The 71,846-nt window shown below is 46.6% G+C and overlaps 2 protein-coding genes across 10 annotated transcripts; both read right to left on the reverse strand.

Moving 5' to 3' along the window:
• Positions 1-14,366: 14,366 nt before the first annotated feature.
• On the reverse strand, positions 14,367-44,881 carry LOC144114853 (uncharacterized). Of its 8 annotated transcripts, none has more exons than XR_013311153.1 (6): positions 44,724-44,881; positions 41,882-42,158; positions 39,502-39,593; positions 35,231-35,479; positions 16,204-16,306; positions 14,367-14,679 (listed from the first exon to the last, which is right to left on the reverse strand). XR_013311153.1 is itself a non-coding variant. In XM_077648852.1 (6 exons), exons 3-6 carry the CDS (start codon positions 39,571-39,573, stop codon positions 14,642-14,644), a joined length of 420 nt encoding a protein of 139 aa, XP_077504978.1. In that variant the 5' UTR covers positions 39,574-39,593; positions 41,882-42,158; positions 44,724-44,881; the 3' UTR covers positions 14,367-14,641. The 8 variants fall into 8 exon arrangements, 2 of the variants coding, with proteins under 2 accessions (XP_077504978.1, XP_077504979.1); XR_013311152.1 differs by having other exon boundaries at positions 16,117-16,306; XR_013311156.1 differs by lacking the exon at positions 39,502-39,593 and adding an exon at positions 15,345-15,496 and having other exon boundaries at positions 16,117-16,264; positions 44,724-44,878.
• A 4,306-nt stretch (positions 44,882-49,187) lies between these two features.
• On the reverse strand, positions 49,188-51,694 carry LOC144096094 (uncharacterized). Of its 2 annotated transcripts, none has more exons than XM_077629376.1 (2): positions 51,646-51,694; positions 49,188-50,552 (listed from the first exon to the last, which is right to left on the reverse strand). In XM_077629376.1, exon 2 carries the CDS (start codon positions 50,515-50,517, stop codon positions 49,231-49,233), a length of 1,287 nt encoding a protein of 428 aa, XP_077485502.1. In that variant the 5' UTR covers positions 50,518-50,552; positions 51,646-51,694; the 3' UTR covers positions 49,188-49,230. The 2 variants fall into 2 exon arrangements, with proteins under 2 accessions (XP_077485502.1, XP_077485503.1); XM_077629377.1 differs by having other exon boundaries at positions 49,188-50,543; positions 51,646-51,674.
• Between the last annotated feature and the right edge of the window lie 20,152 nt (positions 51,695-71,846).

Raw genomic sequence — 71,846 nt, forward strand, 5'->3', positions numbered from 1 at the left:
TTTTTTCTTGGGTGCCCGACGTTTTTTCTATACTTTTATCATTTCCGCCCTCGCGCCCTCTCGTCTCTCTTGTGACCGGCCATGGCCGTTTTCCTGTCTATTTACATAGATTTAGGATTGCGCCTTCTCCAGGGTGTCCGTGTGGAGCCAGTGAGGGAAGCGTCCTACATTATTTGACGCAGTGCCCTTTAACACGCGATGCGGTGGCCAGGTTGCCCGGTCACGGAGAACAGCCTTCTGCAGCACTTTGGCGCAGATGGATTGATAATCGCCGTGCGTCTGCTATCTTGTGCCAGATTGTGTCCATTATTAGAGCGCAAATTCCTGATTATGTTCGAGGGAGACGTTAGCGCTCTTTTGGGTTTTTTTATGTTGCCTTGCCGCCGGACGGCCGTTCGCGCCACCCCGTGGTTGGCTCGGGGGTTGGACGACGTTTCTTTCGACGGCGGCCCTCATGACTCGGGCCAAAGTTTCTGTCGAGGGCGCGTCCTCGAGGCGCCCTCTCCTCTTTGGCCTTGGACGCCTTCGTCGGCAGGGGTGTTTTATGATTTTCCCCGTGTGTTTATTTGTTTATTATTTTTATTATTATTATTATTATTATTATTATTATTATTATTATTATTATTATTATTATTATTATTATTATTATTATTATTATTATTATTATTATTATTATTATTATTCCCGCTGCATTGTGGTTTTTCCGGGGAGCGTTTCTGGCCACTTGAGGTAGGCGATGTATTGTCGTCTGCTCCTCTGGGAACCACATGCCGCGGTTATCTGTGTGTGTGATTGTGTGTGTGTGTGTGTGTTTTTCTCGTTTTTGTTTTTGTTTTTGTATTTTTTTTCCATTTTGTTGTTTTTGTTGTTGTTTTTGTGTGTGTTTGATTTAGAATTTTTGTTCTTTTTCCCATTTTTGCTCTTTTCTCCATTTTATTTTAAATTTCTTTTCGGGCAGGAATTTTGCTGTTCTCTTTTCTCCTTTTGTGTCTGTCTTTTATCTTTTGCAGATCTCTTCTACTGTTCATCTCCTGCCCGTCTCTTTACTATCTTGTATTTCGACTCATTTTCATCTTTTTCTTTCTTTTTGTGTCTATTTGTCCTTTCTTTTTCTTTTGGGCACCCTCATTCTGAATTAAACTCAATTTTCATAAATAAATCAGCTCGCGCGGCGATTTTTCATCCCTCTGTGCTCGTTGCGCCCTTAGGACACCGTTTCAGTTACCGTGCCCACCACGTTATTTTTCAAATTGGCTTTTTCCACCAAATTAAACTTTTGGCCAATTGGGCCCTCTTCATTTTTTTGAATTGGTTTAAGTCTGGTGATGCTTCTGCAGGTACAGGCTATTTCTCATTGCCACTTTATTTTTGACATTGCTTTCCTCCATTTAACCGGGAATGAGACTTCGATTGGGGCGGTACACATGCAAGCACAGAAGAGATGCCTTTAAAAATAAAGTCACCGTTCACACAGAAAGACAGGAGAGCGTTAAGGAATGAACACGGTTCACTCCAAGAGCTTCCATGGCGTATTTCCGACAGATTATGATAGTGACTGCGCTTGTGTATAGAGCGCCATTCGCCGCAAGCCAGTGTTGACACGACACAGGGGGAACGCGGCCGTTATATAGAAAAAACAAGACTTCTGAGAGTGGGCAAACTGTTGAAATTGTAAAATTGCATCAACCCGCTGCAAACACGCTGCCCGATAGTGTAACACTATCTATGGGCCGCTTTGACGAGCTTCGCACCATCTTCGAGTGCGAAGCTGAGGAACCCGTGCAGCGACGACAGGAGGGTGGTCGGAAAAATGTAATCATATGATTCTTCCAGCGTTACCCAAAAGGCGTAGGTTCTCTCAATACTCGTGCGTTTGCAGCGGCAAGCACGCTTGCGAATGTCCAGCATTGGCGAAATGATCCTCTCGCTTTCTTCCTATGTAAATACATTATCCACAGCTTAAAAGTGATTTGTTGGAGGAGGCCGGTCTGTTAAAATAACGAAAAATTTTGGAATACTGGACAATCGGCACAATATAATTTTTCGGGACACGCAGGGTAAAGCCGGAAAAATTCGGGACAATAAAATGTTATGTCCGGTAACCGGACGGAGAACACAAAACTGAAACTTGGGGCGGGATACAACAGACAGTTAAACAGAATTAAGCGCGAATATCTTGGTAGGTGACCGATGATACCTAGAATTATGACTGGGACACTTTTCAAAATCAGGACATGTTCCCAAAATCCCCGCTCCTGGGCCGCACAAGGCCCACCGCTGGGAGCACCTGCCATCGCAGGACAGAGGCGGATCGCTTAAACGTTGCGCCACTTCCGCAGGAGGAGTATGAGGACTTCCAGGGATCTATGAATGTAAAGTAGATAATTACCTTCTGCTTGTATGGGATTAACCCATTAACGCTATAGCGTCATATCCTTAAGGTGGGGCTTAAGTGCCCCTCTGATTTATTCTGGCGCCGACCTAAGCGAAAATTCTCCCTGTTTTTCAGAACCTCGCGTTACCTTACACCAAGGAATCACAGATAAAGCTCCAGATCACCCACCACTTTGTGCACAGATCTTTGCTCGCCCCTGCCGTGCGTTTGGAGAACATGTCGTTATATCTCGCCGCGAGTTGGGCATATGCTTGAACACATCGCCTCTGCATATGATGCTGAGTAGAATCCTAGCGATTCGAGACTATCTATGGTCAGGTTTCTCTCTTTATCCTTCGTTATTACGTGCCTCTCAATGCAAATTAGAAAACGGACGTTAAGACTGGTCCAAGCGTATTCATTTCTCGCCAGAAACGACCGGCAGGTCCGTATGCTCAGGCGTACCTCCGGCATCACAATATCAGCTCATATTTTTTTTTCTAAAAAAATAACTTTGTTTGGAAGCGAAGTCTTGTACTCTCAGAGTTGCTTCTGTTCACTCTACAGCTGTTAACGAGGAGATGACCTCATTGTTTCACTGTGAAAAGAGAAAATATTCAAGAAAAGTTTGTTTTACATGTGCGTTTAAGAATCGCATCCCCAGCTGCTAACTCAGCTCGGTAGAGCACCCGCCTCGACTACGGGAGGTGGCGGGTTCGACTCCCGCTGCCGGCCGGTTACCCACCGTTTCCTCAAAATGGGTACAAGCCATTTCCCGGCCTGGTGCTCGGCTTCTCAGGGTGCATGGCTTGGAAAAGGAGCCCGCGCCTTCAAATCCCAACACTGTGTGAGGCCGAGTTCAAGGCACTCCTGCGTAACACTCCAGCGGCAACAGCAGCGCCACCGCATTTTGCGCTGCGCCGCCTGTGTGACACGACCGCATAAAATATTTCCCTTCCCTCATAAACTGTTACTTTCCACTAGTAAATTTCATAATAAATTGTAAAACTAGAGCAATTAAAAGAATTCCTGCGGTTTGCAACTTGGAAGCACAGCCACTACATAATGTGACTGTCACGTGTTGATTCTTTGATTAAGCAGTGCTGGTACTGGACAGATAAGGTCTCGGATTTCAGTGCGCTTGGCAATTACAGCCTGCATACAAGAGCGTATATAGCGTTTAAATGAAATCGTAGCTGATACAAACTATCGTGCTCATGTTGAATCATGACTCGGCACTACTAGTAGAAACAAGAAGCAGAAAGGAGAAAGTAGTGTGATGCGCAGTCGAGCCTGGAGATAGGGCTGGTGCAACATGAGGAATTGTCTTTAACTTCGCCGTTTTATCTTTGTTTGCAGAGCAAATAGAGTGTGGCTACTTTGGAAATATATTGTCTTTAACCCATGGAAAGAAGGTAAATACAGACTAGCTACGGAATATTGTCTCCATAGCTAGCAGCAGTACATAATTTTTTGGGGCCAATATTCGTGCCGTTAAGAGACTCCTTTTTGAAAATGCCATTTTATAAAGAAGAGGACTTCATCCTGCAAGTAAGGCCTCCCTGTTTTTACACGCCGTCCTTCCCGTAGAACTGCTCGTATTAACATTTATGCATCAGATATCCACGCACAATGTATCTGCTGCATCGTGTGTTGAGCAGCAAAGAATGCTGATGGGTCTTTTGCGTCATGAACCTCTCCGCTCATCGAGAAAGGATTTGACTTCTTATGTAGACCCTGGAAAAAATTCCTTCGTTTAAGTTCATGAATATGCTGTACGCAGGCATGCGCTTACGTGCATGTGGCTCGCAAGGGCTGCCTGTTCCGCACGGCTGTAAGTTGGAGCTTATTGACAAATAAAATTGGCGGAATGAAAAAAAAAAAGATGGGAAGGTTTTGACACGAAGACGGGTGGCACCTTGTTGGACTGTTACTTTCCTAAAAACCAAACAACAGACGCCAACACGCATTGTGAAGACCAGCGGGTTTGCTCGCTGCCAAGCGCATCACCCCAGCATGCTTCATATGCGAACGAAATGCACTGGGACGCATTATGTCGAGCTATGCATCGATTATGTACTGATTCCGTTAGACAGACGTTCTACTCGTTTGTGTCTCCTGAATTCTAAGAATTTATCGAAGCCATGGCTTGGCCTTTCAAGCCGGAAACGTTTCGTAGGTCGCTAGATCTTTAAAAAAACAGCTACGTCTGCCCTACTACCGGACACGATAATAAATTTAATGCTCTGAGGTGATGAGGGCGTCGACAACATGCTCTCACAGCAGAGTACGGTGTCTTCTTTCTTTTCCTTCGTCTACTACGTCTTATTCCTCCTCATTTAATCCTGTATGTATGATATAGAATTCTTTTGTCTTCTAGCAATCATAATAATGGAACGGATGAACTGTATCTTTTTCAGACCCCACGTATATTGTATTGCACATCCATGTTTTACGACGTGAAAAAAAAAAAAACCTAGGCGACAATGAAGTGAAGGTTCAAGGATAGTCTAACAACGGGGCGCTCTTAGTATCCCTGAAAGCTGGTCTGTCTAAATCAGTGTTCTGCTCTAAGCGGCCAAATGATTCTCAAGTTTCTAGTGTTAACCGAATCTGGCCTACGGCCACTCCTTGCACTGTACGTTCGCAACGTGCTGGGTGAGGAGTCGTAATCCCCTTTCCCTGAGAGGTCGGACCCGACCTACAAAAACAGTAATGTTGTTCTCTCTCTATCGGGCGTCACCGTGACAGTGTAACTAATTGTGATTTAAAATTCTGCAGCAGAGCGCGGACTTAAAATAAATATGCGTAATAAGACGTTGATGTATGTTTCTGGAAGGCATAGACGCCCGCAGCGCAGATCACGGAGAACGGTCATAAAGAAAGAACAGTTGTGCCTACGACAGGCAGCCCACTATGCTGCCCTTGGATTCACGAGTTTTGCTCGTTTAAAATCTACTGCCGCCAAACATAGGACAGGGTCTCGATGGCTTTTACTCAGAAGTGTCCGAAAGGCAGCCGAATTCTCGCTGCCGATATGGCAGAGCCTAATGAGCAGCAGCGCACTCGCGGCTCCCTGGGAGATCCAGCTTCCACGACAGAGCCAGGAACCGCACACCTATCACGGCTTGATTCCAGGATATCGTCAAAGGCGGGAATATTTAGTTCGAGACTGCGCTCATCCCGGTGCTATACAATACCAAGAAAGCCCTGGAGGTGGCCGCTGTGCGAGGCGTGCGGTTCCAGGTAGGAAACCCATGCATAATGCTGCGAGCCACTCGATGCGCGGTGACGTTCTCGCTAACCGCGGCGGAGGCGATTCCGATGGTGGCGTCGGAGAACAAAGAGACGCCATCGGTGGGCACAGTGGGCGGAGTTAATTCCCACGTGTAGCAGCAGCTCTTCCAGTTAATGCAGTTCGAGCAGTGTTAAAGCTTTCGTATATGACGGGAGATGACGGCTGCGCCAGCTTCGTTAACTGATCATCATGAATGAGATCACTGCGGACTCTTGGCGGCTCTCCTCTGATGATAGTCTTGGAGACCCTAAGAAAGACGGGCCGCGTAATGACAAGACCCGACTGCGGTGTCTCTCGCTGGTACCGACGACATCCATACTGACAGAACGTTGCAAGTGCTATGTGTTGTTTGCTAGTTCAGCTCTTGGCTTTTAGAATCGTGGCCATTTTCCACGCGTTTGTATTTGTACTGTGGTGTTTTTAAGAATGTTATTGCAATCCGCTCGTATATTCTCGCTCCTTCAATGAACGTGCTCAACTCGAAGTTAGCTCTTTGTTTGCACGTCTATCTTTCCTTGTTCTCGCCCTCTAGTAGCACTTCTGTCATGCGATAAGAATTAGACCAAACGTGAACTTGCAAGCAGAAGTAACTGGACGACGCTCCACATTTATTACTCAACTTCGCACCTCATCATCATCATCATCATCAGCCTGACTACGCCCATTGCAGGGCCAAGGCCTTTCCCATGTCTCTCCAATTAACCCTGTCCTTTGCCAGCTGCGCCCACCCTATGCCTGCAAACTTCCTAATCTCATGCTCCCACCTCACCTTCTGCCGCCCTCTGCTACACTTGCCTTCTCTTGGAATCCACTCCGTTACCCTCAAGGACCAGCGGTTGTCTCGCCTTCGAAGTACATGCACTGCCCAAGCCTATTTCTTCCTCTTGATTTCGACTCTGCCCGCTACCGGTATCTTAACGTTACACCTATAAGTTTTCTTTCCACGGCTCGCTGCCTTCTCCTTGACTTAAGCTGGACACTTTTCGTTAGCCTCCACGTTTCTGCCCCGTAGGTTAGTATCGGTAAGATTCAGCGGTTGTACACTTTTCTCATGAGGGATATTGGCAACCTGCAATTCATTATCTTAGAGAACCTGCCATATGCGCTCCAACCCATTCTTATCCTTCTAGTTATTTCCCTCTCATGACCCCGATCAGCTGTCACTAACTGCCCTGAGTAGCCGTACTCCTTTACCACTTCCAGCACCTCGCTGCCAATTGTGAAATTCTTTTTTCTTGCTATACTGTTCAACATTACTTTGGTTCTCTGCATGTTAACTTTTAGACCCATCATTCTACTCTGCTTGTATAATTCATTAATGATTTGCAGTTCAATTCTTCAGTGAGCCAGCAAGGCAATATCATCAGCAAATCGCAGATAATTTAGGTATTCTCGAGTAAATCTTTTCCCCAACTGTTCCTAATTCCGGCTTCGGAATACCTCCTGTAAGCAGGCGATGAATAGCATTGCCGAGATCGTGTCTTCTTGCCTGACGCCCTTCCTTATCGGAATTTTATTGCTGACTTTATGGAGGACTACGCTGGCTGTGGAGTTGCTATATATTTGTTCCAGTATTTTGAGATTATGCTCTTCTACACCCGGATTCCGCAATGCCTGTATGCCTGCTGTGTTTTCCACGGAGTCAAATGCATTCTCGTAATTAATGTTGCCTTAAAAGCGTTCCTTCGGTATCGCGTCAGTGATGCTGCCATACATGCGCATATCTCGCCTCCGTATTTTCGCCAGATGGAGCATGAAATAGCTGGAGCACAGTGCACCTTAATGTAATCGAAGTTCAAGCAAGAGGGCTGCGTGATGAAGGAGCACACACGTGTTCCTATATAATCTTAGAATACCCTAGGGAGACACAGGACACAGAACATGTCAGTCGGAACGAATAAGAACTGAAATATTTAATTCATGAGTTGCTTGCTGATGAAGGCCTAGATAATTTTAAATAACAGTTAAGTGCTACAGACCACCAAGAGTTAACGCGTGTAAGAAGTTAAAGCTTGTTTAAAACATTAAAACTGCTTATCCCACTGAGTGCTCTTTTCTTCAAATGATCTTCACAAGGTATCGACGTGGTGCAGTGAATGGCCCATTACTTTGTTGTCCCATATGTTTAACATTGCAGCCTGAACTACAGGTAGTTCTTACAAACGTCTCGGAGCCAATGTATATTTATAATGGCAATACGTATACTTATACACCTCTTGTACAGAAGCCGCAAGCTGTCGGGGCAGTCTAGGGGCACCGGGAGCGCACTGCGCAGTCAGCACTTTGGGGCACCTAGCACCGTCGACGCCCTGGAAGCTGATGACACTTTGAGAAATTGAACTCTGCTACTGGGGCTCATGACGCTCTGGAACGCTCCCCCACAATACGGTAGAACGTCGAGTTCACCTTAAAAGAGCTTGACGTACTCTGTGTCCTAATTATTCAGAGGCTTCCGCGTTTCGTATCGCTAACCTCCTAGTACTTTGGGACTGACGGGCTCTAGAGTGTTCTTTGTGCTTACCCCTGCAACACTTTATGAGTCCTCCCCAGAAGTGTCAGTGAAATTAACCAGAAAAAGGACGGGTGCTTGCGCGAATGATGCGGTAAGGAATCAGTGCTAGGTTGCTCGCGAAATCATTGACGAAATGTTGACGCAGTGCATAGGAAATTAGGTTATGATAGATAGGGTGGTAATTGTGGGCTCATGGTTAACTCTGAATGGCAAGAATGCGCGTTATTACGTTCGACCACTGCGTTTAATCGCTCTGTGTGGCCTCCGTTTCTTGCATTCCTATTAGCACTCGTTTAGGCTGAGGAAATGCACGGATATGCATGGGCGTAATCGCTTTTACATTGCACTGCCTGCCGAATTCGAGATACTCGAGAGGCAGGCCCGTATTTCGGGATGCCTTTTTTTATTCGACGAATTAGTTACCACGCATAGGTTTAGAAAAAATGATACGGATGTAGAATATTGTTACAAGTAGTGCAGAGGAGTTTCCACGAGTGAGCCGCTAAGTGACTTGATTTAAAGATTGCACATTTTCCAATTATGATGGTCATATTTGCGGTTCCAACGTAGGTCCACCTCCCTGCGGAAGCGTTTTGGGCACAGAAGCCATCGACGGGCACGACCACAAGGTTTGCGCATCACGAACGTCCGGTGTCACAGACGTCCGTGGCACTTGTTAGCCGTTGGCAGCTGTTTCTTAACGCCACCGATGACGGAAAGACAGGGCCAGAGCAGCCCCTACCCGATGCCGCCGCACGGAAACGTTGTCCTCCCTAGTAAGACTACGAAGGAGAGGGCACTATCGCAGAGGAATAAGTGCACGTGGTCGCTGGCGCGGGATTTGCGACTGGGATCTGAGGATCTGGGGAAGTGGGTAAGGTGGCCGGGCGTCTCATGCGTTATCGTGTGTTAGAGTGTCCACCTGAATGTTATACAGACCTAGAGCACGGCCACGAGTTCAGCAGATGCACGCAGCATAGAGTTTCTTAATATTTATCTAGAGGGAAAGCTGACTGCGCTGTACTTCATCCACCGTAGAGAGGCGCAGGAGTGCCGGGAAGACGAGCTTTCGTATTTGGTTTGGTTATTGTCAGGCATGAAATGGATTCAGCCGTAACAGTACAACTTATCTCGCGGAAAACCTAAAAAAAAGTGCTGTGAATGTTTCCATGCAACCTAACGTATGCGTTAAATTTATTAAAGAATGAAAAAAAAAAATTAGAGCTAAGATTACTGGCTTAGCGCATTAATCGGCGAAAGCTTAAGACAGTAGATTAAGCCGTGCACTCGACCAGCACCGCCTGTACCGACCAACACTGTTCTGAGATAAAACACTGTTCTATGAAATAAAATTTATGGGTGTAACGTTAAGATACCAGAAGCGGGCAGAGTGAGGGAAAAAACTTGTGTTAAAGGGACTCTGAAAGGGGTGTCTGAGGTTGGCTATGAAATGGTTTCATTAAGCAGAGTACAGACCACTGAGCGTTCATGCCACGTACGAGGCCTCAGAAGCGAGCGGATAATTTCAATACAATTTTAAAAATCCCCGCTTTCGCACTTCGCGGCGATCAGCGGTGGCGGGCTTTCGAGCGAAATCTGGCAGACGACGTCACATTTTGCAAATGACGTCAGGAGCCGGGGGGTTCCCATTGGTTCACCATGCCAACGTGACCAAACGCCAGACCCGTAATTATCGAAATAAAAACGCTAGATACTTAAAATTTTGCTTCTTTCGGAAACGCTTCTAATCTAAGGTACGTAGTCGTTTATATGCATGTTTACGCCGTTATTGTGTGTGCGGCATCAAAAATTAGCGCTGCAGTTCCGGTTTTCAATATTGTCGTCTGCTCGTAGCACTTGTGCCACTCCGCCGGCGCCGCTGTTGAATCGGGAACTATACCCAACGTCTTTCCAACTTGTTAGAAGGGGACGCACAACGGTCAACTAATATAGACACGAAAAGTACGCTCGCTAACAAACGTAGTAGAATTCGGAATTTTAGAAACGGTGCTAGTGCTAACGTTCCAGCGATATCGGTCACGACCTCCGTCGCATGCGCGACCAGAATGGATGGGCCGTGCTGTGTTGTCGGTTGTAAAGCTAGGGATCGGGAAAGTGTTACCATTCCGCACGCTCTGCCGAAAGATAAAATCACGCGAGCTGTCTGGCTCCAGCGCATCGGACTCTCCCAGTCGGACAAGCGCAACAGCCCCGGTGTTTGTGCATGGTTGGCATTTCTCGCCTGAAGACTACTGCTACAACCCTGAGTTCGTGCGGCAAACGGGTGTGAATGTGAAGAAGCTGAGGCTTAAGCCGAGAGCTCTGCCGACGTTATTTCTTCCAACGACGAAAGTAAGTATTCCTGTGTGCAAAACTGCAGTGTGACACTAATAATTAAGTCCCAACACCAGCACGTACTGTGTGTATATGTATGCATGTATATATATATATATATATATTCAGCATCGTGCGATTTCTGTGCAGGATCAACTGTGCCGTACGAACATGCGTGGTTTGGCCGCAGTCCTCACGACAGCAAAAACATTTCAGTCATTCCCAAGAAAGTAGGAGTACCGCAAGAAAAATGCAATACTGCCTTTCAAAGCCTTCGTCACCATGCATTTTGATTCGAAGGAAAATGCGCGTATAGCCTGCCAGTTATGGGAGAATTTTTCTGTCCGCAAAAATTTCATGAGTGCAAAGACATGCCGGCCATTGTAAGGAAGTCAAGAAAAGTAATGCTATAAAGAGAGGTCCCCACTCAAAAGCGCTATAACAATTAAGCAGATATTGAAAACAGCTGGGCCTACTATTTTTGCGTTTGTTTACTTTTTAATTATAAGTTCACCGAATAAACTTTCTAATGAAATAGACTTCTCTTTCTGGCACTAATTTATAACTTCGTTTTCAGTATTCAGTGAACAGAAAAGGCTTCTTTATATAGCACTGTGCAAAATAGCGCAAGTTATTTACTTAAGGAACAAGTAAATTTGCGTATTCTTCATAATATAAACAAAATGAACAACACTGCATCAAAAGGAAAATTTCTTATTGCATTTGAGTGCTGGTTCACCTTGACTGTTTTTGATAGTTTTATCATGCCCTGCAATTTGTTTCCTACATAAGAAAAATGAGGTAGCTCAGCCTTGTTTAATATACACATCATACATATTAAAAATTGTGCTTCCTTATGATGCTGCAAGACCCCCAATTTGGTTTCAGCGTCAAGTTCCAACACAGGCTGTGGTAGAAAACAGTGAAGCCACTGGAGCATCTACCAGCCAGCTAAGAACTGCAGTAAATTGTAGCCCAAGTTGTCTGTTGCATGACACTTGTCTTAGTTCTTTTATAAGCTAGGAACTGTTATCAGTTACTGTGCAACAGCTCAGCTTATTAGCATTATTATGACATAACACGTGCCTTACACACAACCAATGTAAACATTTCAATGCTGCTGTGCTGTGGAAATTCATTTCATGGCATAAGGGAAATTAGTGTACATTAAAACCTCGTTACTACGAACCTCACATTAACGAAATTTTCAGATTTACGAATTTTTTTTAAAATCCCCGCCAAAATGCCTATATTTTAAATGTAAAAAACTTTCACTACTACGAATTTCAAATTACCGAATATTTCAGAATAACGTATGTAATTTAATCTTGCAATCATCGCAGGACGCTTCGTTATTGCGAAGTTCCGTAAAAGTTTCGTACCAAATCCCTGAAGCTGACGCCTATCATCATCATCCAAAGCAGCAGCTATGCACTGGGGAACCCGTTGCAACGGATACAGCCCCAGCGGCATCGGCATCAACGCTAGTGTCACGCGGTTCCTCCGTTTAGCCCTACGCGCGTTGAATGAATATAGGCTAGGCGGCGCAAGCTGCCGCCCGATACAAAGGGTAAGGCCATTATCATCCATCCAGCGTGTGGTCGCATACTGCGCCGTAGTCTTAAGCCTATTCAGTGCAGTGTCACCACGTCGACAGCGAACGGTAGGATCTGCAAAGTTATCGGCGCTGTGATTGTGTTGTGCATTAGCTTTGCTGACAATGAGTTCTCCTGGCCCCCGCGTTAAAAAGAAGCGACGCCAGTTTTCGCTTAAAGAAAAAGCGGACATTCTGTTGCAGCTGAATGTTGGAAAAAAGCAAGTGGACTTGTGCAGGGAGCTTGACACCACACAGTCAACAAATACAACGACGCTCAAAGATCGGGACAAGATCATAAAACTACATCGAGAGTCGCTCCCTAAAGAAAACGTCTGCGGCTGGGCAACTACCGTGGACAGCGACTTTCGAATTATGTGGACAGCGACAGCGTGGCGGCTACATCCGCGGAGCTCACCGCCGAAGACATCGTGAATCAAGTTCATGAGCAAGAAGAATGTAGTAGCGACGAAGACGATGCCGACACTGGATCAGCGCACGAAGAGGAAGAGATTGTTTCCGGCTCGGATGTCCTAGTCTTTCTAGAAAAGACCCAATCATTCCTCGGGCGCTGAAAAGATGTCCCCGATGACGTGCACAGGAAGGTCGAGGATGTGGAGGCGTTCGTCCTGCAGCGCTTGTCTACTCGCCAGAAGAAGATAACAGACTTCTTCAAGCAATAAATTGTAATTAAACTGTGCCCAGCGTTATCGTTTATTATTTACTTGCCAATACATAAATCTGCTGCAAAGGTACGTAATTTTAGTTCTTGTGGTGCATTACTGACATGAAATAAAGGTTTTTCAGTACTACGATATTTCAAAACAACGAATTAAATTCGGCGGTCCCGTGAAGTTCGTTGTAACGAGATTCTACTGTTGTCCCATTGATACGACGCCCCTAAACCACACCATTCTGACTCTGTTCGCGATTGTGGTCTTTTGCTTCCTACACATGGCTGACAACGGCATATACCGAGCAGATGATGTTCACAAAGGTTAGATGTACAACTCGCAGCACTGCTTCTTTGAGGCTGTTAAGAATTACAGCTAAAGAGAGGCCTTCCTTTGCAAGAGCATCAGCATGCATAAGAAAATGGTAGGAGTACTGCTATACACACCAGTCTAGTGAACATGCCATAAGTTCACTACTCTCAGATAATTCCATCTGTCTATATTTAGGAGCCACTTCATAACTGCACGTGCTCTGCAATAAGGTATACGGTGGGAGCACAGACCACAGAGCAGTGGCCTGACGTGCCCAGCACATTGCTGCGACGGTCTTCTGGTAAGTAGGATGCACTCCGCAACATGGTAGGGGCTTCTCGCCTAAAAAGGCTGGAAACCACTACTAGTCAGGTAATAAGTGCAGAAAATTGCTGCAGCTACACAGGTAAACTTCAGCATCAAACCTCTTGTTGCGGCCAGGACACAGACCGAGCCACCTGCAATGCTGCCTGTTCTGCTGTCGCCCATACCACCCAGCTTCAGAGAGCAGGGTGCGTCAACGCCACAGAAACAAGAGGCAGCGAGTGTGGTGTCGGAGACAGTGGACAGTTTTGATTGGGATGGAGGTGAACAGCCAGCTGCAGAGCTCGACACCACATACATGCCATCATTTGATACAAGTGTCGGCAGGTATGTGAAGTGTATGATTAATACTGTAACACCTACACCAGAATCTGCTCCTGTCACAGCAACGTTATGGTCACTGTTCGGTAGCTCAGCCTGATAATGTGTGATTAATTCTTGCCCTTAACGAAATGATGCATGCAAAATGCAGAAGGCATCCACATGCCGAACGATGGGAGAGCATATTTAAGAGCTCCATTTCAGTGCAATAATTCAAAGCCCTCAACTATGGCGCCTTTTTCTTTCCCGTTTTAACTCCTTCGCTCATACAGCATGGAAGGTAACCATTCAAAGTGATACACGAACTGTGCTTTCCTTTTTGCTCATAGCTAATTTATGTGTGCATGTGCTGAAGTGCACTATGAAATAAGGTATATGCAGTGTTTGAAGGTAGGGTGGCATATCAATTACTTCAATAGGTATTGAAGTCTTAACATCAGCGTGAGCACCAAACGGGCCTATGAAACGTGAAAGCCACCAGGAGTGTTTACTTTGACAACATTCATTTCGCATTGTAGGAGTGCACTTTTGAAAACCTCGGACAAGGGCAGCTCAGTGAAAGGTCCAATCTTTTGTATTGCAATGAAAAAAATGCATGAGTGCATGGCAACTGGAATGCAGTGGAATGCTATTTATTTTCAGTTCACATGCAGATGCACCTGTTCAAGGTGAGTGAAAGACCATTGTATTTGAGAGGTGCCTGTGAGAGCTAGTGGGCACCTGCTGCCATCCCTGCCGCAGTCACTTCACTGTGGAGGGCACACTGCTCACAGTGCAGGCTGTGTGTGCACTAGGCCATAGTTACACCTGGGAGAGCCAGCCACATGTGTGTGATACGGCAGCCGGCATCCTTCTACTGGCTGCGGCGATATTGTTCTCCAGATGCCCGGTGGCTGCATCACTGCATTGTTTGAGGTCCATTAATGTGCAGACCATCTGCGAGAGAAAATTCTACAATTATCAGCGGGCCTACTTGCTGCCCGCTGTAAAGAAGGTAACGACTGCATGCTGTACCAAGCTGTGTGCAACTTCATAGCCCGGCACAAGCACCAGTTTCATCAGAGAAAGAAAACATACAAAAGCAATAAATCAGTCAGTAATGATGCAGGCCTAGTTAATTTGTTTTCTGGAAGGAATTCGATGCAAATAGTATCGTACAGTCCTAAGGATGCATGACTGTGTATAGCTGCAAGTGAAGCTTCACATGGGCAGGTGCTATTTATCTTTTAAAGTTAGTATGGCAGACCATTTTTCAAATCAAAATAAGCGTTGGAGCTGGCACTATGAACCTTGGCTTGTGGCTGTCAGATTCTGACGCTGTACAATGTTTTGAGATTAGAAACGTCCTGCTTTTATTGTTTCATCAATGCAAAAACATGTTTTCTTTGCATGATTTAATGATTCACAATTTGGCACGGAATTTAGAAAAAATATCGTATTTATCGCTCCTTACAGCTGCCTTTTCAAGCATTATTTACCAGCATATAGCCATGACTAAGGCCCCTAACTTTCTCCGGTAGCAAATTAAAAATTCTGATAACTGAGAACAAAGAATTGTGATTTTGTGCGGGAAGTATCAAATAATGCTGCAGAATACATACTACAGTGCGAGTTGTTTTCAAGCTTTTCATGGTAGCTAAAGTGACCTTCGTCATGAGGCTTGAGAGGAGCTTTTTGCCGGCCTTGGGGCAATGGACCATGCGCAAGTGCAGAAAAGGCGGCTATGGATGAAGAAAGAAGGTAGTGTGGGTCGCTGCGAAAGAGAAGGCACTAAATGAGTTGAGCAGAGTAGGAGAAGAAAGGGCAAACAGTCGCCAGAGTGGGCAGCTTTCAAAACAGAGTAGCGGCAGCAAGGCAGTGGTGTCCACTGCTGCCGCATCAGCGGCGGCTGCATGTCTTAAATGTATTCCAGGCTTCACTTCCCTCTATTGTGGCATGCGAATCCTAAGAATCACCTCTTTAGTAGCGTGCCATCAGCATTTTTGGGGGGCTCTCGGCTATGGTTGGCCAGCCGTGACACCACAAGGTCACGTGACATAAAATGTAACGGGCGAACGCGAGTATGAACCATTAAAGGCTATCGCCTTAATAAGATAAATCAGTGATTTTTTTTATCATACTGTCATTCCCGCTGGTCTACTGTCAAAACAATAGCACTAAACAGAGAATGTGGCTGCTAACAAATTCTACAAAAATGCACAAGTCTGTGATTTTTCATGGAACTGCAACAAACCAGGGGCCTTAGCCATGACTGTGAAACTCTTAAATATGGAGTCTATATCATGTACTGAAATATGGGGCTCATGTATGTCCCACAAGTGAGCTGTTTATTGATTGAGGAACGAAATGAAAAGTATGTGTTGTCTTGCATACAGTTTTTTCAGGAGCAGCAGGCAACGCTGGCAGAAGAACTGCAAGGCGTACAACTTGAACTGGCTGGTGACGGTCGCTGTGACTCACCAGGGTGCAGCGCCAAATACCTGACGTACAGCCTGCTCGCCGTGAAAGTCAGCAAAATTGTCTGCACGGAACAAGTTGTGGTTAAAGAGGCGAGTTTTCATACCTGCGAGCAAAGAGCAATGCAATCATGTCACAATGTTGACACAAAGATTGATCACCTGGCTTGTTTGTAAAAGGCCCTTGGTTTAAATTCCACTGCCACCGCAAAGAAGAATTTGGGCTACATTAGAAAAATGCATTCCATTCAGTTAAAATATCAGCAGTCATGCAAGCTATGCATAAGCAGGAAATAAAAGAGGCATATGTAAAGGTTTCAGAAGAGGCCTACAGACTGCACAGTAATCATGCTCCTTTACACGAAAAGTTCAAATAGTAATCAGAAACATACACGCTGACAAAATTCTTGCACTGCTCACTGCATGTTTACATGAGGAATGAAAACTTGTTATAAAAGCTAATGAACAGCACCCTGGCAACCTTTGATTTGCTAATGACAGTGCTCTGTACGTAATTCAGGGGAGGTACTGCAGTGCGCAACAGAGGACGTGAACATGTCAAGGGCAATGGTACGACTGAAAGCGAAAGGGAAACACAGTTTAAAGTAAGTAGCGAGGTATCAGAAGTAGAAAATACATCTGTCTTGGTTAAGTAGCAACTATTCACCAGGCACACAAGAAGGAAGCCACCATGGAAGTTATATAACTATAGGGCACTTGAAAGACCCCTCAAGTAAAACCGCACCTTACTAATATTCCACAAATGAAGCCGAGATGAAGAGGAGGAAATGGTAGAGAACAGATAGCTGACAGTCCCTTAGCATAATGAACAGGATTCCAAGAGGAGACAAACACAGCAGGGTGAAACAGAGTCAAAGAAGCAGGTGACATGGGGAAATTCGCAAGCCGCAGCTGGCACTGGACAGGGTTAGTTGGAAGTAATGGACACAGCTGAGCTGATAATTGTAAGGAATGAAAGAAGCTGCTCAACGAATCAGCATGTTTTAATTTTTTGTTTCTTTCACAGTCACGTGCAGTGCCAAACAGTGTGGAGATGGAAAAGGAAGGGCTCAGAAAGTGCCTGGAGACCCTTGAGAATGCAGGTGTCACCGTATGTTCTCTGACCACAGGTAACACTCCCGGGTTCTGTACATTGCTAAGGCATGAAAAGGCGATGTGTCATGTTTTGCTAATACCCCTGTCACATGGGCACTTCCAACTGGCCAGTGAGTTCAGATGCGATGGCCACATGGCAGTGACGAAGCTGCGCAGAAACCAGCAAGCCATGCTGGGTGTGGAATATTGCAGTTGCACAGTCGATGATCGCCAGTGTCATCTGTGAAGCAGCTTGTCTGCTTGCCATAGCTGGTGGGATGATGCACTGGAGGCCCTGCACGAAGTCAATCAGTTCTCGCCCAGAGCCTGTCACCACAGCCACTTTACAGCCACTGAGCTGTAAAAAATTGTACCGCTGCCACACAAGCTCGAACACTGCTGGAAGATTCCATTTTTCCCCACAAAGCTGCTGTAGCACCACTGTCACCACCAATATTTGTTGGCTTGCAAACAATCAGCCTGGAAATTTTTTACCTTGAAAAGGCTGAAACTGAAATTTTTAATGTTACAGCAAGAATTTTTCCAAAGATGAGAACTGCTTTCAGCGAGCTGTAGTAGTATTTATGCAATTTCGAGCAAGCCAATTTGGATGTTTTTATATGCCTGGAAACAATGACCTTATGTTAGCTGCAGTGTTTTGTGGGTGCCCAATTTTTTTCTCTGCAAAATAAGCTGTATTTTTTAACTGCAGTAAAATTTCACTGCTTTTAATACTATGAATTCATTCATTTGAGCCTGGCTGTGGGTTCCCGCCACTGCTCAAAGGCCTTTCAAATATCACCATAGTTCTCCGCTCCTCTGTTTATTCAGTGGCCATTACAGCTGCCCATGTAGCAGCGTCAAATAGGCCTTTGGGTTGATAGACCATCAGTTAAGGGGGTTTCAAAATGGCACTCTGACCGGGATATGCATAAATCCTGTTGTTGTGCTGCTTCTGCAGACAAATATTTTTCTCAGCAATTGCAGTGCCTTGCTTGTTATTGTTGTCCATTTTCATACAGACATCCCAGTGTCAGGCTTTTCTGCCGGGTGGAGAAGCCAGGCATCAAGCATTGGTTTGATGTATGGCATGTTGCTAAAGGTAATTAAGGCACCGTGTTGTTAGTGCGAGGCCCAGGATAAAAGGCTGTTTTGCAGTAGTCACGCTTCGCTTTCTTCCGCCTTGAAGGACATGATGTGAAACATTAATGGGTCAAACTCGTTAAAACATTAAGTTGGGCTAGTTGGCGTTTGCTTGCTGGAAGCAGGTGTCCCCGGCATGTTTGTTGTAGATGTAGTGCGTGCTTTCAAACCGCTTACAAAATGCTTCCAGCAAGTTAATGGGTCGTGGCAATGGTTCCTCTTGCCCATGGAGACGTGCAACTTGTTTCCGCATTATGTGAAAGACCACACTACATACATGTAAAGGCCTCCTTTAACCAAGCAGTACAAATGTGAATTCATGGCCTAGGGGTAGCGTATCTGACTCTCAACCTGTCGGTCAGGGGTTCGATTCCCAACTAATTATTCCAATTTTCTTTTCAGCCCAATTACGCTCCTTTGTAGACTTACATGCTATAATGGCATTTGAGACATGTGGCAATGCTTGAATGACACTGTATTTAATGTTTCAATCAATTTCAATTCCACACCTCCACGTGTGACGTCATGACCTCTTGTCTGACACGAAGTTTCTCTACAGAACGCCGATGGACTATGCCAGGCTTCCATTAATTTTATTAAGGTTCCTTCAAAACAGCACACAAGAAATGGGCATTTAAACTTTATTCAGTGGAGCACAGCAACAAAATACATCGTAAACTTACAATATTGCACAGTTGCACCCACACAGTTTGTAATATTGGCTGACCTGCCAGAAGCTTCTATAGCAGCAGAAAAGCCACAGTAACAAAAGCTAAAGGTCTAGTGGAACATATGATTAGGACATCAAAGCAAAAAAGACAACAAAAAAATTCACTTTATGTTGACGAAAATTTGAAATAATGTGAAGGAAACCCGACTTCCAAAAAACTGATGCAAAGCAATAAAAATTATGAGTTGAGTAGAATGAACTCTTTCTAAAGGGCAGCAGATACAGCATTCATCCCTATGTCACCTCTTACCTGTTGCATTAGTGCCAGCTCAAAAATTTCCCTGGCCAACTTCTCCTTGGCACTTTTAATGTGTTCTATGGCTCAAATTTGGGAACGCAACCCGCAAAGCAACCACAGCCAATGCACACAGAATATTCTTTACATTGTAAAAAGGTTTCGCCGCTGTATTTCAAGTGTAAAGGCACTCGGGCTACACAGCTTGCAGGGCGCCCTGAAAACGATGTGCTGATCCAGGCTTTTCTGCCACCATAATTAATGGGGAGAGTCAGTGGGCATAAGGAAAACCATAACCTTTCTTTATTTTTTTCAATGCACTGGTAACAATGAGCATAATCTGTGCTCCTTTAACAGGCACTCTAGAACCACCATGAGATCTAATACAAGGAAACTTGCTTCCATGAGAATTGCACAAGCACACCACAGCTGAATAAGTTCATTGGTTCCAACTGCAATTTTTCCATTTGGGAACAGCTAGGTTTTCGGACACCAATTGGACGTGCTTCCAATTGGTTCCAACTGGTTTCAGTGGCATCAAAAAACAATTGGTTCCAACTGAAACCAATTAAATTTTCTCCCAGGACCATTGGGGAACATTCTACCTTGTGCCAACATTTTACAGGGAAACTGATATTATGAGAATTGCACACTGTTAGGGAAGTGAAGCTAAACAACCATCACAAAAGCATTGCACACAAGCAACATAAGCTCAGTATATATCCACAGAACACACTTTTGCTTCCTCCTGGTGGAGCCAGTGACGCTTGTCCATTGAGCGAAATTATTTCATTTACTCACACCCGCGGTGGTAGTGGAAATGATGAAAACAATTCAGCAGGTAAAGCTGCTAATATCTTTTCAGCAAAAACCTCTTTAGTTCACTGCTGTATGTCAATAATATGCACCATGTAGCTGTGACACCGGCCACCTGAAACCGGTGCAGCCCATTGCAATGTCCAATTGAAATCTCATGAACCAAATGGATTTATAAAGTTGGACAAGTTGAAGCCAAGTGGAACCCAGTAACTCCAATTGGTTCCAGTTATTGCCAATTGGCAAGACCAGTTGGACAAGCTGCTACCAATTAGAACCCAATAACTCTAATTGGTTCCAGTTAATGCGACTTCGCAAGACCAGTTGGACAAGCTGTCGCCAATTGGAACCCAGTAACTCCAATTGGTTCCACTAAATATTAGCTGGAATTCCAATTGGAACCAATGGACTTTTTCAGCTGGGACGTTTCCCTGTATAGCTGCTCGCAGAAACTGGGCACTGCCTGTCAAAGATACTGTCCCGACACCTCATCGAAACCCACCAGTACCACAGCTGCTAAACAGTATGGGATGAAATTTCAGTTTTAGACACCCTGCAAGCACCTCAGCCTCTGTGCACATTACAAATGAGGAAGACATGAAACATGTCTATGATCCATTGCAGTGGCTTTAGATATCAGCTGTTAAAACCCAAGACCATGGGATCAAATTCCATGTGCGCTGGCTGCATTCCAATGGACGTAAAAAAGGAAAATGCCACTGTGCTCTGCAATACCAGTGTACACCACACAATACACCACAGTCCTAGCTATCTTTGCACAGAATGAAACACATTTGCATGTTGTCTGCACAAAAGCCATAATTCACAATCCCTGAACAGTTGATGTGTTTACACAAGAAAAACCAGTCATTGCCTCTAAAACCAGTGTAAGACACCATGCAGCAAAATGTATGATTGTTGTCCACAGCAGAAAAGTATTGCAGTCACTGGACAAGCTAAAGTTTGCCGGCAAAATTCTTGATACATCAATAATGCAGAAGCCAGGAAGCCGCATGTATATCAGTGTATAATACCCTCCTCCTCACAAAAAATTAGACACCCAGGATGCTATCTCCTGGCATCAGATCCAAATGAACACTGCCCCTTATTTCCACAAACTTCACCTCATGCACCCAACACTATGCCCTGACACATGCCCATGGTGCCAGGCGCGCCCAACACTCTTCCACATTTTGTGGGGATGCGGGGCGAAACCGAACCACTCACAGACGCAGTACACGTCATTTGAGCATTGGGAGGTGATGCTGACGAGCGATCGTACCGAGGACCAAAGAGCCCTCATAAAGCAGGTCCACCTGACAGCTCAAGCCAGTGGAGCCCTGCAATGAGGACCCCACCTACAAGCCTCAAGAAACATTCCTCTGATTTTAACCTTTAGAGTTTACCTGCCCACCCACTGCTGCGTTTCATGCAAAAGAAAAAAGATTATGCTTCTCAAGTGCTGGCAATTTCTGCTGCTTCAAGTTATTTTGAGCTTTTCTTATGATGAATAGGGACTATTGTTGAGTTTTTCAGTAGGTTATCTGTTTACTTGTGAAATGTGCTGTGTGATACGTAGGTATCAATCATATCACATTCCTGCTCTCAAGGAAGCTTCTCGGCATGTGCAGTCATTCCCTGAGAAGGATGTTTCCAACAAGCATTCAGTTTTGAGCACTTGACTTATCCCATCTTGTTCTCAGTCTGTCTGTCTGTGTTATGTTTTCCCCATGTTTCATCAACAGGTACAAAACTTTCACTTTCCTAAATACATTCCAAAGCAAGTTTTAAATGCTTCATTGTACTGCTTTATCACAAGCAGAAAGGTGGCTTTTATGTGACAGTACCTGAGCAAATCTTCAAAGGAGCCCAACCTACTCAGTGCTAAAAATTACAGCCAGGCATAAAAAGGAAAATCACCTTATGCAGATGTACAACCATGACACACTGAGCACTCTGACGGTATCATTAATATTCTTCCCGTTCTACCAAATATACTCACTGCAATATGATAAGAAGTAGATGCCAGCAGCAAAGGGTCTCTGATGGATCTAGCACACATGTGCAGGCTCCTTTCAAGAAGTTTGGTACTACTGGAATACTTAATGAAGAGTGTTTGGTGTCAAGACGGCTCATGCACCAATTTCAATGCATATTCATTCACGTTATGCGAGAACCTGCTAGAGCAGGAAATTTTTCAGGCTTATTCTTATGCATCTAGCTAATGTGTTCTTCACACGTCAAAGGGAAACTTAAACAGTGTCTACCAAGTACCAAGATAAAAAAAAAATACCGATAGGTATTGCATCACCTATCACCTTCGCACAAAAATTTTTAGCCCAGCGCATCAAGCACCAGAGATAACTATGATTAAAAACAGCCTTCGCATTTTCCCTCTCAACTCATACAGCAAACAGAGCGAGAAAAAATAAAGATACAGTTTAGCACCCCACTCTGTCTATGAAACCGTTACTCAGGCGAACAGCCTCAGTTGTTTACTTGACTTTTTATTTTTTTGCCGCTCACTCTCCTGCCATGTCTGTACAATACAGCAGGGTATGGAAAGGGAGATACCACAATTTCTAGCTGGCCATTCACCTCGCCTTCCGTGCTGAGTGTTTATGCAAGCCAATGACAGCTCATTATTCCTGATGTCACGTGCGCTGCATCATGTAGCGTGCAGGGATTCACGTGAAAGCCTGGCACTGCAGGTAGCTCTTAGGCGCAAAAGCGGGAATTTGAAAAAAAAAGTGCAAATTATTGGCTCACTTCTGAGGACTTGTAGGTGGCATGCACACTAAGTGACATTTACTTTACACAATGCATGCATTTCACAGTCACTTTCTGAACTGCTTTTCAAGGACCCTTCATTGAACTTCAGCTCATGCTCAAGCTAAGTGGCTGCTTGGAGTGAATGTAGAAACAAATTGCTGTAGATATGCTAATTTTATTACCAGAAAATGTAATAGGTAATTTACAAAATATTAACAGCCGTTTCCCACATTATATACAAACAAATTAAAAATGGACGCCATTACACACTCATAAGATATTTGCCAAATTGGAAAGATGACCAATTAAATCAGAAGAAATGTCTCTGGCACCCGATAATAGCTTACGAGCCCAAACAAACCTATCACTCATATAAAGGAGGGGGCATGTTTGTGCATAAAAATGCGCTTAGAGCCTTCCAGTTGTATGTACAGAAGGCAAGGGTTCGAGCAAAAGCGGATTCTCATGAAAGCACACTAAGCATGTTTACAGGGCAACTCTGGAGGTTTTTTCAATGCTTTGAGTTACTTATCAAAACACATTCCTAAAGGCTACCTCTTTGGCATAAGAAACCGAATTTCGAAATACCAATTAGAACTATTTTAAAAGAAATAAACAGCAAACCAAAAGAAAAAATTAGGTTCATGGCCAGGGACAATCCTCCACTTGACACAGCGGTGACCTCACAGACATTATTGGAAAAACGTTGAATGGGTGAAATGACGACAGCATTCATAAAATTCTTCAGACAACCTTATACTAGCCTAAAAGTTTGATCTTGATGTGGAGTGGGCAGTAACATGTGATTTACGTTCGCGACATTGCAAATGCACTGTTATTCGCAGAAATCACCTGAACTGAGGCCATGGAAATAGAACACTCTAAAATCGATCTGCACAGGAATGAATTCCCACACAGCTGCCAAGCTTGGCACAAATGATCAGGATGCAGAGGAATACCTACACTAAAAGCATCAGAATACATGAATCTCGAAAACCCCTCAAAGTCGCCCTTTGTAAACTGTACAGTTTAATGTCCCAAAGCAACACAAAAGCTGTGACAAACACAGTTTGGCATACCTCAGCAGAGAGTGAAAAATCATTCCTTCAGCTTTCAGCACAATTGGTAACTGCATTGACAAGAACACTAAACAGGTTATCAGCTAAACTATCAAAGTGCACCTAACCACTAGGTGTAGCACTCCGCCACTGTTTTGTAATTCAATTTAGTACCAAGCTTTTCTAGTTCAGCAATGTAGCATGTGGTGAATATTGGTTAGATTTGATTACGAAGGAGAATGCTTGCATGCATTTTTAAAACTGCCTCAGTAGAGCCAGAGTCCTTCAATAGCGCTTTATGGTCATGAAACTTCTCCATAAATCTAATGGAACAGCTTGGTGCACTGCCCAAAGTGGCAGCACAGCAGCGCTAATGTCGATCGAGGAGCATGTTTTGGTAAGCAGCAGAGCGGGTGGCTACCTAGCTGAGTAGAAAGTGACGATTTTTGGTGTGTTATTTTCTTGTTGAGGCATTTACAGTGTCGAAGTACTTGAATGCACATCTTTTGTGGACCATCGAATGCTGTCTGTGAATGATGCCTTTACCTTCTGTGACTGGCTGCCGCTCCGGCTACAGGAGCAATGGCGACAAAATGTTTCTCCTCTGATGCCGAACTGAGAGAGACGTGGAGATGCGCTATTCCTCAAAAAAGAAATTGGCAGTTTCAACTTCTATCCTGATTTGCGAAACGTGTGTGTTTTTGAGAAACATTGCAATCCCACGAACATCAATGGGCACGAGTTTGTAGTGAATGGGGATGTCGTGTTGCTGCGATGAAAGCTGCTCAAGCTGAAGCCTGGCGCTCTGCCCAGGTTGTTCGAAAGGCTCCCATGATATTTAACCAAGCACAATCCAAGTTCCTGATCATTAAAAAAGCGAGACTGTATCGCATCAGATACCTCTACAGCAGCAAACGCTTTGAATAATTCGTTCTCGAACTACTCCGGAGGCGCTGCGAGCGCCCGCTAGGTCAGACGTGTCTCCGCACGGCTCCGTGTTTCGATGCTGATATCCGAAGAAATCTCGCCCATCTACCAGAGATTGTTTGGATAATCGAACGTCGGAAGTCACCAGGCCCACGAGGATACCATGTTTTCCGAAAAGTGAGTCCACATTTCCTAGAAATCACGCATTTACTTCGAGGCCAGAGCTAAGCCTAACCCGGGCGCCAACTCGGGCGCGAGGCTCCGGCAGGTGCGGCGCGGGAGCAGCAGCGACACCCGTGGCGGAAAGGTACAGCTGCGCGACGCAGCGGCACCCCTAGTGGGAAGAGCAGCAAGCGCCGTTGGCGCGTCACCCGCCCGCGAAAATTTGAATCTACGCAACCATGCAAGTAAGTGGTCGAGGGCTGCGCAGTGGACCCGCAGGAGTTCACCGTACCAGGCCAATGGTTCCAATGCAAGGGAAAGAAATATGCTCCACTAGAGAAGAGCAAGAAAGAAATTGAGACCGAGCAATACAGGCTCAAGCAAGCCGGGAGAAGATTGGCGGCCATGTCGGTCGAAAAACAAGAGACTAGAATACCAGAGGGAGCTGACAAGATCATCATCCGCCCTAGCGGAGGACTCGACAAGCTCCTCAAACGCGGAACCGAATACATGACCAAAGTCATCATAGCGTCAGCGGGTATAAATACTAACGAAGTAGGCGAGGAAGACGTCATTCCCAACACAAAACAACATTCAATCCTCATCGCCACCACGAGCGGAGAGAGAAAACTGAAATATGCCAGCATGAGCCGAATCAAACTTGGAGAAGAAGAAATCGCGGTTTTCGCCTACGTGGCCACGCCAGATGACTGCGGCAAGGGGGTGGTACATGGCGTCGATGGAGAATTCACGCAAGAAGACATCATGAGAATGCTAAGACACAAGGCGAACCCCGAAATCATCGGGGCCAGAAGATTAGGAAAGGACTCCACGTCAATACTAATTCTTTTCAAAGAAAGCAGAGTACCAAGGACGGTCATCCTAGGATGGGACTCACGCAGATGCTACCTATACCGGAAGAAATATGAAGTCTGCATGGCCTGTGGCCGACTCGGTCACAGGATTGACGTATGTCCAGACCCAAAAAACATCAAATGCCGTGGCTGCGGGCAGGAGAACCCTCCCGTAAACCACTCCTGCACGGCGAAATGCCAACTCTGCGGCAGAGACCACATACTCGGAGACAGCAAATGCAAGCTAATACACCATACACCGTATGAAGCCAAGAAAAGATACTGGGAGAAGAAAATGAGAGAAGAGGAGGCCACGGCAGGAGCCAGTGACCGATCGCAACAGTCACGGGTGCGCCAGAGCCGCCCGCGCACTAAACCAGGCAGCGAGGGGAGCGGCTATACAGCTCGAGACAACTTCTTTCCGAGGCTGGGAGGAAAACAACGACAAACTTCCCAGGGACGGAGCGCCTCCAGAGGAAGAAGCAGATCCAGGGGACGTTCGAGGTCGAGAGACCGGACCTCCAGCCGGACCCGGGGAGGATCAACGGGCTGGGGCGGCGAAAGCAAAAGGGTGAGTTTCGCGAGCAGGGTCTCCCAGAGCGATGGCAACAATAATAAGAAAGATGAGGAAATAGAAAAACTAACGAATATCGTTAAAAACATGAGTGATAGGATCTCTAGTCTTAAGAGGGAGGTACAAAATCTAAAAACGGCCCTAACTACGGCAAAGGCTAAGCCGACGGCAGTTGTCAGCACTCCCCAAACAGGTACACCATCCCTGGTAGCACCTAAAGCACAAACCGCACTAAATAACAGCCAGGAGAGCAAAAGTGACATGGTGGTCGAGGATGCCGTCCCGCCCCCATCCAAGCGCAGAATCAGGGAAGAGAGCAACTCAGACCTGACTGCGGACGAAAAGCTAAACAAACTAGGAGCCAAAATGGACAGAAATTTAAAAACTTTTGCAAAGCAAAGGGATAGCAAACTAGAGGATTTTGTTCACCAAATCCAGAACCAAATGCAGAACAATTTCCGTTTAATAACTGAGGCACTTCAGCAGCTGAAGGGGGAAAATGCCGTCATACATGCACGGCTCGCTACAGTTGAGGAGAGAATCACCAAGCTTAGCAATGGACAGGTCGCCCAGTAGTACCCAAATTTGGCAGTGGAACTGTCGCGGCTACCGACGCAAGCGGCCAGTGCTACAAAGCGCCTTGTCGATGCTCGAGGCAGCCCCGCTAGCAGTTGCGCTGCAAAAGACCGGCGGTCCGTCTAAACTGCAGGGTTATCAGGTTTTCCATAGCAGCAGGGGAGACAAATCAAGGGTATCAACATTAGCCAAGAGAAACTTAGCAACAATAGAGCACGATCTAGAAGAAAAGGTAATTGACAACGTTTTCGTGGAAATTTTAACAGGAAAGAAGGGAGAATCAAACATTTTTCTCTTAAACATATACAACCCACCCATACAGAGGAAGGTTAGGTTTAGGGCGGTAATTAACAAAGCACTTAAAATAGCAGAAAACCAAGCCTTAGTCATAGTAGGCGACTTCAACGCCCATCACCTGGAATGGGGGTGCCCGAAAGAAGACCCAAAAGGTAGACAATTATGGGAGGATATACACAACCTGGGACTCACGATACTAACAGATCCGGAGCAGCCCACACGAGCTGGAAATAGCGTCAGCATGGGCACTTCACCGGATTTAACCCTCGTCAGAAACGTAGGAACGGCGAAATGGTTTAACACGGAACAGAACTTAGGCAGCGATCACTCTGCCATAGCAACAGAGATAAGAACCAAGAACAAACAAATAGGCAACAAACAAACCCCTACGAAGATCACAGAGTGGGACCACTTTAGGGAGCTCAGAGGAAACAGAGACGAGACAGTCATAAATAACATCGGAGAGTGGTGCAAAGCAGTTAAGAAGGATGCCAGAAAGGTAACCAAAACGCTAGATGGGGAGAAAGCTCCCGAGATAGCGGACAGCCGACTCCTACACATGTGGGAAGCCAAACAAGGCATGGAACGCCGACTAAAGAAACAGGGCAGGAACAACCGCAATCTCAAAAGAAGATTGGCACGGCATAATAAAGAAATAGAGGATTACGCCTTTAAACCGTGCGAACAAAATTGGAATAGCAAATGCGACGAAATGGAGAGGAGCATGAATCTCCCCCAGACGTGGAACATTCTTAGGCATCTCATAGACCCACAAAAATCCAAAATGCAAGCGAAAGTTACAATGACCAAAGTTAGACACGCGTGTGGGGAACACGATGACAAAAGCTTCATGCGCAAACTAGCTGAAACCTACATAGGAGACACAGACAAAAGTCGGCTTCCCGATTATGAAGGAGCCCCGAACGAAGCCCTGGACGTGCCCATTACAGTAGCCGAGGTAAGGGCGGAAATAGTCAGACTGAAAACCAGATCGGCTCCTGGCCCAGACGGGATTACGAACACAATGTTAAGGAACCTCGACGACAACTCCATAAAGGCCCTCACAGATTACATGCAGGAGTGCTGGGAGAAGGGCGAGATTCCCCCGCAATGGAAAACGGCCACCGTGGTCCTAATACCTAAGCCCGGGAAGCAGCCGCAGATAGGGAACCTTCGACCTATATCCCTCACATCGTGCGTAGGGAAACTAATAGAGCATGTCGTCCAGACCAAAATATCAAACTACATGGAAAAGAATAGGAAGTGGCCAGATGAGATTTATGGGTTCCGACCCCATCTCAGCACACAAGACGTCATGCTGCGACTAAAACAGGATATCATTGACTCCAGAACCAGGGAGGCAAAGGTTATCCTATGTCTCGATCTCAAAAAGGCATTTGATAATGTTAAACATGAGGCAATATTGAAAGGGCTCAGCCACGCCGGAGTAGGCTACAAAACCTATCGCTACATAAGAGACTTCCTCACAGATAGAACTGCGAGCATAAGCTTCCAGGAGATTAAATCCGGGGAAATAAAGCTAGGAAGCAAGGGAACCCCTCAAGGGTCGGTGCTATCACCCATTCTCTTTAACATGGCCATGAGAGAGCTCCCGGGCGAACATGAAAAAATTGGCAACCCAAACTTAGAATATAGCCTGTATGCGGACGACATTAATCTATGGATCAACCGAGGAAGTGATGCAGAGATTAATCAAACCCTACAGGCAGCTGCCAATATAATTTCAACGTATGCAGAAGAACGGGGCTTAGAATGCTCGCCCGAAAAATCTGAAACATTCATATATAACGATAAGGCTCTGAGGAACAAACCACCGTCCAAATTCAGATTTCTGTAGGATGAAAGGAGGTATCCAAAGTGGGCACAATCAGAATCCTGGGCCTTCATATGCAGTCGAATGGGAGAAACACGATAACCATCAAAAAGCTTGAGAGCCACTTGATGCAGACCCTCAATCTCATCAAACGTGTCTCGAGCAAAAGAGGCGGTCTTAAAGAAAAAAACCTACTTAGGCTCATACACGCTTTCATAATAAGTAGAATCAGCTACGCCACGCCGTACCTAAATCTCAAAGCAGCAGAGAGGAACAAAATCGACGCTCTCATAAGGAAGTGCGTCAAAAAAGCTCTAGGCCGGCCCATGTGCACATCCTCAGAAAAACTCCTAGCACTGCGCATACACAACACGCTTACAGGGCTCGCAGAAGCAGTCCAGACATCACAGCTAGAGAGACTCAGCACAACACATGCGGGAAGAGCCACACTAGCCAAAGTCGGACTCCAAACAGACAGGGGAGCTAGACAGAGGGAGGATATCGACATGGAGATTAGGAGCAATCTCAGGATTCCCCCCCTTACCCAAGAACATGCACCCAGAAATAAACAAGGAAAGAAGACAAAAGCGGGCAGAGGTGATAGAACGCATCTACGGTGACAAGCCTCAGGAGGAGGTCACCTACGTAGACGCAGCGGGCGATAGACATAGTCAGTACACGACCGTCCCGGTAGTGAACAGAGCGGGAAGCCCCATCACGGTCGCAGCTATCCTAGGGACAAACACCGAGACGGCGGAGAAGGTCGCAATAGCACTAGCTTGCGTCGGTTCCAAAGCTAAATACGTCATAAGCGACAGCAAAGCTGCAGACCAAAATTTTAGTAGAGGAAGTGTCTCTCCCCTCGCCGCCAAAATTTTAAGACAAGCGACATTGGATAGAAAAATCAATATAATCTGGACCCCCGCGCACGAATCTGTCCGTGGCAATGAGGCGGCCTACGAGGTAGCTCGAGATCTCTACCACCGAGCTGCACAAGACTGGCCACCGTTCGCAGATCACGGGAGAGAAGGGAGACTAATCTCCTGTCAGGAAGTTACAGAATATTATAGACAACATCGCAGGTACTTTCCCCCACCTAGCAAAGCACTGAAAAATCAACAAGCGGTGGCGTGGAGGCGTCTACAAACAGATGTTTACCCACACCCAATTCTAAGCAAACATATCATTCCAAAAATAGAGGACGATAAATGCAAGAAGTGCGGGGCGAGAGGGACCCTCGACCACGTAATATGGGAGTGTAGCCAATCCCCAGGCAGGGCAAAGAACATTAATAGTAGAGACGCCTGGGAGACCTTGCTCCGGAGCACGGACCCTGAGCTCCAGCTCACCGCCGTCCGACTGGCTGAAGAGGCCGCCGGGATACAAGAGATCCTGGCCAGCATCTGACGCGACTACCCCATGCGGGAGGATCTCTCCTGATCCTCCTCCCTCAACTGAGGGTATGGGACAGGGGAGGTCTGGATGAGGTGGTCTCATTCTGTTGGACAAAAAGATTTTTTCACTCACTCACTCACTCGAACTACTCGACCATATATGACGCTGCTGATGCAGCTAATGATGGTGAGCACCAGTGTCAAGACAGATAGCTCGCTGGTGCCAATGTGTCATAGCTTGAAATGCTAAACAAGGTGCTGGCTGGAATGACACCTTTCTTTCTTTTTTCAGCTGTAGAAAGTACACATTCCAGTGTGGGTTTAGCCTGGCAAAATATAAAGCTGTCGTACAATCCCAAGGTGCACACTTACTTATACGTATCGCAGCTTCGCAATTGTATATACAAAATGTCCAGTCTGTGGGGGCAAAAAGTCAAGCGACTAAAAACTGCTATGTTGACGCTTCTTTTTTTGCTCTACGAAGTATATGTGAATAAATTGTCCATTCTGTACAAGACGTTCACTTGTTCATTTAGTGCATGTACACTGGCGGAGACGACCACGGCTTAGTTGCGAAAATATTTTGCTTTATTATTATTATTTATTGATACCTCACACGGCCCAAAGAGCATTGAGTGAGTGGGGAATCAAGGAAAAGGAATATACCGAAATAATAAACAACAATAACAGTACAATGGACACGGTACAAGGTAAAAATACACGAAGACAGATTATTTAAAACAGAGCAAAAATAACATCTGAACAAAACGAGAAAATACGAAAAAACTGCAAAATGCGAATATGCAAAGAGGTTACTGGTAGTCAGGTGGAAACAAAAACAGTGGTACATCAGAGAACAATATAACAGCAACTGAAACTAGAAAAGCATTTGAAAGAATACAAAAGGGATAAATGCATACATAGGGCCGTTTTAAACTCTATAGGATCAGGACAGGAGAGCCTGATTGCTTTAAGTAATGCAGACAAATTAAATGATTGAGTTTTGCCATATATACGATTGAAACTGATATGATTATTCAAGCGCGCTAAGGAGCAGAAAGGTGATTCTAGAGGCAGAAACAAGGGGGCGGTGTAAACATATTTATGAAATAAACAGAGAAGTGAAAGTAAACGATGAATTTCAATTATCTGTAAACCATTAAGTGTTTTAAGCTGGGAGACTCAGGCGAGGGGACTATAATTACTAACAATGTACCAGGCAGCTCTGTTGTGAACTGTCTCAAGCTTTTTAATGAGATATTTTTGATGGGGGGACCATGTAGATGGCATGAATTCCAACTGGGGTCGTACAAAAGTTAGGTATGCAAGCTTACGAACGGAGCTAGGAGAGTTGCACAGGTTATGGCGTATGAAACCCAGTGTCCTCGACGCTTTGTTGCAGACAGCTGAAATGTGACAAAACCATGAAAGATCTGGAGTGAGCTGAATTCCAAGATATTTGTAAGATATAACTTGGGATAGGAAGGTGTTGTTAATAGAGTAGTTGAAGTTAGACATATCATGTTTTCTGCTAAATGTCATAGACTTACATTTGGTAGTAGGGTTTAGGATCGTGCGACTGTTTTTACACCAATCAACAATAATGTTAAGATCATCCTGAAAGGTCAGGTGGTCAGTCTCTGAAGTGATCATGCGGTAAACAACACAGTCATCTGCGAAAAGTCGTAAACGGGACGAAATGTTATTAGGAAGGTCATTAATGTAACTTAGGAAAAGCAAGGGTCCAAGTAAGCTTCCCTGTGGTACGGCACAGGTTACATCACATAGTGGTGAGGAAGATCTGTTGACAACGGTGAATTGTTGACGAAATGAGAGAAAGTGACGAAGTCAAGACAATGTGAGAGAATCAAGAGAAAGGGCAGGTAATTTAGTAAATAGCTTGGCCGTGTGCAACTCTTTCAAATGCTTTTGAGAAATCTCAAAAAATGCAATCTGTTTGCTGGTTATCGTCCATGTTAAAATGCAAGTCAGTAGTAAATTCAAATAACTTGGTATCGCACCACTAGCCTTTCCTAAAACCATGCTGATTAGAAAAGAAAAAGTGATTACGTCCTAGATGGTTGTAAAAGTGGGAAGCGATAATATATTCAAGTAATTTACAGCATATGTATGTTAACGAGATTGGGCGATAGCTATCAGGTGAGCTTTTGATACCGGTTTTGAAGACAGGGACAACTTTGACAATTTTCCAGTCAGTAGGCAGTTCTCCGGATGATAAAGACTGCTGAAATATACGGCACAAAATCTGGCTGGAAATTGAAATGATGTTTTTAAGAATCTTGGAGTTTATGTCGTCCACTCCGGCAGATGAAGATAACTTAAAGTTTTTAATCAGTGATGCAATACCCTCGGCACAAATGCTGATAGACTCCATGAATCGGTAGTCAGAGTCGGGAACAATAGGCATACTGGAATGGTCTTCCTTAGTAAATACTGAAGTAAAAAATCTATTAAACGCAGTCGGACATTCAGTGTCATCTAGCGGCAATCCATCACTATTGTGTAGTTGTATGAAGTCTTGTTTACATTCGGGAGATATAGTTTGCCAGAACTTAGGATTACTCTACAAAAGTGAGGGGAGATCATGAGTGAAATATTTGTTTTTGGCAGCAGTAATAGCAGAACAGCATGTCTTCAGGCACTGTTTGTAGCTATCCAACGAGGACGGAGAGGGAGCAGATTTATCTTTTCGGTACAAGCGCTTCTTTTTATTTTGTAATCGACAGAGGGCCTTGTTGAACCACGGATTAGTTTTGCCATTCGTAACTGAAATTATCAGAACATGCTTGTCTATCAGCGCAGAGAGTTTGTGTTTGAAAAGCAACCAGCTGTCTTTGGTAGGTCGTTGGTTACTTAGGGGCAAAAATACTTCATTGAAAAATTTGGTAAGTTCCGTATTAATCTCATCATATCTTGCTTTACTATAATCTCTAATCCTTTTTATTGTTTTACCTGAAAACAAACTAGGAACTACAATTTCAAACTGAAGCATCTTATGGTCGCTAAATCCAACAAGGTACATGACTGGCCCTATGGTGTCAGGAGTGGTGGCTAACGCTAAATCTAGTATGTTAGAACCACGGGTAATCTGGCTAATGACTTGAAATAAGTTGAAATCTAGAGTTAGGTTAATGAATTCTTTCGCAATAGTATTAGATGAAGACAAATTAACCCAACCTATTTGAGGAAAATTAAAATCACCGAGCAAGCAAATGTTACTGGGCCCACAGTGACCAGCAGCGGCAGAAACACTAGACCGCAGATTGTGAACGAAAGAAATCCCCCAGTTAGGTGGGCGGTAGCACACCCCAATAAGTAGATTTGAAGAAACAGCTTTGCAGGTGGCCCAAGCTACTTCTAGGTCAGAATTGGATGCGATAGTGATGGAAGGTAACATTCTTTTGATTGCAAGGAGAACCCCGCCCCCTCTTTTGTTTATACGGTCATGTCTGTAGATATTGTAAGCATGGGCGTCGGGAAAGATTTCACCGTCTTCGATACCGGCGTGCAACCAAGTCTCTGTTAAAGCAACTAGTATATCAGATTCACTATCTTTAAGAAAGGGACAGAGCTGATCGCGTTTAGGCATTAAGCTTCTGATATTAGAAAATGAAAGGGGCAGCTTCAGGGTGGAGGTGGATGACATGGGTTGGGGATGCTCGCGCAAGCTGGTTGCATTGCCTAGCTATGGCGAGACTAATGTGACCGAATCACTGGTGCAGTCATACACAATTTTTTTTTGTCCATTCGAAGTTTGTCAAATGTCAGTTTATAAGGCATGGATTGTGATTTAGCAAACTTTGTCAACTTGCTTCTAGCTTCACGAGTTGTAGCAGAAAAATCCTCACGGATAGCATAACTAGTATCTTTCAATTTGTGCCCATTTGAAAGGATGTTCTGCTTGTCTTTAAAGAACGTTATTTTGGCTATATTCAGTCTGTGCCTATCAGATTTGATTTTGCCAAGTCTATGAACTCTATCAAATTGTGAAGGAGACAAAGATAAGCCTAGGTGCTCTGAACAAACCGCGATAATTTACTCTTCAGAATCTGCCCAGTTTGCATCTTCCACATCGTCAAAGCCAAAAAAAAGCAAGTTATTTTAACACAACCTGTTTTCAGCATCATCACATCTTGAGTAAATGTTGGAAAGCTGGGAAGAAATGTTTCGAAAGGCATTGTCAGCCAAAAAAGACTCAGGCTTATTGGGTGACGCTGTTGGTGTTTCAACTGCTGCAAGTCTCAGCATCAGCTGCTGTTTGACTTCATTTTCGGTAGCATCCTGCCTTTCTTTGATTTCATTAGGTATTGTAGCTTGGCCAGCTACAATTCTTTGGACGGTCAGCAAAAGAGTTTCCAGAGTTTGCCTTTCAGTTGCATTCATAGGCCCAGAATTGCTTTCAGTGTCACCCGATAATTCGAGTAGCATACCATAAAAAAGTAAGTAAACGCTTCAGTGCATCAATACACTCTCCAGGGCACGACACCGCAAACAGACAATAATCGCTGCTCTTCACACAGGTGGCGCCTTCCAAATCACTAACCTGCAAAATCCGCAGCGGTAAGATTTCCATGGCGGTCACGGTGCTGTGCCCGAGATGGGTGGTTCCAGGCTTGCTCTTATATGCGTCGCCGATATCGGAGCTAGCAGAAGATCCACGTTGCCAGGTGTAAAAACTGGTGTCGGCCAGGCATGGCCAAGAAGCAGGCGGGAACGATGATCGCGCAGCGGCGCCGGATGGCGAAGATATAGCAGAACCCGGGAAACAGCAGCAGCCACATAGGAGCGGGGCCTGCAAAATCCGCAGCAGTAAGATCTCCACGGCGGTCATAGTGCCGTGCCCCACGATTCAGAGCTGTAATGCATACTTGAGCACGTCACCGTTCAGAATGGCCTTATTCGATATGGTTCGGGGCAGTTCGCTGTGCCTAGGCGTAGCACTGCCATCTTAGAAATAGCGGTACCCTGCTGGCAAAATGGCAGAGCTGCGCCTGCCAAAATGGGCTATTTATAAGCTCAAAAGATGAACAAGTGAAAATACCCTCTGCTGCATTAGCATCGGGAGCAGAATCGAATGTACTGTGCTTCCGAAAGTTGAATGCTGTGGTGCCAAGCACAGCAACAGACAGCGCGACATCTTGACGCATTCATCAGCTTCTTGCAGAGGATTAGCCATGCTTTAAACTCTTCATTAAAAACGCATGTCATATAGTGATAAGCGCACCGCAGTATGCACAACATACAGTTAAACCAGTAGTCAGGTCCACTGAACCCAGGCAAGTGACACAAATTCAGCTGTCTGCTAACACAGACTCTGTCAACATTCTTAGACCAATCAATTTCGCAGCTTCCCTTAGCCAGCTGCTAGCTATCATGCCTTCTGCGGACATCGCTGGAACTAACGGCGCAGCAGTCACGCTTTTATACATGTCTCAGGCATGGTGCGCTACGCCTCCGGAAAGAAAGGCAGCGCTGCACACATACCTGCATGTAAATTTTTTTTTCCCGGCATAAACAAAACAATAATGTGGCCTAGCTGGTGATGGTACATGGTGAAAAATATATACTGCTTGGCAGGCACAAGGGCAAAGGCACTAAGGTTGGAACGAAAGATGCGGTACTAGACAAGACACGCTTCACCTTCTTGCGTGTTGCGTATGCGTCATGCCTTTTGAGCACTTTAGTTTTCCAGGCAGTAAGCTCTTATTGGCGGTTCTAACACTGCACACCAATCAGATGTTATGACAAAACTGTTTCATTGCACAAGAGTTGAGCTGTGTTCTGAACGGCCTAGCATGCCATATGTCGATGGCATGAATGCCAGGTACTGCAAAGTTGGGAAATCAACCAGTGCTCTTACAGATTCTTGGTTAGTAATTTCTGAGAGTGCTGCCTTCAGTGCAAAGACCTTGCTCTTTTTTCTCCCACATAGCAGTTGTCTCTGATGAGCAGTTTCCGACTTATCGCCTGTAGGTCAATTTTGTAATTACAACTGCATTAATATTTAAGCCATCTGCTTCCATAAGGATTCTTTCAAGGTTGGTGGCAGAGGCTGCAGTTTTGAACGGCTGCTTGTGCAGCTTGCTCTAGCCATTCATGACACAGCTAACATATTGACATGAGCCTTTGCCATTATTAGACGATTCGTTGCTAGTTTTCTGCAGTAGAAAACTCCGCACACATTCCCGGTCATTTCATTGTGCATATAGGTTGATGTCGCCAGTCCGTAGAAAATACCGTCACAGTCACTGGGTTACCAAGCATCACGGCAGACATAGTACTGGTCTCAGCCGAGCAGGAAAATGGCATCAACTGAAACGGAATGAGTGATCACTTTAAGACAACATACGCAATAACGGCTCACTTGAAGACAACATACACAAGGTTTAGGCAAGGATTTCCAGACTTATAAGCCTGCATTGCACAGAGTCGCTCCGGAAGGCAGGGAAAGAGGATCCACGGATGAAATCGGGTAGCGTGCAGTACGCTCCTGGGAGGAATTACATTGTCCATTGCCCATTTACAACGTGCTTGTAATCCTTAATAATATTGTCATCCTCCAAAATGACGCTCACATACCTCATACCTGCAACAGAGCTGTTCTAGAGGCCGACTACTATATCTGCTCCCACCTTTTAATCTGGCTGTCATTGCAAGGTGCCGTGAAAAAATGATGATCGGTGGCTTATTTTGCCACTTATGCAGCCAGGTGCAAAGCAGGATGGAATGTGTAACACTCGCTTGAAGTCATCAAGTGCTCAGATTCCACCAAAAAAGTTTTTGCAATCACAAAGAGCACCATTCAAGCAAAAACTGACTAGCCTGTCATTACTACAGCACCATTCAAGCAAAAACTGACTAGCCTGTCATTACTACAGTGAAGGAAACTGCTGCGCTGGCAGACAATGTAGAAAAGCTCAACTACAGTGCCACTGGTTCCCATGACCACCGCTTCAGCAACCCCCTGTGCGGAACTGCGAAACTGACCTTGTCCAAGAACATTGGCCTTTGACTTATCACACACTGCATTGCAGTCATGTGTATATTGTAAGTTAATAAGTGCACAGCACATTTAAGCAATGTTTCGATGTCCCGTTAGGCATGACAAGTCTAAGCAGCAGCCAGACGATCACAGCTGAACAGCGAGCCATGGCACTGCCAGCAGCATTGTTTCTCCATACAAACCTCAAGCGGGATAAGATTACGGAACTCTAACAGATACAGGATCACCGCATCAATTCTGCATAAAATATTAAAGATGAATTAACAGCCCAGGCACAAAACTAAGTTTTTCTGGTGCAACCCCACCATAGGGCACCAGCGCCACTGCTCATGGCTCCTCGATCGACGACGGCGCCCCTAGCGGCCACTTTTGCCCACAAACCAAATTTCAGCGGGAGTTTCATGATCATTTGGAGTATTGAAAGATCTTGGTACAACCATCAAAAAGTCAGTTCTCCATTTTTAGTTGCTGGTGTCATAACACACTTAACCTAAAAAAGATTAATTTTATCCATTATGTTGCACGATAGACTACAGGGAAGAAACAACATGACAGGAAGCTGTGTTTCTTCCCTGTTAGCCTTGTGTTCACATAGTGCATCGTCACCAATGCCTCTGGCTTATTTGATATGCAGCTGTACCTCGTTAATAAAGATTGACACTTCGGTTCCTCAGCAAAACTGCTATAAAGTGTGTCGCCCATAACAAATCATAGAAATAAATGATCAGAAATAAAAATAATCAGTACATAATTAAGTTCTGTTTCTCTGCACAGTGGTAGTCAGTGAAGTGGATATTAGGCGAAACTTCAGGAGTTCGAAGAGCATTGTTCTGGTCGCCATTACCTTTTAAATATTTCGCCGCAGTTTGAAGACCCTAGTGCCATGCACATACATGATGGCGTTACATGGAGCAATGGTATATCTTCTAGAACTCTTCGCATCCCATAAACCATTCATATTAGTCACTGGCAGCTGTTGAAAGCGGCTTCTCTTCACATCAATTCGTGAAACATGAAAGCACAAAAAAAAATAAACAAATAATAAGACCATCATGCACTTTCATGCTACCGTTCGCTGCTGTCTTGCTTTCAAAATACAGGAAAGGAAACATCTGGTCAAGGCAGGTAGATTTGGTTTTCTCGCAGTCGTTATTAATGCAATAGAAATACATGGACCCCAATGGGCTTTGTGCATTTTCGCCCTGAACACTGTCCGGACAGAAAGTTTCCATATTAGTGAGGCATATATGCATTGAAAAAGTTTGTTCCCCAAAAAATTGTCCGCTGTTTGAGACGTCCGTATTAACGGGGCGTCATATTAACGAGGCACAACTGTAGTCAAACATTAAACAGCTGATTTCATTTATTGTTGTAACCGGTCAGCGGCTATTTTTTAAAGTTGTATGCTACTATAGTGTAGAAAGCACAGATGCTATTAATCACAGCTTGCACTCACTGTTTCCAATCTAGCACCAAGTAAAAACAAGGGATAAGAGAGGCCTTTCTATGTGTAGAGGCAACACATGCAGGTATAGGGGGTATTCATGTGATGTCACGGCCATCATTTTGTGGTCCAGGGTGCAGCTTCAGTAGTAGCAGGAGGCAATAATTTCATTAGACACGTGCGGGGCCTATCGCAGTGCTTCACAGATAACGAAATGGTGGCCGCTGTGACGTCTGTGAATACTCTGCAGAGTCTACATGACCAATGAAAAGATGACTTCGGGGGAAAGCAATATAAAGCCATAAAAAGCCCTTAAAATGAAAGAGAAAGTTTTTTTCCACGTATCACTATACAGTGTCTGCATCACCTGTAGCGGCACCACTGAGGTCTCCTTAGGAAGAGAATTTGGAACTTCAGGCGGGCCAGTCACCACAGCCATAGCGTGGCTCTCCGTTGTCACTGCAATTATGGCCAAAATGCACGTGCATGATTCTCTGTTGAATCATACTGCATGAGTGGATGCGTACCGAGCATATCAGTTTGCAGGAATGATATCTTGTCCATACGCGCCAAGCGCTTGATGCAGGCTAGTGTACAGAGACTTGCTAAGACAAGAAGCCGATTTTAGTACGCTACCTCTTATTACTGCAGAATGATGCCAGCATGTGTTTACCCCACTAGCAATCTTTGTCGCTTGTTTACCACTTGGAGCATTTTCCCTTGTTTACACGAAGTACAGTTATTAAGTGTGTTGAGGCAGTGGTATCACACACATGTGATTGACTGACGCTGATGCAGGCTTGTGGAAAGCAGTGATAATGAAACTGGGAAAAACAATGCATTTAATATTAGCAAGCAAAATTAATTGCCAATATTCGTGATGAGTAAGCATGTATGTGTTGCTGAACTAAAATGAAACATCTTTTGTTTTCCTGTACTGCCACTTGGACATCGACTGAAAGAGCCGCGACAGATCGTAATGATTATTTCAATCTATCCGAAGCTTGCTGAGTCTTGCTCCCACATTGTGAAAAGCTAAATATTCGAGTAACACATTTTGATGAGCACTTTTTGATAGTTGGTTCATGATCTTTGAAAAACAACATACCAAAAGGGTGAGAAAAAAAAGAGAGGTGTCTAGACGACTTTAACAAGCTATAAAACTGGCTAAAGTGAGAAGCAGAGTAGCAAAAATAAAAGAAGCGCTTAGGCACAGATTATCTTCCCACACCAATGGTCCAAGATATCGCGATTCTCGATACTTATAAAAGCACGCCTGTATTCAGTTATAGTTGGAAGTTGCTGCTGGTGTGTCGTGTTTGTTCTCCCTCCATCTTCGTCTCTTAAGCGCACAGTTGTTTTTCAAAGATAAATATTCAAATTCCTTCCAACACTAATTTATCTCTCGTGAACAGTACAATCAGTCTGATGAAAAGGTACACAGCAGACCCGGATAATAAAATTGGATTTCATTTGCCCATGTGCTCCTTTCTTCCCTGACATGCACACATTTCAAACATCCATTCATTAAACAGTGTAGTGGCTCTGCGGGACAAGTGACTAAAGTCATAGGAGACAAGCCCGTTGTTGAAAATATGCTAAGCTGTCCAGAGCAGACCTTTCTTTTAATAATGCAACAGCATTTAGACTGTCGTCTCACAAAAATTTCCAGCTTCTCTGTCATGAAATTCCTCGACTGGTCAAGAAAAGTCACATGGCCTTGCGACATCATCATAACTTGCCCACCATGGCAGATAAATTAATAACTGGTCGAGAGAAGCCATGCGGCCTTGCGACGCCATCACAACCTGGCAACTGGGTTTTGAACTACCTGCTCCCCGTGGCAGTGGCAATGAATTTAACTAAAATAAATTCAATGCAATTGCCACCTCCCCACCGTGGCACTGCGCATGAGCCTTACAGGAGCTTAGGAAGAGCAACCCGGGTCTCACAAGGCCCACTGGTGGCTGTGTTTGAAACAGCCACATGCTGGGACCGTGGCACGTCGCTTAGCCACTGCACCAGTAGTGGCATGAAGACTCCCTGCGATCTATGAATGCGACTGAGAAGGTAATGATGTCATCAACTCTATGTGACCAGCAGTGGACCAATAAAAGGGCATTGCCCAATTTTTTGAAGTTGGCAAAAATTTGAATGATGGCCCAGCCCCAAAATTTCTAAAGGACCCCCAAAATTTTGGAAGTAGGGCTACCCCAGAAAATGAATTAAGGTGGATTAGTGGGCCAGATTAGTATAATCCCATATGATAATCAAATGGAAGGTACTCTGACATTCTAGAAGGTGATTTAAGGGCAACGGATCTGGTTCCAACCATAGTTTTGGCGGGAAATCTATGTAAAGACTGTAGGAGGCAACCTAAATACTATCAAATTTTCTTCTTTAAGAATGTGGTTAAGAAGACTCCCAAGTTTTTGTTTGCATTTACATAGAGTGCAGATTTGTTTCACGTGGCTCACGATCAAAATCCACCCAAGGTATAGAAAATCCAGTCCAGTAAGTACCATTCCATGCAGCACAAACATGTATTAACAAAACAAAAGAAGCAAAATAAGTCTAGAAATTTAGTTTTGTTAGTAAACCTCTTGCGGAGCAGCATGAGAATGCAAAGGCTACAGACACCATGGCCCTATTGTTCAGGCTTCTTGAGATATCATCACCAATTGCCGTAGGATGACCCAGGCACAAACTGTGCATTTAAAGAAATACAAGTAAACAGTCTTACACACCTGTAATACAAGAAGTACAATGAGCGTTGTGCCGATGTGTCCGTGCCTGAATTGTCCTCAGCAATGGTTCGGCCAGGGCCAGAAGGTCAGCTTTTATAAGCCCCACCGCATCAGTGTGCTACAGCCGGAGAGCTGGAACATATGCACGTGCGTCGATGCAGCAGCCACTGGGCCCGCTATGATGAGGTAGGCAGAAGCCAGCAAGTTGCTTCGGCAATCGTTGGCACGTGTTGATGAACCGGGAAGCCGCAACAGTGGTCCAGAAAGTCAGGGCCAGCTGTAATACGAGGAGTATGATGAGCGTTGTGCCGATGTGTCCATTCCTGAATCATCCTCATCAATTTGCCTTTTTCAAATTTTAGACAATTTCAATGACCAATTAAGAATTACTGGCCCATTCTAGATGTATAAATTTTGAACGGATATATTAAAAGAACGGATTAATAGTGAGAAATTTCAACCTCAGGTTCCTACTCCTTGTCGTAAACATTGCCCTTATTGGAATGCCATACTTTATCAGCAATGAATGCAATTTTTTTACCGTAAAACTGTAAGAGCCAAAAAATATGCATTTAACCCTTCGCACTTTTTTATTGCATTCTAATATCCCTGCATCAGCATCGAGCCCTACTTCCGTTAGAAGGTCCCACAGCAATTTCCGGCTTTCACTGTCATATGCATCTTTCATGTAAAAAAAGAGCCAATTATAGCAGCCTGTTTTGTGTCATAGCTGTTTCAATACACTGCGTTACTACCAACAGATTGTTCTCCAAATGTCTGCTCTGCCTAAAATCATTTTGCAGTTTGGCCAGTATTCTATTTTTCTCTATCAATATTTGTAGCTGTTTTAATAGTGTGCATTACAAGCCCATATGTAACAGATGTTATCATGATCAGTCTGTATGAGCAATTTTTTTTCTCCTCTACAAATAGAGAAAGTCGAATTCTGCATACATGGGCATTAATCCGTTAGCTATCGCATCATATCTTTAATGGCGGAGTAGGGCCGCGGTACAGCAGCACTACCTTCACGAAGTTAGCGCGCAGATGAGAAGGGGTGCAGCGGATACGTCGAGCCATGCGGAGGTAGAATTGCCAGCTTAGTGGCATCAGGTTGCATTATGACCCAGCGCGCGTAGACTGCATTCACAAAGTCAGCGGCCGGGCTTGTGCCCTCTCACATGAGTAAGCAGTCTTATACCCCTGTCACACGGGCACTCTAAAGGCACTTTGAACTAATGCTCCTTTACGCTCCCAAAGGAGCACTGCTTCAAGGGAGTTCGTCCGTGCTACACGGTCGCGGAACGACCTTCGCAAGAACTTTTTAGCGCCCTCATCGGCGAAAAGCGTTATTTAAATTGCAAACCTCACTGCACATATAAATACATAAATGTCACATTTTTTTAGTAAATTAGTTTTATAACTGTATTATGTTAAAGCTAGAGTCACTAAATAAAGACTTAGAGTACCGTCACTGCAGCACGGCGGTAAGCAGGGGCGGCCATTTTGTTGTTTATCATTGTTGCCAGATTGCCGCTTCGGATACCTCGCCGCTAACTTTGGCCCGGCCATTTTGTAAACAACGCTGTTAGCCACCCTGCGCTGCGGCGGGGATCGTAGCCGTACGGCATGGAAAGCGGAAAGCGCATGAAGCGTTTTCCATCATTCTGCGAGTTGAAACAACGCAGCAAAACGGCATCCTCGTATGCTCTTGTGCAGCTGAAATGCTGCGAGGCGCGGAATCCCTGGTCACTGAGTCGGTCACCGGCAGCATTCGCAGCGTCGCAGCACTAGGACTACCACAGTTGCCCGACTGAAAACGCATAAGACACAAAATGGCAGCCCCCATGAACCGTCGCAGTGTAAACAATTATCACGTGATGCAAACTGACCAATGATCGTGGCGGCGGCACAGAACAATAGGAGAAAAGAGTGCCGGTACTCTAAGTCTTTATTTAGTGACTCTAGTTAAAGCAATGCAATTTTAACTGCAATAATGACATGATTTTCCAAGTACAGAGCATAACATCACAGTGCTGGCCACACTGAGCCCAACTGGCTCGTATATCTGGAACGAGAGTATGGCGTGGTGAGACTGCCACAAAACAAATGATCTTATATTTTAAAACACCACTAATCTTATAAAGTGAATTTATAAAATGAAAATTGAACGTTTCTTTTCTCAATTTATTTATGCTGTTAACTCGCTGGGAGAGAGAGTACTCCCTTGAAGCCTCAAAGGACGAACTCGAGCTGCCTTGTTTCGAAGCTCCTTTGAGCTAGGTGTCCTTTGGCGCGTCCGTGTGGCATGTGCGAAAAATCATGTGCGAAAAAACTAGAAAACAAGAAAGGTTAAAAATTAGCGTTCATTTTGTGGCTCGCGCAGCATATGCACGATTATTTGTAACATTACTTTCATGATAAAGATAACAGCAGCAAGTGGAATGATTCCGCGTCAGCTTTTTACTGTCCTACACTTGGGGGTAAAGCCCTGAGCAATCGTTTGTAGCAATTTTTCTGGCCAACTAGGCGTAATGCAAAACGACAGGCCGCTCTTTTCGCAAAGCATGCCTTGAAACGTTCTAGGCAGGTGCGTAGTTGCGCCTCTACGCCTCCACATCACAGCACCGGGTTTTCAATTACTCCGACTTTCACACGAAGACTGCTGCACTAAGAATGCATCCAAATGTATGATCACGCGCACGCAATAACTTTGCCCATGCTTCCTATTTTTAACAATTTAAAATTTGAGAAGGCGGCGGCCTTTTTCCCGCCCTAGAACAACGCACGCTCAGCAGAACATTTGCAGGCAGAAGCGGCGCGCTGACAACAGTTATCGAACCTGCGTACTCCTGTGGTCATATATGCATAAGAAAAACAATACGCTTCACCACGACACTTCGCAAACGCATTCGAAAAAGCAATTTGAAACAGCCGTTGATACACGCAGAGACATAACGTGGACGGCTGCATGGACAGCCACCGAAGACAGAAGCGCGGAATCGAAATGACGAACGTTGAACTGTCGAAAGTGTCGTATCAAAAGTACTGCTGGCCCTCTGGAGGCATAAATTCAGTTTCAGTTTCGGTATCTAAAAAATATTTCGCTAACCAAACCACATTCATACGTGAACAGAGCGCGTTGAGGGGTGCTTAATTTGAAAGAGGTAATTAGCCTCCCCGTCAAAGATACAATACAGCACAAAAAACACTTCGAAGAGACATCAGAGCTGAAATGTATAATCATTTTTTTTCATTTAAAAGTTACCACGTATTGTCCTACATATCGGTTTATTGATTTCTTTGTTCCGCACTCTGTTTCGTCATTTTGCCAACGTCACTTATTAGCCCATACTGTGACCGTCATTCTGCCCATTGGCGTGAGTACATGTCTTCAGGGCGTCCTGTGCATGAAAGGGGATGGATACCACTCACGGGCGAATTACCCGAAAGCCTCCTGTCTAGCAGAGGATTAACGCGATTCCACGCCGGGTTTGGATAACGTGGAGCTAAGGTGGCTAGATTGGAAAGGTGTGAAGAGTTAAGAGGCGTTAGAAGAGCGCGGCGCTTTCCGTCGGCCGAGCGTGACCTCTCTGCGCACCGATGCCGCCAGGAGGAATGTGACGCTGCTAGTAGCGGCGCGGTAAGCTCAGCCGCGTCGGCCTTGCGCACCACGTAGCAGTTAGTCAGTTCAGTTCATTTCGTCGCCTGTATTGGAGTGTCTGTAGCAGCGTTTTCTCGTCCGAGGGCGAGATGCCTTCAACAACAAAAAAGAAGACGGAGCGTTGGTGCTTTGCGCCTGGGTGTGTCACGGGATACAAAAAAAAAACAAAAAAAGAACACTTTCTGTTCCGTGCCCCTGTCTCCCAGGGAATGTTTGCCAAGCGGTCTCGAGCGATCCCAAGTGCCAAGGCCGTCCGTATCATTTTACAGCCTTGTCACCATCCTTGAAAACGAACTTGCACATGCGTTCAGCCGAACGCGCTTGCATGTCGAAGCTGCGGAAGAGGTATTCTACAGTCAATTAGTGATATGAGCCAAAAATTAGTCGTTTTTAGCGTTCTGTTGCGCTGACAGCATCAGTTGTACGTTTTTATTGCCTCACAAGAATTTTTTTTTAAGGGTATAAATCAGGAGGATAGGGAGAAGAAACGGAAACCACTGAAGCTTTGCGTGTTGTAGATCAAATTCTGAAAAATGTTCGCCCTCACTTGTAAATAAACGATTTCATGGCCAGATGTGCTGCTTCATTGCTTACATGAGCGTCAAAATGACATACATGCTACAGGTTCGCAAGCGGCAACAAAAACCGATTTGTGCGTTGGGGCGCCTGGTTTGTGCTTTTGGGCGCCTTCATCCTACCCGCCTCGGTGGCTACTAATGGTTAGGGTGCTCAACTGCTTATCCGGTACCCGCGGGTTCGAACCCGACCGCGGCGGCAGCGTTTCGATGGAGGCGAAACGCTAAGGCGCCCAGGTGCTGCGCGATGTCAGTGCACGTTAAAGATACCCAGGTGGTCGAAATTATTTCGGAGCCCTCCACTGCGGCCACTCTTTCTTCATTTCTTCTCTTAGTCCCTCCTTTATAATTCTTTCCCTTACGGCGCGGTTCAGGTGTCCACCGATATATGTGAGACAGATACTGGGATATTTCCTTTCCCTAAAAACGAGTTTTAATTTTCGCCTTCAGCCAATGCGACTGCAGTTTTGCGGTCCTACGGCACGCATTACAACCTGCTCTTCTCGCCTTACGTACGTGTAGTGGCTGCGTTTCGGTGGCGGCGCAACGCAGAGAGTCAGTGCACGTTGAAACCCAGGTCGTTTAAATTATTCCGAAGCCTTCCGCTTCGGCATTAACAGCGTCCCTCGCATCCTGGGCAGTGCCTCGAAATGTGCACGCACAAAAAGCGCATCACTTCAGCTATGCAATGCAAACTCGGCTTGTGAAGCAGCATATTTCAAGGGAATAATGATGCGAGTTGACGAAACACTAATTCATGATAAAGATCCATTCTTTGACACTAGTAAAAAACGCGCGATAAGCAAATCGGGCTCATTTTCGCTTCAGTGGTTAAATTTAGCCTACGCGATGCGCTCATTTTGGCTGCGCGCCTTACCGCGCCCCTGCCGTCAGCGCCGCCACACGGCATCGGCGCGCTGTGGGGCCATGTTTCCCCGGCCGGTTTTCACACCTTTCCAATCTAGCCACCCTAGTGGAGCCAAGAAGTCTTTTTTTCCCTTTGTTTCCCTTATGTCTACTTGTGCAGCAGGGTAGGCAGCATGTTGGCATGCTGCTTCACCGACGCTCACACGAGCAGAAAGACGGCGCCCCAGAGTTCGCTGGCTTCCGTCCGGCCACTACGCAGCATTTATTCTCACCGAAAAACAGCGCGCTTACACGGGACACGAGAAAGGAGACACGCACACACACAGCGCTCGCCTGCAGGAGTCGCGGGGGGCCAAATTCCGGCACTTGTAGCGAGGCGACGCGGGGAGACGCAGATATTTGGTGAGGTGAGATCTGAGCGTTGGCGCCGGAAACACCTTGTAAGCGGGGATTGCTGGGGACCAATGACTAGCCGCGCATTGGCAGCGATCTCCGCGGTGGCTCAGTGGTTATGGCGCTCGGCTGCTGGCCCGAACGACGCGGGTTGGATCCCGGCCGCGGCGGTCGAATTTCGATGGAGGCGAAATTCTAGAGGCCCGTGTACTATGCTATGTCAGTTAAAGAACCCCAGGTGGTCAAAATTTCCGGAGCCCTTCGCTGCGGCGTGCCTCATAGCCTGAATCGCTTTGGGATGTTAAACCGCCATAAGCCATTGGCAGCGATCTTCAGATTATATCGAAATGCACGTGCCGCTTCTGCGAAGACAGGAGGTCTCCACGCAATCCTCCCTCCCCCCCCCCCCCCCCCCCCAGTAGGTTCCCGTCGCCGATGACTAGCACAATTAGCTACGGAAAGAGAATAATTGAGGGGTTTTGTTCACGATGTTTAAGCACCCCCGTCTGGAGACGCGTTCATGTGTTTGGTCCCCTGCGGTAGACAAGACGCTGATGCGATGGTGAAGAACGCTGCATTGTGCGCCACTGAAACACCGGCAACCGCCGGCAACGCGCCGAAGCCTGGTTCGGTTGCCGCACCAGGCAGCGGCAACGCCGCGCAACACCGCCCCGTTTACAAACTAAAGCTGGTTATAGTAACGTTGCGCAGAATGGCCACAGTGGCATCAAATGGAGCTGAGGCAGTCATGCATGACATGGAAGAAAGCGAACCGGCGAGCACTGCCACACGTAGCTCCCGCCGCAAATTCTGCTGTGTATGGCAACAAGCAGGCATAAATGACCGTGCATTCCATCATTTAAGTTCATTTGAAAACACGAGCGCACTGAACCGGCCGTGTAAATAAGGTCTAGAGTAAATACACCCATTAAGAGGAAATCGGCCTTTTATTTTCCACTCACAAACGGAACACAATTGAAAAAAAGCACACTGCGATGTCAAGCCAATTATTTAGACAATATTGCACTAAGCCATTTACAAACACAAAACAATGGCAAAAGCACAATAAGAAGCACAGTGCGATCTCAAGCCAATTAATGCCCAATAAAGCACTAAGTCATTCACAAACAGAAAACAATGGAAAAAGCATAAGAAAGCACAAAGTCATCTCAAGCCGATTAATGACAGATATTCAGGAAACAAAGCACTAGGCCATTCCCAAACTGAAAACAATGAAAAAAGCACACCAAAAAAAGCACAGTGCAAACTAAAGCCAATTAATGGCCGTTATTTAGGCAATAATGCACTAAACCATTGACAAACAGGAAACAATGAAAACAATCACAAAGCACAGTGCAATATCAAGACAATGACCGTCATTTAGCCATTAATGCACTAAACCATTCACAAACAGAAAACAATGAAAAAAGCACAATGTCATCTCAAGCCGATTAATGACAGTAATTCAGGAAACAAAGCACTAAACCATTCCCAAACTGAGAACAATGAAAAAAGCACACCAAAAGAAAGCACAGTGCAAACTAAAGCTAATTAATGGCAGTCATTCGGGCAATAATGCACTAAGCCATTCACAAACAGAAAACAATGAAAAATCACAAAACACAGTGCAAGCTCAAGACAATGACCGTCATTTAGCCATTAATGCACTAAACCATTCACAAACAGAAAACAATGAAAAAAATAACAAAGCACAGTGTCATCTCAAGACAATGACAGTCATTTTGTCAATAATGCAATGAAGAAAAACGAGGACATTTCATTGCAAGAAAAAAAAAAACTTACGGCACCCTCAAGCCGTTGCGCAACTTGCCGAGCGTAACCACGTCCTCTTAGTTGGTGGCACTTGCCCTGCTGGCTTCGACAGGACGCAGCTTTCCCTTTGCAAGAAGTGTGCGGAAGTTATCGGCCCAGACGCGCGCATCTTCGACTTCAGATTCGGACATGGTTTCGTTCGCCAATCGGCTCCATTTCCTGTACAGCAGGCCCCGTTGGCTGCGAGTCAGGAAGCACATGATCTTGAGCGCATTGCTCCGCCCGTCTCCTACCTCGAGCCCCCTGAAGAAAGTTGGGTCTACGACCCGACACCAAGGAGCCGAGTTCTGCGTGTTCCCTGGAGAGGCCACGTTGCTCAAGTAGAACTCCATCAGTTTCCTTGTCCAGGCACTGGCGTTACCGCCCAACAGTAGGTTCAGGTAGTCCATGGGGAAGCGAGTTCTTTTGGCGAACATTTCCAACAGATCAACACAGTCGAGCCCCGAGTATTTTGTATGGACCATAAATGATTGCCCTAAAAATAAAACGTCCTCCTTCGGTGCCTCATCGATCGCCCTCATGAAGAGCGTGTACTGCGCGACGGCAAGGGCAGGGATGTACGGTCTGAGGGCGCTTTGGCCCCAGCCACACTTGTCGCGGAGATTCTCTAGATTGGCACTGGTGGGGCAGGGGAATTCTCCCGAGAACGACGTGGGCAACACCGTTGCTAGCCCGAATTTCTCGAGGTTCCGAAAGATGCCAATGAGGCGGTTGACGCTAACAGCTGATACCGAGCTCAGCAGCAGGCTCAAAAAGCCGATAATAAGCCCTGCTTCGTGCAAGGCCTCCCGGTCGCCAACAGAGAGCAAACCGTCCAAGTAGGCCACGAGGCCTTTAGCCGTCTTCAAGTCTGCATCAAGCACTGCGGGTCTCTTGAAAAGGGGGCTCAAGGCACTGGTGTCCAGGTAAGTCCCTTCGGGGCGCGGACGTACAGCCGCTTGTCGAAACAAGTCAGCAAAGAGTGGTTTTGTCGGGTCTGAGGGGGACGGTGTGGCTACGATGGATTCCAGCAAATCCCGGTCGAATGTGTCAGGCCACTCTTGCGCAGCAAAGTTGGCCAGCCATGTCTTATAGAGGCGAAGACGAACTCTTTCCGCCGGATACCCGATGCAGCGGCGAAGCACGTCGCTGCCCAGTGCAACGGCAATGTCATCCGTCCAGTCACCGAAGTTGTCAGTGATGAAGGGCACATAGGTCTCATCCTTCACATCCAGCCTGGCTGCATCGTCGCTGGTGACAAAGGTAGAGAAGAACTGATGCCGATTTTTCGTAAAGTAATCCCACTTTCGCATCACCATCGACATTGCTAGGTAGGACACTTCTCGGTCACCTGCGTCAACTGAAAGCAATTTACTAATTATTACGAGCAAAGATTATATACTGCGCTTCGCGAGAATTACGCTAACTATATAGCATGGCCATTCTGAGAGTTCTGCAAGGAATCTGCGCGGAGTGCTTCCATACTGACCACAGCGCCATGGTGCACGGCAGAACGAGCAGAGCAAGCATCTTAACAATAATATTAATTGGCATTGGGGGAAAGGAAATGGCGCAGTATCCATCTCATATATCGTTGGACACATGAAGCGCGCCGTAGGGGAAGGAATAAAGGAGGGAGTGAAAAAAAAGGAAGTGGTACCGGAGTGGAGGGCTCCGGAATAAAATCTACTTTCCCTTCACTGTCTTTAAAACCCCAATGCCTTGGATAAATCATCCCCGCTGCATTTCATTGTAGGGTGAAGCCCTTTACAGAAAAGCATCAAGTGTTCAGCCGTTTCCTCCTCCTCTCCGCACGCAACGCACAAAGTGTCTATCTCGTGGTACCTGACTGTATGTCTTAGTCCGCAAAACTCCCGTCCTGGCCTCCAACAACAAAGAGGTTCCCCTACAGTTATCATAGATATTTTCTTTGGCAATTTCCTGCTTGACGATCTTGTATGTTCCCAGTGCCGATTTCGCCAGCATCCCTGTTTTCCACCGAGCTCTCTCTGTTTCTTTAACCTTTTTCTTAACCGATATGGGCTCGAAATGGCCGCAAGCGCCACCATGTCTTCCCCCTGGTCCATCTCGAACGCAAACGTGCTAGGCCTAACCGGGACCCTGGATTTACCAAGGAAAAATATCACGTACGGGTGCATGAGTTCGGAACACGAACCGCACCGTGTTCAGTTTTGAAGGCCTGGGTCTCTCCATGATTTTCGGTCGCACAAGTAGGGCACGATTAATTGCATCCTGCTGGAGATCGACTGTGGAACGCGAACAGCGAACAACGAAAGGCGAGAAAACGAGGTGCTAAACTCATTGCTAGAATTTTTTTAGGCTACTAAGCAGCTACAAGCACGTGTCGAGCAACAAAAGCAGTACAAGAGCAATTCGAACGCTTATAAAAAGCGAGAACAGCCTAAAGCATAGCACGTCGAGCATCAGCTTACCTTGCGAAGAAGTGCCGTACTACTGCGTCACCAGTGTGGTCGCCGTGAATTACCGGAAATCGGACCAGCGATGCTAGGTGGCGCAGTAGCCCGCTACGCAGATTAAAAGATAAAAAAGTATTTTGTGAGCACATCATTATTTGAAGCAATTTAATTTACTTTCGTGAGGAAGCATCGATTAATATGGCAGAATTATGCGTGAATAAAAAAATACGAAGAAAAAATGAAAATTGGTTTTGATGAAAGGAAATGACGCAATAACTGTGTCCCATATTTCGGTGGACACCGCAACCGCGCCGTAAGAGAAGATAAAGGGGGAAGTGAAAGAAGAAAGCTGCAGATGCCGCAGTGTCGGTCTTCGGAATAATTTAAGCCACCTGGGGATATTTAACGCTCACTGACATCGCACAGCAGACGGGCGCCTTTTTCGTTACGCCTCCACCGAAACGCGGCCGCCGCGGTCGTGTTCGGACCCGCGGGTACTCTGACTCGGCAGACGAGCGCCTTAGCCACTGAGCCACCGCGGCGGGTATACGACCAGACCCATCACGCATGATGCGAACGCAAACGCCACAGGAACGCTTCCTTCACCTGCAAGAGGAAAAACGCTAAGGCGCCCGTGTGCTGTGCGATGTCAGTGCACGTTAAAGATCCCCAGGTGGTCGAAATTATTCCGGAGCCCTCCACTACGGCCCCTCTTTCTTCCTTTCTTCTTTCACCCCTCCTTTATCCTTCCCTTACGGCGCGGTTCAGGTGTCCAACGATATATGAGACAGATACTGCGCCATTTCCTTTCTCCCCAAAACCAATTATGATTATTATCACCTGCAAGAGTGCAAGGAGAATGTCCACGATTTCGTGGCGTGCTGCCATCCGTCGAATCTCGAGAATACGTTCAATACAGAAAATTGAATGACCTCGTTCTTCGTCCCTGTTGCGTCTATTCACGGCAGCATGGTCGGCGATGCAAAAGCAGGCGTTTCTCCTGGTGGCCTATGCGAGAAACAGGCTGTATTGGACATCATATCTAGTCGCCGGCCAGCCTAGTCCTGCTACGAGTGCGTGCAGTTCAGTGGAGGCGGCGAGGCTGCTCTCTGAATGTTTTTGGAGCCAAATAAAATATGCAGGCAAGGGCAAGTGCCGTGCAGACATGACTTTCTCGGTTTAATAATGCAAGCGTAAAAAATTGCGCATCGTTCGCGCTTTCCCAAGTAATGCCCCAAGTTCCACGAGAGCTGTGCTGCATGCGCTCCCTGTAAACTTTACTCCACGGTTACGCGTGAGATTTGCGAACACCATCTCATCGCAACGTATATCATAATGCGCATCCATCTTTTGAGCAATTTTTAACATACTCGTAACTTCTGCAGCCTAAGTGCTATTGCAAGTCGAGGAGTATGAATTGTGTTCCCATGTAGTCGCATTTTCAGGAACAGTGAATCAATAGGAGCGCTCCGCAGCCATTCTAGTTAGTTGCTTTGTCGAAATTAGCTTCCTGCTCAGAGCGGCCGAATAACTGCCAAGCTTCTCGCACTAAACTATTTTTCATATTGATTTATTTACTCGTTTTGTCATGCGTGTATATAATTAATATACGTCATCCGATGCAGGTGCATTTTATGAAGGCGCAGAGACCAGTAGCACCGAGCATGGAGAAAACTCGAGGAAGAACTAATGGACTTAGGCCTGAATTTTTTGTAAAGATCTTTTTTTTCTACTTCCATCCTCCGGAGTTCCCGGGTTCGAACCCCACTGCGGCGGCTGCGTTTTTATGGAGGCAAAACGCTAAGGCGCCCGTGTGCTGTGCGATGTCAGTGCACGTTAAAGATCCCCAGGTGGTCTAAATTATTCCAGAGCCCTCCACTACGGCACCTCTTTCTTCCTTTCTTCTTTCACTCCCTCCTTTATCTCGTCCCTTACGGCGCGGTTCAGGGGCCCGCCGATGTATGAGACAGATACTGGGCCATTTCCTTTCCACAAAAACCAATTATTATTATTATTAAGCGAGCATAAGTGAAACTGGAGCTGAACCCAAGCTCACGGAAAAGAATAAATCATGCCTTCAGGACACTGACGGAACTAATTCTTGAAAAGGAATCTCAAACACGGGGGGACCTAATTCTAAAATCTGTTGGCACAGCGTTCGAAGACTTTAATGACATTACTGGAAGTGACTGGCATGCCCACGTACAGTTACCAGGTGGAAGCTTCACACATACTAACCTGTTCTGGTGAGGTCACTTCCCTTCAGCCAATGAGCATTGGTCTGGTCACGTCCCCTCCCAGCCAATGAGATCTCTCTCTTCTGGAAACGTCACAGACAATGTCACTGCCAGCCAATCAGAATTCTCTGCACAACGCCGGACGGTCATGGCTGGCCTTTGGCTCCGGTGACTCTGCTATGCTATGGCATAAAATAAATTCGTGTTAAGAGCTCAGATTCGATCCCATATCTTGGCGATGTACTTTCAGTCCATCCGATAGCAGCGGCCTTAGACCACTCGGCCTCAGCGCAAGCTTGTTTATGCATGATATTTAATGCAATGAAATTAAATTCTACTACAAAAGGGAGGATTGTTGGGCCAATTGGTTCATGATTCGAGACTGAAAACGGTGCAAAAAACGGGACAAGATAAAGAGAAGCAACACACACAGCACCGAACTTACAACTGAGTGTATTTCATGTGAGAGCGCAATAAATACAGGAAGTACAGATAAAAAACTAAAAGAACACCATGATATAAGATTGATACTATTGCAGGTCAATATCTTTGAAGTCACCAAAGAAGTGCCTGAGGAGAACCAGCTGCAGTTCCTCGATACAAGGCTCATTTTGGAAGACAGGCACCTCGGTTGGAAGTACGCTCCACGTACGCAGAAGAGCTTTCTACCCTATTCTTCGGCGCACTCCAAAGTGGTGAAGCTTGGAATAGATGTGAGTGCTCTAAGGAATGCCCTCAATAGGTCCTGTCACCACCGCATTTTCGAAAGTGTAGAGGCGCAAGCTCGAAGACTGAGTGCTGCTGGTTATCCGAAGGCCATTATCAACAGCATTGTCCACCATCTTTTGAATGAACTGCGTAGACCTGTCGACTCCAAGCAGCCTGAGCGAAGTTTGGTCAAGACAGCGGCCATCACTTATGTCCACGGCGTCAGCCATCCTCTGAAAAATATTGCGGGACGAGGAGGTGTACGTGTAGTGTTTTCGGCACCCAACAAATTGCGCAGGTTGTGCAGGAAATTAAACGGGGCAGAGAAAAAGCGAGAAATCTGCAGCACTAAGCACATGACGCAATATGTTGACTGCCAAAGCAAGCTGATCTATGAAATCCCTCTGTCATGCGGTGCCACTTATCTTGGCCAGACTGGCCGCTGCTTAAATGACAGATTAAGAGAGCACGCTAATGATGTCAGTATAGGCAGAGGGATCACACTCGCCAAGAATGTGGCAACATGCAAATGCACTCCCCGGTTCAACAAAAGCAAAGTGTTGCGCACGTACGCAAGCAAACAAAAACGAGAACTATTCGAAGCTTTCGTCATCCACACGAGAGGTGACAAGTGCTTGAGCGTGCCGTCTCTTCGCTTATCGAGAAAAGAGATAGCCTTTTTGGATATTGACCTGCAATAGTATCAATCTTATATCATGGTGTTCTTTTAGTTTTTTATGTCTGCTTCCTGCATTTATTGCGCTCTCGCATGAAATACACTCGGTTGCAATTTCGGTGCTGTGTGTGTTTCTTCTCTTTATCTTGTCCCGTTTTTCGAGCCGTTTTCAGTCTCGAAATTCTACTAACATGAACTGAGAGCTCAAGGATCAGCGTGTTGTGAAGATGCGAATTTTGGACATTTTTCTTCGTTCTTCTGAAAAACAAAGCCTTCAACAATAAAAACTTGAATTCCTGTTATATCTGTCGTCGATGGCAAAAAGAAAAGCGATCGCTGCAATATATTCTTGACGAATCGTGTTTTCGTCTCTCTGAACAGCTTCGAATATTGGCTGTTTCCATATACTCCCATTGTGGAAAATTTTGAAGGCGTGGGAACAAAAGCTCCATAAGATAGCGGGACTTTGGTGCCTTCAGCTGCTATGGAAGATCTCTAAAAAACAAAATCCGCCTGAGAAAATCCAGGCCGTTGTTTCTACGATTAGTTGTTGGAAAAATCTGGCACTTCCCATTGAAGTGCTATAGACCGCTTGGCTTAACGATGCGGATTGCCCCAGATTCCTGATATTTGTCCTAATAATAGCGAGAACTTAGAGACACAGCTATCGCACAACTTTCCTATTGTTGGTTAGAAACAGCAATTTCCATCTTGTCCATTTTGTTCGGTCAAGAAGATGGTAAAGCATTTTTTACGATGTTGGTCCTTGAAGGAAATTACCGCGCCAGAAACGCGTGTCTAATTTCATAAACTCTTAAGGATATTCAATTTTATTTCCTTCAGTCTTCAACGCGACTCGACCAACCTTGCAAGAATGAAGCGTCGAACTTGAAAACAGCGTAAAACAGCTCCTCCGTCGCAAAGTTCGTCTTTGTAAGCGAATGTCTATCTACAGCTTAGGACAGTAACAGTCTCCTCAGTTTTCATAGCACGCACATAAGTGCAGCTTTCGACATAAACTATTTAAAAAACATCGTCTCTCACTAAAGGGAGCAAAAACGACGCGTGTTTATCTGAACCACCCATTCGTTGAAGGAAGAGCCAAGTGCACCATAAGCTCAGTGACGCACGTACCGTGTAAAGCATGGAGTCTATCCTCGCGCTACGATACACCATATACGCTCCTTTAGTTCATCGACGGCTCACAATACGCAGTGCTGGTGGTCAACAAAAGAGAAACAACTGTGCAAATGACGTGTACGCACACGGTGGTCACACCCCTTAGGAGCTGCCAATGAACTCGTTTCAACCGCCTTGTGTTCGCTTCGGTACAGTGGTTAAGCGTCGTTCCGCCGCTAGTTTCTCAGCAGCTCCTCGCCGAAAACCAGAACCACGCAGCTTGCGAATACGCACAGAGCACTCTTTCATCCGACACAACCGTCGCTGTATCGCAACACTGCTATCGACCAGCATAAAATGGTAACTTCACGAAGTGCACGCGTGAGAAACAACATCGTGCAGACGCGCCTTCTTGCACTGGCCCCGCTGGGGGAATTTCAAATTCAACCGACTTTTAGTTCATTCGAATCCAGATGTCAGGTGTACACTGTCCATGTGACCAACGGCAGAAGAAAAAAAAGGACCCACTTCACTGGAGTCCTTTTTCTCTCGCGAGCAGTGACATATTTCTACCTGGAACACTTCATGAGGAAACTGGTACCCTTTACCAAACGCCCGCACCGAGGAAGAACGACGAGCCGGCTGTCACAGGAATACCAATGCGTTCTACTTAAATTCAACTTAAGAAGGCATAAAGCAATCTGTAAATGCTTGTGTTTCACATAAAATAGCTGAAATGAGCCTCTCTGCAGAGAAAATGTGTGGAACAGAGGTCTTAACTAGTCCTTATCTGGAACGAAAAAGTCTATGGGTTCTCGTACTGAAACCACCCAGTTTTTGTGCTCTGAATAAATGTTTTTCCTCCTCCTCCTTTATGGAACCAAGATAAGAACGTTGCTAAAGTAAGCAGTGCTCCGCATTTCCTGGCGAAAACTGTCGTGTTTTTTTAATAATGGTTGTCGTTCCCGAGCGCTTCCCCATAGATTCGTTCGAGAGTAGGAAAAAGGTGGGAACAGTTTAACCGGATACTGCCTACTGGAAGCTGCAAAGTAACAAGAAGCTCTTCTAGCTTAATGGAAGTGTATTTTTACTTCAAAGAGAGTTCACATTAACATCTGATACTCAATGAACATACAAGTTGTGATGATATCATGTCAACAAATAAATATAGGAGAGCGATGAAATAGCAAGCAGGAACAAGGCGTGTAAATGCGTCAAAACAGCACAGTCACTAAACAGCTCAGTGAACAAACGGTAAGGTGACAAAACAGCGCGCGACAAATCGCACACCGCCAAAAACAGCACACGAAAAAAACAAGAGCGTTGCGACTTACCAGCCCCGTAAGGTATGGCGTTGCTTGAAGAGTGAGCGTGGCAGAACTAAGGGTTATGGAGCCGTCGTTTGCTTGGATTTAATGTTGTTTTTTCGCATTATGCCAGCAGTCTGGCCATCTAAGAAATGAAATTGGCCCGGATATTGGCCTGGATTTATTTTTTCGCTATTGCTTCCACTCTCAAACACCGGGCAAATATTGGGAAACAGGTTTTCACTGAGACGGCAGCGAAACTGATCGTTTATTATCGAGTACACCGAATCGCAGTGAAGTTTGTTGCTTCGACATCAATTATACGACTCGAGCACTAGACGATTCCCAAGTGTGCGGTTTAGCGGTCGTACATTAGAAAACCAGAAGCCAACCAGGCTAAACACATGCTTTCGCCCGTCTACTCTGCTTGGCTAAGCTAAAACCCTACCAATTTTTTTTTAATTTCAAACGCTTATAATTTTAAGCTCGGTATGGGCTTCCAAAACACTTTACCTTTAAGTTCGTGCCATGTTCCTTTTAAGAGCGTTAGCTCTTATTCATCACGTTTCTCGATTTCTTGGGGTCTGCTACACCCTCCCTTCGGCGTGAAATTTTCAGTCAGATAAAATTTTAAATGGCGGCCCCCATAGTAAATCGATACAGCAACTCAATTGGTGATTGATTGGTGACGTCATTAGTATATCAAATTTTTGATTGATCGGTGACGTCGCTGATATATCGAAGATAGCCGACAATTGATGACGTAACCGAAAAATTCAAGATGGCGGCCGCAATAGGACATCAATAGCAACCCAATTGGTGATTTATTGGGGACGTCACTTAAAAATCCATAAACGTAAAAATTCGTATTTCCAATAGTGTACCTCACTTTAATCTCGTTCATGTCAGTTCTACTAAACCAAACAGCTAACGCTCGTTACTTCGTCTTCGAGACGGTGGCGGCATTTTTGTTTCTGCAGCCATTAGAGGTGAAATTCAGCCAGGATGGCGTTACGTCAAGGTCATCTACCGAAGGAAAAGAAGTATTCCGCAAGGAGTGAATCTAGCCCTTCAAGGCGCTTTGCACACAACTGTACACACAGCGAATTCACAGCTTTTTCGCAGTGATTGTGGCACCTTTCAGTGATTTCACTGTTTCAGGTCTATTTAAGAACCTTCTTGTCGCAAATGAGATGTTTTTGTACTCCCTATAGCAAACGCAGTAAATAATGTTTCTCGAAACAGTGAGCGAGGTATCATGCTGGCTGCCATTATTGTGCAGGCAGATTTTGCCACCCGTAATAGAAGTAATTCTTTTTCACAATTTCGAGTGTACTGTACAGCTCTGAAACTGAAATTGATTCCGTTATCCTTCGGGTGTTTACGGGACAACTGTTGGCATTTCGATTTTTCTATTTTAATCAATTACGACGTTTTGTAGAGAATTTTTGCACATCCCTACAAAATAACATCACCTGGGATTCTAAGCTGCAAAACTAATTCATTATCAATCTAGAGCCTTTCAACCTCCATTGCTGTAACGGTACGCACATAGCGGCTGCGGGTTGATGTCAAAGCTGCAGATGCCAAGACAGCGATATGGAGCTCGTCCTCTGTACCAATATATGGACGACATAATACAATTTGAGCGGGGTGGTAAAAACCGTGCTGCATGCTCTAGACACCACAACAATAGTGTGGTTAGCATTTTCTCCGCCAGATCGCACAGCGTTGGATTTAAGGAGATAGGTCGTAAGTTTGCAAGGTCCGTCGGAGGCTTTCCCGGTTTCGGAATAGGGATCACGACAGCGGATTTCCAGCTCTCGGGCTCAACGCCATCCAGCCATGCTTTGTTTACGGTGTCTAGTAGTTGAGGGAGTGCAGCGCTACTCAGGTTATTGTGCACCTCGTACTGAATATTGTCCGGGCCGGTCGCTGTTTTCAGTTACGCATCATCTATTGCAGCTAGCAACTCAGGCATAGAGAGCGGACACGCGATTCAATCTGCGTCGACATCAGATGACACTTGATATACATGCGCTGGGATACCTGCCATATTAAAACTGCTAGTTTTAATATCGTATCCATTTCTTGCATTCTTGTTCGGCACGAGGCGCCCATCCAGGGGTAGGAAACTTCAATATACGCCACTGCCCAGCGAATACAGATGTTAGCGCCCATTTCTCCCATAGCGGCCAGATGGAAGCCAACTAGAGCGTCGTATCGTCGCCATGACAAAGGTAACCAGCAGAAAAAACTTCACCTTCAGGAAAAACCTAATCCTAGCAGAAAAAGACATCTTTAGGAAAAACTTCCTCCAAGGGTGGGATTCGAACCATCGCCGTAGAAAAAAGAAAGACGATGGCTCTTGCCCCTGAGACAGTTTGACATAATAATCATTTTGCATAGACACTTGCGTACCAGCTAATCACACTAGCAGGGTTCGGGGAAAATATTTTCAAGGAGTCGGCATACGCAGCGCATAAAGCAAAATTAATAAATACTTGTGAGCCTTCTTAACCACATTCTTGGAGAAGAAAATGTGATAGCCTTTAGGTAACCTTCTATGCTGTCTGCAATGAGTGTAATGTTCTTGTGATTTCCCGCCTAAACTCCGGGCACGACCAGTTCTATTGCCTTTATATGACATGCATGAGTCATCAACTTCGAGAACGTTCGAGTACCTTTTTATTGGATTATCATATGGGACTATACTAATACGACCCATTAATCCACCTTAATCTATTTTCTGGGGTGGACTTATTTCCGAAATTTCGGGGGTGGGCCAACTTCCAAATTTTGGAGGTCCACTTACCATGGCGGCTAGTATAGATGACGTCACAAAGTCACGTGGCCTCTCTCGACCAATCAGGCTGGCCCATCAGGGCAGATTGTGATGACTTCACATCTCTCCCTTCCCCCCAGGGCAAGGTCGACAAATAAAAGTATCACGCCACAATGGTCACCGGCACACCAAGCCCCGCCCCGCCATAAGCTGAGGCCTCACGCCCGTGTTCTTGCAGGCCACGTGACTCGCAGCACATTCCTTGATATGCCATTCTCGCGGCCTTCGACGGGTGAAGTTTTCCGGTCTAGGCCATAGCGTTCGTTAGCGCAGAATCCGAATATCTCCGAGTCAGCACTGTGTTTCTCGCAAAGCTCAAGAGGTTAATCCACGCCCATTTCCAATGTGGCAGTCGACAAGCTCGCAAATGGTCATATCAAGAAACCAAATGCTCGACAGGCTTCCGCCACGTGTTTCATGGGATGCCGCTCCATGGGGCGCACGAGTTCCGATGGCATCCAACCCTGCTGGTCGAATGGAGCAGTTCCTATAGTTTTGAATTTACACTGCTGTTCAAATCAAGATGGGCCATGAGGGCAGGTTGTTATGACGTCACAAGGTACGTGCTTCTATCGACCAAACAAGGAATTTTGTTACAGAGAAATCGGAAACAGGATGACGACAACCTAGATGCGATCGCATTAATAATACACGTGACTCCCTCTCAAGAAATAAAGGCCATGGCAGAAAAAGATATACAACAAATACGCCAATGCAGGAATATGCTGGGTGCGCGAGCTGAAAGTAGGAAAAGTTGTAAAAAAAGGCGGGGTGCTCTAGCCAAGTGAAACCAACCGAGTAAAGTTGTGAGTCGCGTGGCCTGATCTGCAGCACAGTTTTCTTTCCCCAAAGGGAATAAACTAGTAAATACAAATTAGCCAAGTTTTAAACATTGGTTTCAAGAATAAAGTGTCATTTCAGCTGTAGATCATTTTGAAAACAGCTGGCTGAATCACGGTACCATTTACGCAGCTTTATTTACCGGTCTTAAAAAAAGCCTGCGAAATACATAAACTACCACGTGATAGCTGCTGGCGTATATCTCTCGCCCACTGAATGCGCAAAGCACCGTCGGGGACAGGGCCTCGGAGGAAAGGGGATTTTTTCTCTGAGAAGCGTATCTTGAGATCCTGATATAGCGCTGCCGTAGCGCGATAGCTTTTGTATGATTTTGATGCGAGAGCTTCACTGGGCTAGCTGCGACGCGTTTCGCGTACGCCTGAGTTTGACCTTCAGCCGACCTTCAACCCAACCACGTTTATCTCTTCCTTACAGCGCGGTTCGGAGGTCCACCGATATAAGTAAGACATTTACCGCGCCATTTCCTTTCCTGAAATCCGGTTCGGGTGCCCACCGTAATATGTGAGACAGTTACTGAGCCATTTCCGTTCCTCAAATCTAGTTTTAAAAATCAATCTTCAATTTTCTTCGAAAGCAAAGGAAAGGCGCATAACTGCCCCCCTAAGACAGTGGACACCTCAGTTTCGCTTTAATTTATACGTGGCCGTAGTGACAGATGTCCGCTGCATGCTTTGGCATTGACAAGGTATACGTATGTGAAAAGTTTATTGATGAGCTTTATGGATGAGTTACTGCCTATAGGGTTTGTCTGGCTCTTGATATCGGGTGGTGGCTAACAGTCCATGACGTGCGGCGACCTGTCCAGCCCACTCCACCAGCCGCCTTTGTGAGGCCGGTTCGGAGCTGGAGACCGCGATCTCCCAACCCGCTTTGTCCGTGAGGTTCCAGCGAGGTGGCGGTTGGAATTCTCGGCATAGATATAAAATGTGGTCAAAGTTGGCTCTCAGAGCCCCACAAAGAGAGCATTCGGGTCTGTATTGGCCTGGGTGGATAAGGGCTAACAAAGCTGGTGAAGGGGATGTGCGAGCCTGGAGCTGTCTCCAGGTAGTTTGTTGTTCTTTCGAGAGGGAGATGTGTGGTGGGGGATAGACGAGTCTTTGCTCCCTGTATTGGAGGGTTATTTCATGATAGGTGATGAGCCGGTCCCTAGCGCTACCCTGGTCTACGGCGTGCCCTGTTCGGTTGACGTACGCTCGAGCAGGAGAGTGGGCCACTTCGTTGCCCCACAGAACCCCGACCTGTTCAAGTAGTTTGGCATTCACAACGTTGTAGCAGAAACGCGGCACTGAAGCCCTAGACCGTCGGCGTTCTTTGTGTTCATTGGCGTTAGCGTCGACAACGTTCTAGACTTGGATGATTTTGAGGAACGGAAGGCGCATACCCGGCCCCCTGGGACAGTGAAGGCCTCAGTCGCGCTTTCAGGCACGTCGTGGTGGTGACAGAAAGATATGGGCTGCAGGCATTAGCGCTGACCAAAAATTACAGGATTGCACTTAAGTCTGCTTATGAGCGGAAATGCGAAAGAATTTCTGTGTCCGCTTTCTCCCTCCATTTTTCTTTTTTTCCCTGCAATTTTGTGTTTCTTTTTGCTTTTTACGCGACAGCCTTACAGCACCTTCGGTCGAAAACCCGTCGGCGTCGTAGTAGTAGTATAGTTGGCACCGCCTGTCGGAGCGGGTGTCCACCGAGATATGTGAGACAGGCGCCACTTCCTTTCCCTTAAAACCAATTCTCATTTTCCTTCTCTTACGGCGCGGCTCGGGTGGCCACCGAGATATGTGAGCCAGCTCTTTTAGCGAAAACTAATACGTTTGGAATATACTTCGGGATATTTATAATGTATTTTAAACATATTTTGTATTAATGAATGCACTAAAAATGTGCCGGAAATAGGTTCCTGAAATTTTATGCTTAGTATTCGAAATATATTCTTAAAATTTTCCAAAAATACGTCACTAAATCATGTTTCGAGCACATTTCAAATATGTGAAAAATATGAATGTGGTTATAGCCTCTTGTCAATATATTAAATGTGTATTTCCGTAAATATGAAATTAATGCATTCGAAATACACGTCACTTAAAGCGTGTTTCGAGCACGTTTCAAACACGTGAACAAATATGTTTGCTGTCTTAGCATCCTGTCCATATATTAAAAGTGTACTTTCGTAAATCCGAAATTAATTCGTCGCAAGTATGCTTCAGTTTTAACAAACGGGCTGTCCTTTTAAACATATTTGAAGCACACTTTTAGCTGCCGTAGAACAATCTATATTGCTCCTAATCGCGTTGCGCGAAAAGGCCTTTGCATGTTTGCAATGTGTTGAAAGTGTACTTTTGCAAATACGGCATTAATTCCTCCAAAGCACACTTCAATTCTAGCGAATGAGCTCTCCGCGTAAACGTATTTTCAGCACACTTCAAGCTGCCGTTGAACAGTTAGCGCTCGTAATGTCATTTCTGGAAATGAATGTTGGAAATGCATTTAAACTGTACTTTCGTAAATATGAAATTAATTCGTGCGTAGTATACTTCAACTCTAACAAATGGGTACTCCGCGTCAGAATATTTGCTGCACACTTCAAGCTGCCGTGGAACAACCTAGTGCTCGAAATCACGCTTCCGGGAGCAGTGAACCCTCCCTTTTCGTCCATTCGTTGATGTGAACTTCCAGCAGGAAGGCAATCACCACTTATTTAAATTACGTGCGGACATCGTTAAAGCAGTGTACCGACAAGGGCGCCATGCGCACCTCCGGGCCCGAGCATGTCACCGAAAAGGACCCCGACTGGCAAGGCCGACCAGGTAGGTAGGTAGGAAAGACTTTTAATGCTCTAGAAAGGTGCTAGTAGCAGACGAGAAAGAAGAGGTCCATCTTCCTTCTTCTCACAGGGTCGGTGCCCCTATTCCAGGGCTCCGCTGAGCTTCGCTGCTCGTTGGGCGTGCTGGATCAGACCTTGTTGGCAACCCAGATCGCCGCTGGAGAGCCGGCTCTCCCACTGTTCCGCACTCGGGTCTTTGCGAAAGCTGTCGTTTTTACTGCATTCCCACGTGATGTGGTACAACGATGGTTTGCTGCCACACCACGGGCAAGTGTCCCGATATTGCGTCGGGTAAATCTTGCTAAGGATATGCAGGTTTGGGAATGTTCCTGTCTGCAATCTTCGCCAATACACTGCCTCTAGTTGATTTAGATCAGGATGAGGCGGCGGATAGCGGATCCGTACCCCCTTATAGTAGTTGAGAATGTCTGAGTACGTAGGACTGACTCGGTCGGGTAGATCGTCCGATTGGGAGGAAGCTCGGCTCGTATACCCTCGAGCTACCTCGTCGGCGCGTTCGTTCCCCGCTATGTCGGTGTGTCCTGGCACCCAGTAAATGCTATGTATGACTTTTGGTGGGGTCGCGCCCTGGAGGAGCCGGAGCGCGGCGCGACCTATGCGGCCGTTCATGTAGTTACGGCACGCTTCTCTCGAATCTGTAAGGATGGTAAGGGACATGTTGCTTCGATAACCGGCTACCGCCGCTAGAGCTACGGCCAACTCCTCCCCTTCGGTTACCGTGCAATCCCTCACTGAGGCGCTAGCTAATTCCTTTAAGTTCGAATCAATAACTACCGCCACTGTGCTGTTATGTGAGCTTCTTGTATACGGAGCCGCGTCCGTGTATACCGTTGTGGATTTTGTACCTAGATTTTGTTGTACATACCTCGCCCGGGCTGCCCTACGGGCCGCATGCAAGTTGGGGTCCATGTTCCGGGGAAGGGAGCGAACCTTTAGCGTCTGGCGGATTGCGTCCGGTATGCTCGCAGTACGATTCTCGAATTCCGCAGTTCCGCCTAGCCCCAGTCGGCTAAGGAGCGAGCGCCCCGTAGGAGTCTGCTGGAGCCTAGCTAACTGCGTGACCAGTTGGGCTTCTTTGATCTCTTCGAAGGTGTTGTGAATTCCAAGAGCCAATAGTTTTTCGTTGGAGGTGTTCATTGGTAGATGCAGGGCTGTCTTGTAAGCTTTGCGGAGTATGGTGTCTGCACTATCCACTTCTCCTTTGTTGAGGTTGAATTACGGGAGGGCGTAACCCACGCGACTAACCACCAGGCTCTGAACCAGGCGCAGGGTATCCCCCTCTCGCATGCCGCTCCGCTTCTGCGACACGCGCGTGATCATTCTGGCGACCTGAGTGGTCGATTGCTTGGGAAGGCCGAGCGTATGGCCGCATCGCTGGTTGCTCTGCAGCCACATTCCCAAGACTCGTATCTTGTCTCGTTCGGGAATTAGCTGTCCTTCGAGGGAGACATTGAGGGACCCTTCCTTGTGTTTCCCTTTGTGGACTCGCAGGAGTTCTGATTTTTCGGTGGAGCAGGCGAGGCCTCGTGCACTGACATATTCTTCCACGCAGGTAGCCGCTGCTTGCAGTCGTTCTTCTTTCTGGCCGAGCGACCCAGTGGTAACCCAGACCGTGACGTCGTCAGCGTATATTGCGTGCTGTATGCCTTCGATCTTCTCGAGTTGTCTTGCGAGGCCGATCATGGCCACGTTGAAAAGTAGTGGCGAGATGACGGACCCTTGAGGTGTGCCTTTGTTTGGGGTCGAAAATTTAGCGCTACGAAGGTCTCCGAGCCCAACCGTTGCAGTGCGGTTGGAGAGAAAGGCCTTCACGTAGCTGTGAATGTTCTCGCCGCAGTGGAGGTTGTCGAGCCCTTCCATTACAGCCGTGTGGCTAACGTTGTCAAAGGCTCCTTTGATGTCGAGGGTCATAACCACGTTCTCGCCTACGCTCGGGACGTTGGTGAGGACTTCCTCTTTGAGTTGTAAGAGGATGTCCTGGGTGGAGAGGTGGGCTCGGAAGCCGAACATACTGTGGGGGTACAGGTCTTCGTCTTCCATGTAGCTTTGGAGCCTCCGAGTAACGACTCGCTCGTAGAGCTTGCCTAGGCAGGAGGTGAGTGAGATAGGTCGGAGATTTTCGATCTGGAGTTTCTTACCCGGTTTGGGGATCATTACGACCTCTGCATGCTTCCACTCTTCAGGAACCGTTCCTGCGGCCCAGTGCCCGTTAAGGAAGGTGGTCAGTTGGTCGACCGCCTCGTCGCAGAGGTTGCGTATGAGTGCGTTCTGGATCTTGTCTGCTCCCGCCGCAGTGTTGCGCGTGCATGCCTTTATGGTAGCGAACACTTCTTCCCTGGTGATCGGCCTGTCTAAGTGGGTGTTCGGTTTCCCCAGGTATGGTTTCGCGTATGCCGCAGGCAAGGTCGTGCCGTAGCATTTCTCTTTGGCCTTATCTAGCAGTTCCTCTTCCGTACCCTCGAAGGTGTGGACGAGTCTGCGGATAGCTTTCCCGCTTTCGGCCCTGGTTTGGGTAGGGTCGAGGAGGGTCTTGAGTATACGCCACGTTTTGGCCGTGCTGAGGGTGCCGTCCAGCGAGCTACTGAACTGCTGCCAGCTCTGCCTGGCCAGTTGGGTCGCGTACTCCTCCGCTATCTTGGTGACTTCTGCGATCTTGAGCTTGAGCTTCCTGTTAAAGCGCTGCTTCTTCCAGCGCTTGGTGAGTCCTCGACGTGCCTCCCACAGCCTGATGAGCCGAGGGTCCACCTCAGGTGTTTGCTCGGTGCGATCCACTTCCTGAGTGTACCGCTTCTGGATGTCTTTAAGTTGTTGACACCAATCATCTATGGAAGTAATCCCCCCTTCCAGGTCCGCGCAAGCCTTGCGGAAAGCCGGCCAGTTGGTGATCTTGGCCGTGCCGAGCTTGCGCTTGATGTTGGTGGCTGCTATCGTGGTCTTCAGGATATAGTGGTCACTGCCTAGATTCTCCAGCAGATTCTCCCACGTTGCGTGCTTCACTCCCCTGACAAACGTTAAGTCCGGACACGTATCCGGGCAGATCGAAGTGCCAAGGCGCGTGGGATGAAGTTGGTCTGTTAAGAGGGTACATTGGATCGCTTCCGCCGCGTCCTCGACCTGTATACCTTTGTGATTATTAGTGGGGTATCCCCATTGCTGTCCGCGAGCGTTGAAGTCGCCTACAATGAGCAACGAGTTGCTTTTCGCAAGTTTGCTGGCCCCTAGAAAGAGTATATCAAAATTCGCGTCCCGCTGGCGAGGCGGGCTATAGAGGTTTACTAGAAAGACACTCTTTTCCTTACGCTTCTTTTTGGGAATAATTTCCGTCACTAAGTGTTCAATTTTGGTGTTGGGAATTGGGTCATGGGCTATGGCTACCAACTTTTTGCTGACCAAGGTTGCCGTGCGTCCGCTATCGTAGCACGTATATCCCCTGAGTGACGGTGTCGTGTTAGTTTCCTGTAAAGCTATTATATCGAGTGTTAAACCTTGCGTATGTAAAAACTGCATTAGGAGTCCCTGCTTTTGGCGGTACCCCCTGCAGTTCCATTGCCAGATTTCTAGTGGAGTTTGTTTAGCCATTGTTTTGGGCATTGTTCTGATTGGAGCCTTCAGTTCCGAAACGGCGCTCGTGTATGAGCCTGTCCCGGGCCTCGTTTGTTATTCGTTGCGTATTTTGACTTTTGACGTGGCTGCGGAAACTTTGGTCCTACAACGCAACTTTTTGCTGTAGTAATGTGATGTTCTGTTCTGACAGGTTGAGTTGGACCTGCATGGCATCTAATCTTGCATGAGTTTGTCGGAACTGTCCTTCGGTGCGAATCATGAAATCCTCCATGCGCTGCATGAAAGTTCTGAATTCTTCGGGGCTCACTTCTAAGGGGGTTGGAGATCGTTGCACTTCGGCCGCCGGAGTCGGGGGCCGCGGTACGTGCCCTGTTCTCTGAGCCTGCATCTCTTTAATGAGGTCATCGATTTTTTTCGGAGATGTGCATTCTCCTCTCTTAGAGCTTTAATTTCCTTCGAGTTACGCGTAATATTATCTTGATCCGAGTGCGGAATCAGTGGGTTTGGAGAGCCCGCTCCCCAGCTCACCTTGACGCCGCCCTTCTTCTGTTGTTTCTGCGGCGGCTGCTGCTGCTGCTGCTTCGGCTTGGCCGTTGACCGGTTTAGCGGCGGGAAAGAGTCATCCCTGGATCGGCTCTGGCTGTGATCTCGCACGGTGCTACGGCCTCGGCTCGAGGAGCGGCCATGGTCCCGCTCCGAGCTAAGCCACCTGGGTCGGCGCTCTCGACTCAGGTGCGGGTTCTGCTGCTGCTGCTGCGGTTGTTGCTGCTGCGGCAGTTGGTGCTGCTGCTGCTTCTGCTGCCATTGTTGTTTCCGGGACTGCCGGCCGCCGGTCGTGCTGCCCCGGAGCTCCTCAGTAGTCTTGAGGCGTCGACGGCACTCCGTGGTGACGTGGTCGCCTTCGCACACCATGCATTTGGCCTTGCACGGGTGGCCTTCTGGTGGGTCGTGTGTGCCGCACGTCCTGCAGAGCTTGGTGTTCGGCGTTGGACAGACGTCCGAACGATGGCCTTGCTCTCCGCACACGTAGCAGATCTGTCTCGTAGGACGATATGGGTAGGTCTTGAATTCTCCGGATCGGTAGATGACCCACTGCGGGATATACGGGCCGTCGAACGTGATGAGCGCCGTTTCCGACTTGCCCAGCATTCTCGCTTCCAGGATCTTCACTCCTTGTGATCGAAGCCGCAGCCTCGATTTCAGTAGGGCCGGTGATTGCCCTGGCATGACGCCGTGAATTACCGCACGCTTCAGGTCGTCCGGTAGGGCTGGATAGGTGTTGGTTGCATAGGTCTGGTCATTGATCGTGAGCTTTTCGATCTTCCTGAGCACGTCGCCGATGTCCAGGTCGGGCGTGCTCGCAATCATGATGTTCGATCCGGGCCGGAGTCTCATGCATGATGAAGTCTTCTTCCTTGATCGTTCCTCCGCTGGCCGCGACGAGGGCTTGCGTTGCCTGGTCGACACGGATTTCGCTGATTTTTAGGCCTCCCTTGGGGCGATAAATGATTTTGATATCATCCTTCGGTAGCGGCGGCGGACGTGGCCTGATCTGCCGCTGCGCTCCCGCCAGATGTGGTTTTAATGTAAAGCGCGGCACGCCACTCGCTCGCGTCTCTGCTCCGCCAGCTGCGGCTGTCGGCGCTATCTTGTTGCTTGCTTCTTCCCGGGGATCGCCTGGCCCCTTCGAGCCTTTCTTCGAGCCTTTCCTTTTTAGGCGCCGTTTGTAAGAAACAAGCTGCCAACGATCCATGTCTTCGTCTTGCAGTGGGTCGATGTCGGCCCCGTCGTCCCGCTGCGGTGGCGAGGTCTCCATGGCCTCGGTCACTGCGTCCCCAAGTCCGGGGCTCGCATTGACCGGCGGCGCGGCAGGAGATTCGTCCGTACTTTCAATATTCGCCGAACCTTGGGCCGAGGTCCGGGTAGGTTCATTCATGATAGGGTCGTCAGCGTCCCGGGGTTCCATGCTGGCCGATGTCTAGACACGCAAGCACCGCACGGGGCCGCCCCGGGAGCGCGCTAGGCCTACGCTAGGCTCAGCGTTCCCGGCCGCAGGTGGCCACTCGAAAGTCCGATAAAAGTCCAAAAAATGGGCCTACCTGCTCAGGAGTGGTGTCGCCGTGGTCCAGGTGACGTTATCCGTCGATGTAGCCAAAAATTTTCGGTGGCCCACGTGAAAATTGGGTCGGAATCTTCGAAAAGACACGGAGCCGATGTGGAGTGCGTCCGTCCACATGCGAACGCCCAATGGCTACGCCGCCTCCTCGCCCATCGCGGTCTGAGCGGATCAAGGCGTAGGAGCTGGGAACTATTTCTGAGTCGTGTATATCTGCCATAGACGCTCATGTATTTTTTGGTTGACAGTTCGACTCCTGACCAATGCTGGACGCAAGTCACGAGTAACAGTTCGGTTCTAGATAGACCGCTGATTCGAACGTTCCACTCCGATGCTTGTGCAACAATTTGGGGACCCACAGTCTTTGCGCGAAAAGCGCCTCACCGGGCAAGATAATGTGTCCCCTCACGAGGGGTATATGAAAGCCAAGCCAAGCGTTAGGCTTGTCGGAGGAGTTCGTGTTTGCAGACGTCACTTTCCATCGGCATTTCTTACGTTGTGACATCTTTCACAATCAGGTCCCGTCACGTGACCTTGCATTGGCACAAACCTCTCGATGACAACGCGTCTTATCTGGGATGGTCTGTCTCATGATGCTTATATTCAGGTCAGTCATTACTTCTGCTGTTGACAACACTGATCAGCATTATCCGGTGAATCCAACTAGCCCACCTTTCGTAAGCTGAGCCGAAGTGAATGTACTTGTACTGTATTAATTGTGTATTTTTAATGTAGTGTAATCTATTTAATATATGCTTTTAGTTATACTTTTAATGTATTTATTGCATATTTTTAGCATGTTCAATGTATTAATTGTATACTTTTAGTATATTTTTAATGTATTGAATGTGTGTTTCTAGTATATTTTTAATGCATAATAAATTTTTAATGCATAATAAATATTTTTGGCCAAAAGTGGTAGTTCTGCAGTCGGTAGCTCTCCGCCTCATTATGCTTAGAGCGCCCTTGGTGGTACAGGTGGTCTCGAGGATTCAAGAGAAATTTAATGGACTGAGAACAAGCAGGGACTCTCGTCCCTCAAACAAACAGTGATACATAAATGACCTAAGTCGTCGGTGGTACAAATAAACAGCACATGACAAAAACACATGACAAAAAAACGCATATGACAAGAATTCACATGACAAGAGTGCACTGAAAAAGTTCTTGAGCGATGTCGCAGAATTTCGCGCCGTGAAATTTGCCGCGCACTCGTGTCACTTGTAGTCCACGGCACACAGCAGAACCACGCGCACACAATTCTGCCGGTGGCTAGAACGGCAGAGTCAGCACAGCCACACGGCCGCGACGCACACCGATAAAGCGGGTGGACCACCGCCGAAGGAATTTGTGTTCCTCCAGCGTCGCAAGGTCTTCGCATGCTTGCTCTAGCATGCGTGCACGTACACACTGCAGTAGGGGGTACATGGCCCTTTGTGGTCGGCCGCGCAAGGCCGCAGCTCCCCTCTGCCGCCATAGTACAAATGCGCCGACGCAAAGTAGCATGCAGACAAATGGCTCACGCGATCTTGTGTTGGAGCCGAGATGAGCCCCAAACATGCGTGACATGAGCCGCCAGAGGATTCTGGCTACTACGCATTTGAATTTTGCATGCTCTAATGTTTCGACTAGACCGCACTGCGGGCAACGGGATGAGGGTGCCACGCCCCATGCTGCGATGGGGTCAGCCGTGGGTAAAACCCGCCAGCCTCGTAGCCAGCCAAAGTCGCGCACCTGCGCACGGAGAGATGAATGCCTCGGGTCTCGCCAGCGCGCCTGCCCGCTCCTTGTCAGTGCGCCTTTTTCATGTTCCTGCGCTGCCACCTCGCGTACAGCGCTGGAAGCTAATTGGAAGGGTACTGTGTGCCCAACCCGGCCGGAGTGAATGCCGCTGCGGAGCACGTTTTGTAGGAATCTGTCAACGATGGCGTGTCCTGGGCT

The sequence above is a fragment of the Amblyomma americanum genome, chromosome 1 (genome assembly GCF_052857255.1).
Source record: "Amblyomma americanum isolate KBUSLIRL-KWMA chromosome 1, ASM5285725v1, whole genome shotgun sequence".
NCBI classification, from domain to species: Eukaryota; Metazoa; Arthropoda; class Arachnida; order Ixodida; family Ixodidae; genus Amblyomma; species Amblyomma americanum.

Bases quoted from the DNA above. Each gene is read 5' to 3' on its own strand.
- LOC144114853 (XM_077648852.1), bottom strand. From the start codon at position 39,573: ATGGCTGTGGTGACTGGCCCGCCTGAAGTTCCAAATTCTCTTCCTAAG. The intron at 35,480-39,501 runs GTGATGCAGACA...CGGATTTTGCAG, and splicing joins CCTCAGTGGTGCCGCTACAG to GCCCCGCTCCTATGTGGCTG. The intron at 14,680-16,203 runs GTGAGTCACAGC...TTTCTCTCGCAG, and splicing joins GTATTTGGCGCTGCACCCTG to ATGGTCTGCACATTAATGGA.
- LOC144096094 (XM_077629376.1), bottom strand. From the start codon at position 50,517: ATGTCGATGGTGATGCGAAAGTGGGATTACTTTACGAAAAATCGGCAT.